Here is a 68439-nt window from a genome sequence, read left to right on the forward strand (position 1 = left end):
AAGAGTCCCAGCCTCTTTAATCTCTCCTCATACGGGACCCTCTCCAAACCCCTAATCATTTTAATTGCCCTCCTGTAAGCCCCCGGGTGAAGCCGGCTCAGGAACCAGCCTGTCCTGTCCACGCTCCGCAGCCCTGACTCGAATCAGCCAAGCAGAGCCGGCTCTGGCCCCTTGGTGGCGCTACAGCCCAGCTCCTGGGGCTTGGCCTCGCACAGCTGGCTGGTTGGTAACTGGGTGCTGGCGCTGGGCTCGGTGCAGTTCAGGACCGAACCCCACGGCTCTCAGGCCCGAGGGCGCTGGCCGGCTAATGGCCTGTCTGTCCCTGGAAGGGTAGGAAGGAGCAGCACTCAGACAACACCTGGGCAGGGCGTGTTCCTTAAAGGGACGTAACATGGAACGGGTGCTGACTGGGCTCCCTGAAGGCAGGGGCAGCCAGTGATTTTTTGGTCAAGCTCCACGTTTCTTGGTTAAGGTCCAGCCGCCGGAGACACATTTTTCAACCGCAGGGAGGATAAGAGGCAGTCCGGCTTCGGCGCCTACGGCCTCCCCCTGCCTTACGGGGACAGTGGTGGAGATGACACCGAAAAGTTGGCACGCGCTGGGGGGCAGCGAACTGGTGCGGGCGAGCGCTCTGCCCTCTGTGGCTGCCCTCCCGGGAGCGTGTGCAGAACGAGAAGGGGGACGTGGATGCAGACAGTAGCTGGACGTGCAGCTGCTGGCGAAGGTAACGGCCACCATTGCCAATCCCTATTCAGAGCGGCCGCTCAGGTTTCTGAGTGACACCCAGCGCGCTGGGCACTGCTACTACAAAGCACAATAATCTCAGAGCGGAGTTGTGCTGCACACAGGACCCCGCAGGGAGCTTGGGAATTCAGAGCATGTGAGTGCAGCACTTTGCTCATGCAGAGGGGTTTTAAATCCCCCCCTTTCTTCATCACTTGCGGCAAATCCGCAGCCTTCTGTCTGCAGGCCTGGAGCCCACGGGGGTGCTCACGGATCTGCCTGCTCTCGCCTGGGAGAAAGGTGGCAGGTGGAAAAGCCCGTTCCTTGAAACCACTGACTCAGAAAAGCAGTTAGCCATAAACCCCAAGTTACTATTTTCAAGGAGAAAGGCAGGCCTGGGAGCTGGGGCTTTCTCCCATGCCAAGCAGCTGATCAGAGCAGTGGTGGTTTGTTTTGTTAAGCTGAAAGCCAGAGTCCCTAGTGGTGCAGATCTAATGCGCCCCTTCTGCCTCAAAAATTTGCTGCCAGCTAGTTACTGCCTGTGCCATTAAAAGTTCCTTTAACACCCGCTATCATGAACCTCGTGACAGCTGGGGAAACTGAGGCACAGTTGCCAGGGGGTCATACAGTTGATTGGTGGAGGAGCTGGGGCTGTTGGCTGCAATCCCAGTTAGCTGGAGCGTTTGGGGGAATCTCTTGCCTGGCCAATCTCTGGCTCCTTATTTTCCAAACAAGCCCCCCCGGCCCTGGCCCAACCCCATCTCAGTTCAGTTTTCAGGCTAAATATTTTGAATGTAGCAATCGAAAACAAAAGTGAACCTGAGCCCGGCCCCTCGTGCCTGCTTGGGGCCCGGCAGCTCCCACCATGCCACCACCCTGCCTGCAACCCAGCCAGGGCAGCGGTGGAAGGAGACAGGGCCCCTAGGCGAAGGTGGGACCGCTTTGGCCCTCCCCTTGGCTGGAGTCTCACCTGGCTGCACTTGGGGCGGGCGCGAGGCAGCTCCACCCAGCTGGCTGCGCCCAGGTCTGCTGCTCGGTGCACGCTCAGAGCTCGGCTGCTCGCCCAGCCCTATGCACGCAGCATGGAAATGGGGGAGCGCAGAAGCCGGGGGCTTTCTCCTTGAAGCCCGGAGCGAGGCGAATCGAGGCCAGTTGCAGAGGAGGCCAAGGAGCGGCGCTGTCCCTGCCGGTCCCCTGGGAATGAAGTGGGAGGCGCTGGGGTCCCTCTGTTCCCAAGCTCCGCAGCCAGGGTGGCGCCTGCTTTCCGCCCCATAAGAGGAGCTGCTGGGGGCGAGGGGGTGTGTGCATTCTGCCTCGCTTTGGAGAACGGCCGGGGGATTTTCTGTTCACGGACCATGGGGGCGGAGAAGGAGACAGCGGCATCGTCGTCCCTCTGCCTCCTGCCGCTCGGGATAGCTTTGCTGGTGCTCAGCCTTGTCCCACTTGTGCCCGCGCTGGCCACCCCTGGAAGTAAGTTTCCCCAGCCTGGCTAGCAGGTCCCGAAAGTTCGCTCCTGGGTCGCCAAGAGAGACTGGACTGGCTGGCTGGGGGTGCGCGGCCTCAGCAGAGGCTCTCCCGGGGGAGGCTGTGCGGGATGGGACGGGTGGGTGACCCAGAGGCGAGGGTTAAGGCAGCGGGCTGGGTCTGCAGACGCAGTGGGGGGCTAGTGGATGGAGCACAAGGCTGGTGGGCGAGAGATCCTGACTCCTGTTCCCGGATCTGCACCTAACCTGCTCCATGACCTTGGGCAAGTCCCGTTAGAGCAGCTGGGCCGGGTCAGCCCAATGGTCCCTCTAGTGACTAGCCTGTCTCAGGTGCTTCAGAGGGAATGAACAGAACAGGGTGATTAGCCGGTGATCCAGCCCCTGTCGTCTGGTCCCAGCTTCTGGCAGTCCGAGGTTTAGGGACCCCTAGAGCTCAGGCCTGCTTCCCTGACCGTCTTGGCTAATGGCCATCGATGGACCTAACCTTCAGGAACTTACTTAATTCTTTTTTGGACCCAGTTATGCTCTGGGCATTCACAACATCCACCGGCATTGAGTTCCACGGGTTGTGTGTGTTGCGTGAAGTACCTTCCTCCTGTTTGTTTTAAACCTGCTGCCTAGTAATTTCAGCGGGTGACCCCTAGTTTGTGTGTTAGGGGAAGGGGTGCCTCTGGGCCTGTTTCCTGTCTCACATGTGTCTTTTGAGGTTGTAAGCTTTCCTGGAGGAGGGATGGCCTCTTGCTGTGTGTACGTCCTGCACCCAGCACAGCGGGTGCTCTAATTCTAGGTGTGACTGCAATACAAATAGCAAAATAATAACGGGGCTTGCGGGACCGGGGGCCAGGTCCCAGCTCCGCCGCTGACTCTCTGTGTGACCTTGGTTAAGTCATGTTGTTGCTCCGTACCTCAGTTTCCCCATCTGTAAAGTGGGGACAACCCTCCTCCATTTGCTGGTCTCTACTTGGATTGTGACCGCTCAGGGGCAAGGAGTGTCTCTGACTATTGTGTCCTGCAGCCTCTAATATAATGGGGCCTCCAGGTCGGCACAGTAATTTGGAGCTGGGATCTCAGGAACGAAAGACGTTGGCCTGCCTACAGCCTGAGCTAAAAGAACCCGTGCTGCACTCTCCGTGGCCCAGCCACCCCTAAGAGGGAGCAAAATGGCCCATTGTAACTCCCGCCCAGTCATTCTCCCATAACCGCAGGGCTCTCTGCACCTTCCTTTGAAGCAGCTTGCGCTGGGCACAGTAGGAGACGGGATACCGGGGTAGATGGGCCCCCTGCTCTGAAACAGTCTGGTAATTTCCAGGGTCCTTTGTTGCTAAACACACTGGACTTTCACCATCAATAAATGCTGATTCCTTCATTTTTCAGTGTAAGGATGAAACAGTGTCCCTGAGAAACTGGCCATTTGACTTCAAAACACAGAGACCCCCCACACCCCCCAGGTTCTGGAGCAAAAAGGAATAAGCAGGAACTTTTGGGGCAGGGTGGGGGGTGGTAGCTGCTTATTTGGGTTCTTACTGAGCTTTTGACTGGTGATGAGAAGTTGATCCAATGGGGTGAGGAACACAGGAGTCCAGGCAATAAATAATTCAGGTTTGCAGGGAGTCATGGAAAGAGACGTGAAAGTGGAAAATTGTAGCTCAGAGGGGGCTGGAGGAATTGAAACAAAGACATCAGCGGGGCTGCGATCAAAGGCAAGAGTTTAACCCCTGCTCTTCACGCTGCGAAGTGAAGTGAGGCGGATCAGAGAAAATCCCAAACTGTCTCATGGAGATGTGGGGAGCAAGGGGGGGATGGGAATAGCTATTTCTGGGCATAGGGCCCGGAAAGAGAGGCCATTGCAATCCGGTAAAGACCCCTGAGCTCTGCTAGAGTGTGGCCTGTGGCTGAGACCAGGAGGGTGAGAATCTAGATGCCTGGCTCCTAGGTGCTGGGCCCTCCCTGGCAAGTCCCGTCCCCGCCCAGTGCCTCAGTTTCCCCATCTGTGTAATGGGGAATGATACTGACCCATCTCGCAGCGGGGGCGGTTGAACTAGTGATGAGTGTGTGGGGAGCCCTTTGAGAGCCTCAGGGGGATGGGTGTGGAGCAGGACTAAGGGTGTGTGTGTCACTGGAGCCCAGGGAGGATGCAGCCGCAGCGGTTTGGGGGTGACAGGGGATGGGCTGCTGGGTCGGAGCAGTGGCCTAGGAACACAGAATGCCGTGCTGGGCCCTGGGGGCTGCTGGGTAATAGAGAACGTGGCTTTTGGGGCTGGGGCTTTTTATAACCTACCTCTTTATTGGGAGTCTGTCTGCCCAAAAGGCCGGGCCCTGGGGAGAGAGCACCGCTGGGTGTCTGCTGGGAAGATGCCGGTGCGCCGCCGGGGGACGCCACGTCCCTTGTGACCCTGCATGGGAGCTGTGTGTGTCCCTAATTCCAGTCCCACGGGAAGGCTGCTGGGTTCTGAGCATCTCTCCCCAGCTCCTCTGCCCCCTTGGTGGGAGGTGAGGCAGGATCGGGCCTTTGAGGAGTGACTCAGGCGTGGCTGCATGTGCTGGCTGTGGTTTGTGGCAGGGGCGAGTGAGGCGGGGACGGATGCCCAGACTCGGGGCGGGGGGCGTCTGGCCTCACCAATGCAGAGGGGTGTGGGAATTTTTTGCCATTCACATCAAGGGGCCAGACCTGCTGGGGCGCTGTAAACAGGGAAAGCGGCTGTGGGAATCGCTCCTGATTTAGGTGAGTGTAAATAGGAGACTTGGACCCCGTGGAGCCAAATGGATCAGCCAGTGGAGCTGGGGATCTGACCCGTTGACTCCAGCTGGGGAAAAGAAAAGCTGGATCAAAATCCCAGCGCTGGCTCCAGATCCAAGCGTCTCTTGGCATGTGCCCTGCGCGCACTACCCCGAGACAGGGGCCGCTGTAAAAAGCCCGATACAAGCCCTGGATGGGAACTAGCCCCAGTCTGGGGGGTTGAAACCCCATCTTTCCCACAGTGCCTGGGCCACTATAAGAACGGCCCAACGGTCCATCTAGCCCAGTGTCCTGTCTTCCGCCAGCGGCCAGTGCCAGGTGCCCCCAGAACAGGGAATCATCAAGTGAACCATCCCCTGTCACTCATATATAGTAATTGATATCCCGGCAGCCCCGCATGAGCTCATCACCCATTGTGCTCGGAGCTGTACGTTCCCACTGTAAGAGACAATCCCTGCCCTGAAGAGTGTATGGTCTAAAAGCCCAGAGAGACAAAGGAATGATTGTCAGCTGGGGTTACGTGTGGGGAAACTGAAGGTCTGATTCGCTATCGCTCTGCATTTTGTGCAGCCTGCTTTGCTAACTCTGTGCACGGCTGTAGGATAACAGGCAATTTTAGTGACTAGGCTTACAGGGAGTTGGGAGCAGAGTAAGGAATTGACTCTAGATCTCTTGATTCGTCAGCCAGCATTTTAACCACTAGGTCGCCCTCCCTCTTTAGTGTCAAGCTGTAATCTTTCCTCTGGAGTTTAGGTTCAGGCGCTGTCTCTAATGTCCTTGGCGAGTTTCACCGCAATACTGTAGAGACGTGGGTTACTCCGGGAGTTAGCTAGGTGACCCTGGAACATTTATATGTCATTCTACTAATGCGTTTCTCTGGCGGACGGTGCTGGGTAGGAGTTCCTGGAACGGAGATGCAATCAGCGGCCTGGCCCTAAATTACAGTATATAAAAATGTCTGGTGCTTACAACCTTCGGGGACAATCGCCTGCTGCCTCGCACGTGTTGTCTGGATTTATAGTCAGGGAATAAAAGGACCTGAAACCCCTTTGTATTTACAAACAGAGAGGAATCAAATAGCAGCACCTGGCATCTCCTTTCGAAGCTGCACAGGGCACAGATTGTGTTGGGGGATGAAAAGCGAAGTGTCAGTGAAAAGCATAAAGAAAATTTAGTCCAACCACAATCTGCTGGCTGGCGAGCGGGGGGACCTCGCGCGTCTCACCTGCTCTGGCAGAGGGCAAGGGGGTTAATGAATGACCACAGTAATAATAGAGCTGCAATTGAAAAGCGTGTTTGCTCTAAACAGAGCTGGGAGGTGGGAAAACTACTGGCTCTGACATGTGCCACCGGCGATGCCCGCTGAAGTCGGCTGGCGGCGGGCCCAAACTGCAAGGCAGAAATAGCCCGGCGCTGCTAAATGGGGCAAAGGTGAAAAGCAACGTGAGCTCCGCCAGCTTTGCTCCATTGCTCCAGAGCTCGGATTGGCGTCTCCGCCTGGGCAGACTGGCGGCAACATTGCCAGCAGCCCAGGCCGTGGGCTCAGCGTCTCCGCTGGCGGGAACGGCCAAAGCTGCTGCTTTGCACCGGCGGAGGAGCAGGCCGGGAAGGGTTTTGCACAGGTGTAAATGATGCCTGATATGCAAGGCAGGGGAGAAATAAAGACCCCTCAGCCAGGAGGCGGCTCCCTGTGACAGAGCATGGGGCTGGAGGTGGGCACGGGCAATAAAGCCCTTAAGTTATTGCAAGGTTCCTTGAGCCATGTGGTTTGCGCCTCGGCCTGCTAAACCCAGGGTTGTGAGTTCAATCCCTGAGGGGGCCACTTAGGGGTCTGGGGCAAAGATCTGTCTGAGGATTGGTCCTGCTTTGAGCAGCGGGTTGGACTAGATACCTCCTGAGGTCCCTTCCAACCCTGTGATTCTATGATCCACTCCCTGGCGAAGCTTTGGCTGCTGCTACTTCCCCCTGGAAGAGTTTTTCTGGCAGGTGGCGTGTTTAGGGTTGAAGCCAAGTTCACTGTGTTTGATTTTTGGTGTTTACTGTAAATTCTGTGCTGGAAAGCAGGCTGCCCTAGAAACTGTTCTCTTGGTAAGAACTCGGCGTCAGGTTTCACTTGCGGTGTGAACGGGGAGTGGCCTAGGTTTCTGGGGCCAGAAGGGTGCTCGAGGAGTTTGACCTCCTACGAAACTCAGGAGGGACTGGCTGGCCATGGGGATGACGTAGGCCATCATGCAGTGCTCTCTCCTGACAGCCCCCCAGACAATGCTACTGCCCCACAGCTTGGTTCTTGATGGAGCATTGCATGCTGGGAAGTGTGGTCTCCAGACGCCCCCGTTGCTCTGTCAAGCTGGTGACTAGCACATCGCTTCCATGCCGAGTGGCAGGATGGGAAGACATGGGGTGGGTGGCATGCAGCTCCCCGCCCGCTGGTCTCTAGTATCAGACCCTCGGCGAATTTCCTGGACAGCGGCCGGACAGGCTTAGGGGCCTGCAGAGTTGGACGTTGGCCTGTTCTGAGCAGGAGAACGTTCAGGCAGTTTCTTCCAGAAAGGAACATTTATGGGAGACTCTAGGATAGGGCTTAGGGGACCCCCAGCTCCAGTCCCAGGACCAGTCCTCACTAGCAACTGGGTTCAGTCCTTCACATAAGAACGGCCAGACTGGGTCAGACCAAAGGTCCATCCATCCCAGTATCCTGTCTACCAACAGTGGCCAATGCCAGGTGCCCCAGAGGGAGTGAACCTAACAGGTAATGATCAAGTGATCTCTCTCCTGCCATCCATCCCCACCCTCTGACAAAGGCTAGGGACACCATTCCTTACCCATCCTGGCTAATAGCCATTAATGGACTTAACCTCCATGAATTTATCTAGTTCTCTTTTAAACTCTGTTATAGTCCTGGCCCTCACAGCCTCCTCAGGCAAGGAGTTCCACAGGTTGACTGTGCGCTGCGTGAAGAAGAACTTCCTTTTATTTGTTTTAAACCTGCTGCCCATTAATTTAATTTGGTGGCCCCTTAGTTCTTATATTATGGGAACAAATAAATAACTTTTCCTTATTCACTTTCTCCATGGGCAACTACCAGGCTGGTGTCTACAGGCATCTCAGCCAGGAGGAGGTGGGCAGCAGAGCCGCTGCGCCTGGCAGGTTGTGGTGCGAGAACCGGTGAGCTCTGCAATTGGCACCGAGCGCCCTGGGTCATCTATTGTCCCCTCTGAGCAGACCGGGCTGAAGGCTCTGCTGAAAGTCATAGTAAACGGAGTGGGCCTCCATGACGGGTCTCAGAAGGGTAAAGGACGCGGGGAAGTTGTCTGGAATTCCTGTGGTGGGCTAGCTCCCTGGTGGACGCTAGTCGGGGAGAAATGCACTTCTGGTTTGCTTGGGTTCGTTGCTATTAAATCTTTTGAATGTCCATAATTCTCATAACCCATAAATGTGTCATAATGTGCTAACCTTACCTTAATATACTGCAAACATTTGTCTCAATATAATGTGAACGGTTAGACGCTAAATAACTCATTTGCATTGCAGTTGCAGAGCAGCAAAACCTGTTCCTAAAAATCGTATTCGGTTTGACCCTGGTTTCATGTAAAGGGGCCTTGCTGCTTTAATAGTGGTGCTGGGACCAGCGCTTAAACTTAATCCCAATGTGTGATTTTAATGGATTTGGTTTGGCTTTTTTTAAAGTCGCAAGCACAGAGCACGCGCCAGAATCAGTTATTCAGAGCGGTACAATAGGCCATCGAGGGTCCAGCCGAGACCAGAGTTCTGTTGTGCTAGGGGCTGTACATAGCAAGAGAAGACAGAAGTATTGTCCTAACTGGGAAATGAAGCACCAAGAACCTAGCCCAGGTTCGTGCAGGGGAAGTTGAGGCAGAACTGGGATTTGAATTGAGGATTGCGTGATGTCCTGCTCAGGGCTTTATCCCGAAGACCACCCTTCCTCTAATTGCTTGGGACATGTGTATATCAAACCATTGGGCAACACATCAGCAATGCCTGTGTGGGACAGAAAGTGCATGTTCTCTGGGCGTGGGGTGTTGAGAACATGCTGTGTTTGTGTGTGTCCCGGTGTCACACGCACCTATTTAGCAATGCTGGGCTGGGAGAGGGAGTTAATGAGAATAACCTCTCAGGAGGTTACTTAACCCCCTCGGTAAATATCAGCCATGGGAGAGAGATTAGAGGCGCTTGGGGATGAGAAAATCAGATGCCAGGGAGCTCAGATGGTTGCTACCAGCCAGATGAGGCGGTTTCCAGCCTGTGTGTTGGAGCAGTGTGCTAGCTAAAGATGGAGCTGCGCTGTGAAAGGCGGGTCGTCAGAGGGGCTGGAACTAGGGGTGCTGCTGCACCCCCTGGCTGGAAGTGGTTTCCGTCCTAGGCAGGGTTTACAGTTTGGTTCAATGGCTCTCTGCACCCCCTCTATACAAACTGCTCCAACGCCCCTGCAGATTGGGTGGTTTGTATGTGGGGAAGAACCAACTGAAATGTTTCCACTACACTTTTTTCCTGATGAAAAAATCTCAGATTTTCTTAGGGTGGGTGGTGTCGAAACTGACTTTTTTCCACTGGGAAATGTCTTTTTTTTTTAATGGAAGTTTTGATTATTCCCACGGGGAGATTTTGAAACAAAACAAAAGGTTTAGATTCAAGATGTCTCGTTTTTTTTCCAACACTGGAATGAAAGAGCTGTTTTTTTTCAATATGACTCAAATTTCGATTGGAATCAAATTGAAATGAAAAAGTTTTGTTTCAAAATTTTTCGGGAAATAATTTCATTTTCATTCCAAAAATTTTCCTGGGGGCAGGGACAGGGTGGGGGAAATAAACCCAAACACCTTTTCACTCAGATCCAACATGGAGCTTTGGTGCTGCTCATTGTACAGGTATAGGCCATCACCACAAAATTCAGACCATTATTTCAAACGACTCCCTCCCATCTCCAAAATTTAGGTGGTTTGGGACCTGGACTTTTGGTTCAGCAGATAATGATAATATCACCATGTTGCTTTTTATCAGTAGATCTCAAAGTGTTTTACAATAGAGGCCACTATCCCCCTTTGACAGGTGGGGAAACTGAGGCAGAGAGGATGACTTGTCTAAGATCACCCAGCATCAGAGTTGGGAATAGAATCCAGGTCTCCGGTGTCCTAGCTGAGTGCTCTAACCACTGAACCACACTGTCTTATATGTTACCACTACGCCATGCAGACATATTTTACGACCATCTGTGCCCATCAAGGTTTGGGTGGAGGGAAATGCAGGGCGGGGAAGGGCTGGATTATAGAGATGTGCCAACAGCAGGTTCTAGGGAGGAAGGTTGGTTTTGGTTAGAGCACTGGCCTGGGGCACAGGAGAGCTGAGTTCCAGTCCTTCTTCTGCCACAGGCTGCCTGGCTGACCTTGAGCAAATCACTTAATATGGGTGTTCCTCCATTTGTAACCTAGAGATAATCACCCTTCCTTTGCCTGTCTTGTATCTTTAGAGTGTAAGCTCTCTGAGGACGGGAATGTCTCGTATGACACATATGTGCAGCACCTTGCACTACGGGACTCTGGTCTTGGTGGATCAGAGCCCCATGGGGCTGGATCATCTACATCAGGGGTTCTCAAACTGGAGGTTGGGCCCCCTCGGGGGGGGGTCACAAGGTTATTACATGGGGGGGTCTCAAGCTGTCAGCCTCCACCCCAAACCCCGCTTTGCCTCCAGCGTTTATAATGGTGTTAGTTACATACATTAAAAAGTGTTTTTCATTTATAAGGGGGCTCACACCCAGAGGCTTGCTGGGTGAAAGGGGTCACCAGCCCAAAAGGTTGAGACTCACTGATCTACATGCTACTGCGATACAAAGGGGAGGGGGCTGGTGCACAGATCTCCCACTGTCCAGGGGGTTGGGGCTCATCTTGAACTGCCTGGAGCTCCCAATGCACCTCGGCCTGCAGAGTCTGTCCTTCCGGCTGATCCAGCTGCCCTCACATGGGGACACATTTCCCCTGGGCAGGAGTGTCCCAGTGTGCGCTAGGGTGGCCCAGTCCCTCGCTCCCTGCAGGCTCGGCTGCCTGAAGGAAAGCTACAAAGGGCACCTGCCTTCGGCTGCTAGGATTTTCCATCCCTCCCTCCCACAGGTACCAGCCCTTCCCCACTGTGTGGTGCGCTAGGTGAGGCAACCAGTGGAAGCCCAGAGGAGCTGGAAACTTCCATTGAGAGGCTGTGGGGAAATAACTAACAGGCAACACATCTAATCTAGCAACCCACTAAGAATCAGTGTAGACGTTCAAGCCCTGGGTTCTCTAATACGGGTCAGCTGCCTTGAGTCCTGCTAACCCTGGGCTTACATTGCAGTGTAGACATACCCTCTGCCACCACGTGTATCTATCTGTCTACTTCTAATCTATCTATCTATCTATTACGCCACCCCCCACTTTATCTGTCTCCATCTGTATCTATCTATCTATTCATCCTTCTGATTGCATCTACATCCAGTTGTTTGCTGGGTTGAGCTAAATCGATTTTAAAACGGTGCCAGTTCTGCCTTCCTAGCACACTTCGGAGTGCTGCAGGGTGGAGAGAAAAACAGAATTTCCATCCCGTGGGAAATTCTGGGATTTTGACCGGGTTTTTTTCCCATGCTGAATCGGGACAAAAAGGCAAAATATCAAAACTTTGTAGAAAAGAGAGTTCTGTCCATTTGGAAATGTCTAAATGTTTTGTTTTGGGTCAACATTAATCGCTACGGCCGCCAGAGCCACCGCAGTGCTTCATGGGCGCTGTAGTTCTGCATCCTTCACGCCCTGATGTTCCTTTATGGGTCCTGCTCCCTAACCCTTCTACTCCTCCCATGACACACTGTGGCAATTCAGCCACAGCTGGAAACTGTGATGCATCATGGGAGATGTAGTCCTACCAGGGAGCAGAATCCCTTAGAGAGAATGGAAGCGTTTCAGACCTAGAACCACATCTCCCATGGGGCACGGCAGCGGCTCAGCTGGACGTAGTAACTATCATTGACCCAACCTGAAATGGAATGGTGAGAAGCTGGGTCTAAGTGAGCGGGGGATTGAAGGCCGGTTCCCCAATATCGAGGCCAAGGCCCAGCCCTAGTCCTAAGCACGGGGTTGCCTTGGAGGGCTCATGCCTTGTGTTACTCTCTTCCAGTCTGCTGCAGCATGGACATCCGCAACGACGTCTCCCAGCTGAGGAAGCTGGAGAACTGCACCATCATCGAAGGCAACCTGCAGATCCTCCTCATGTTCACCACCGCCGCCGAGGACTTCCGTGGCCTCAGTTTCCCCCGTCTCATCATGATCACTGAGTACCTGCTCCTCTTCCGGGTCTACGGGCTAGAGAGCCTGCGTGACCTCTTTCCCAACCTGTCTGTCATCCGGGGCACTAACCTGTTCTTCAACTATGCCCTGGTCATCTTCGAGATGCCCCACCTCAGGGACATCGGCTTGCACAGCCTGACCGATATCCTGCGGGGCTCGGTGCGCATTGAACGCAACCAGGAGCTCTGCCACATCTCCACCATCGACTGGGGGCTGCTCCTGCTCGACTCGGTGGAGAACAACTACATCGTGAGCAACAAGCAGGTGGAGGAGTGTGCCGACGTGTGCCCGGGCATCCTGGACGTGGAGAAGCCCTGCGTCCAGACCAGCGTCAATGGGCATCTAGAGTATCGCTGCTGGACATCCAGCTACTGCCAGAAAGGTAGGTGTCTACCCTGCTCCAGCTCTGCGGTGCTTCAGCTTGCTAAGCTAAGCAGCTTTGCTTTGGGATGGGAGACCGTGTGATGGTGTTGAGGCTGGAGTAGAGGGGGTGTGCTTCCCTGGGAGACAGGGTACTGCTAGCGAGTTCTGTTCTGCAGGGACTGGTAAGGCTCTGCTCTACGAGGGGTGCTCTCCCCTCTGAGCCCAGGCGCTGAGGGCGTAGCTGAGTTTCTGCCTTCCCCACGAGGGGTGAAACCAAGTTCTTGCCTGCGTGTGCCACTTTTCAAAACCAGAGAGGGCGCACTGTCGGCGGGAAGGTCCGCGGCGCGTAACGAAGACCCACGTCCCTCCATTGCTTCCGCAGTTTCAAGCAGGGTTGTGAGTCGCTTCCAGTCCTAAGCAGCGGTGCTGCTCTTGAACAGCTGCCAACAGCCTGCCCCAGAGGTGGTTGCATTTTAGGGTTGGCCCGGAAGTTTGGTGTATTTTAAAAGGAGCCCTGGGAAAGAGGGACTAGTGGGCAGAGTGCAAGTGAGGTGGTCAAAGTGTCGTGTTCATGAAGTTGATAACACGACGCTGCAATTCATCACATGGACGCAAACTCTTAAGGGCCAGGACTGTGAGTCTGATTCGCCTTTTCGCTCCAGGCCAGAAGGGGCCACTGTGGTCGAACCTCCTGCATAACACAGGCCAGAGAACTGCCCCAAAATAATACCGAGGGGAGGACTTTTCGAATAACATCCAATCTTGATTTTAAAATCCCCAGTGATGGGGAATCCACCACACCCCGTGGTAAACGGCCCTCTGGCATTGAAAAGGGGCCTCGGTGTAAGAATCAGACCCCGTGTCTTCAAATCCTTTTGTCCTGCACCTAGCGCAACGGGGCCCTGATCCTGGTTTGGGCCTCTGGGCATTACAGTGATCTAAATGTTAATTACGTAGTTAAACATATGAATGCAATATTATTACAGGATAATAATAAATGCTAAAATATGGGACATAAAATAGTGCTTGATATAGATGGATATAGGGTGAAACTCTGCCTCTAGAGAAGTCATTGGCAGGTCTGCTATTGACTCTATCGGGGCCAAGATTTTCATTCATAGCATAGGAGAGAAACTGAGCTTGTCTACACACAGCAGCTGCGCTGTTTTAACTACAGCGGGGCAGTACAAACACCCCTGGGGCTATGTCCCCACTACAGAGCCTGTGCCCCCAGGGTAGACTCAGCATTAGCTAACAGATGGGTTTTTCGGCTAGTGTAGGAACATCACCTCCCCAGACAGTGTTAGCTGCGCCGACCAAAATGCTTGTCTGTCTGCAAAGCTGCATTTCGGCAGAGCTACATCCCTGGGGTGGGCATGGTTTTTCACACCCCTGACCGGTGTAAATTGTAAATGCAGACCTGGCCGTAGCGTGGCTTGTCCGGGTCTGAAGGTGCTTACATGCAGTTTATAGCTATTCCTGTTGAGGAAGGGAATTGAGATACCCCACTCACCTTTGTCCTGGTCTACCTGGGTTCATTCTAGGGATTGTGCTGGTATAACTACAGTATATCAGTAAAAAATCACCCCCCTCACTGACACAGTGATATCAGGACAAATTCTGGGTGTAGAGGGCGAGGGTGTGGTGCAGCCTCAAGATTTTGTTTGCAAGAATTCGGTGTAGCCATTGAGTGGCAAAGTCACACGTAGGCTTTGCCTGTCATCCCAGGGCACTCAATGAAATTAAAAGGCAAGAGCTGTAAAACGGATCCCAGGAAATCCTGCTATACAAAGCGTTATTCGCCTGTGGGACTCACTGCTACTAGACGTTATCAAGGCTGAGAGCTTAGCAGGGTTCAGAAAAGGGATTGGACATTTGCGCATGGTTCATGGGTGTTTTCATGGTTATATGAGAGAGGACAAAAACGCACAAGGGATGTAAACCGTCATGTTAGCCAATTGCTAATTGAGAGGGTTAAGAAGGAAAATTCACATGTGAACAGGTTATACCTCTGTTGTCCATTAGAGGGTTTCTTGGACCTTCAAGCATCTGGTGCTGGCCACCTTGAAAGGCAGGATACCGGGTTAGATGGACCCTAGTCTTAAAATCTAGGAGTTGCTAGACCACTATGAGCATCTAGTTTGACTTCTGCATAACATAGGCCATAGACCGTCACCCAGTGATTCCTGCATGAATGAGCCTCTTTACGCATCCTGCACTGACCACACCTTAGTGCGTTCTGTTGATGTGACACCTTATAGAGGACATCTATTTTTAGAAAACGGTTAGTTTGTTTATTTAAATTTCATTGGCACCATTGTTGATAATCCTTCCAGCATGTGTCGTCTGCTGGCCACCTGAGCTGACAGGTGGCGGGATCGGGGGAACAAATAAATAGGAGTCACTGAGAGAAGTAGGGAAGCTGGCTTGCCAGAGTTCAGTGGACCAGCTTTGGTGAGCAGCTCCCAGAAGTGCCCTGCTCTGGCACAGTTTGCAGAACCAGAGAGGGAAAAGTATTAACTTTCGGCTTCAAATGACTTTGTTTTTAGATCAAGGGGCAAAACCAATGGCAAGAAAGAACTAAAGTGAAGTCTCTCTGGGGAGAGCACAGTGTGTGTGTGTGTCTCATTGGGTAACAAGCTGCAGCCACTGCGAGAACAGAATAGACTTTAAGGTCAGAAGGGACCATTATGATCATCTAGTCTGACCTCCTGCACAACGCAGGCCACAGAATCTCACCCACTCATTCCTGTAACAAACCCCTGACCTATGTCTGAGCTATTGAAGTCCTTAAATCGTGATTTGAAGACCTCAAAGTGCAGAGAATCCTCCAGCAAAGGATAGTTGCTGCTTAGAAATTTTAAAGGGGCGGTACACAGAAAACTAAAAGAACAGGAGTACTTGGGGCACCTTAGAGACTAACAAATTCATTTGAGCATAAGCTTTCGTGGGCTACAGCCCACTTCTAAGGTGCCACAAGGACTCCTGTTCTTTATGCGGATACAGACTAACCCGGCTGCTCCTCTGAAACCTGTCACAGAAAACAAAACGCATCACAATTTCGTAGCTGCACTGTATACCACAAACACCTATTTCCAGGTAGTCTAACCAGCCCATAATCTCTCTACCATCTGCCTTGCTCCTAACCCACCTCTCCCGTCTCTGGCCCCTTCCATTTGAATGACCTGGGCTGGGCCTGGAGGTGAGATTTCCCCCCCCTTTCTCATTACTAAGCTGCCCCCTCTGCCCCATTGAAGTGTTCAACTAGACAGGGACTCACGTCACAGAATTTGGGCCTGAACGTCGAACAATCCAAAATTGGAATCCAGGATTTGGGTTTCGGCACATTATAAACGGGAGGGTGTGTGGATGGGTGGGAGGGGCAGGGGTGAATCACTGGCAAAATGTGGATCCCGATTCAATTCCGGATCCAGGTTCTGAGGTTGAACGCCCGTTGAAGGTCTGATTGGGGTTTGAGGTACACGAGGACTCTGTTTTTCCCTGGAGCCTACAGGAGCTGAAAGTCAATGGGCATTAGAAACCTAAGGGGGTTAGGTGCCTGTGAAAAACATCCCAACCTGTAATGACCTAGCAGGTCCCATTTAACCAGCTGGCTTGAGTCAGACAGAGCAGGGACGGTGGCTGCTCTGATCCTTTCCTTGGGGGCTGCCTACACCGGAGGCCTCTGTACCAGGGTAGCTCTGCTGGCGCATATAGCGGCACTGGTCCAAACCCCACCTGAGATCCCCTGACCCGGTGTTGCTGCTGTAGCGTGTCCTGCTTTGAAACCCGGTAGACAGACCCCGAGACTTCCCGTGAAATCTGGGGAGGGGGCCGTCGGATGGCTGCCGCGCACTAGCAGACAGAGCGGCGCGTCTCCACGCAGCTGGGGGGCTTGCGCGTCTCGACGGGCACGCAATGGGGAGTAACCGGATCTGCTTTGTAGCATGCTGTTGAGAAGAGGCCAGCTCCCAGCTGCCGTGTTTTCCCAGCGGTGGGGTAAATACGGGACCCACCCGGGCTCGTTTGCTGTAAACAGGAGGCCTCGTAATGAAATATACACTGTAAACACAGATCCTTATCGGCAATGTAACCTCCTGCGGCGGCTGCATCGCAGGGACGGGGCTGCACCTCCGGCTGCCCGGTTCCCACCGCAGGCCTCGCCAGGGAACTGCAGGGCTCAGCTCGCTGTAGGGATTGCTGTACCGGCTTGGAGCGATCAGTCCATCCGTCCCCCCACATACCCATCCATCTAGTTCTCTCTCTCCCTTCCTTCCTTTCCATATCCACCCTTCCATCCATCCCCATACACACCCCTCCATCCATCCATTCCCCCCACCCCTCCATCCATCCATTCATCCATCCCCCTCTCTTTCCCTCCCATCCTTCCTATATGCATCCCTCCATCCATTCCCTCCACCCCTCCTCATACACACCCCTTCATTCATCCATTCCCCCCACCCCCCACCCCTCAATCCATCCACCATCATATGAACCCCTTCTTCCACCCATCTCCACACGCCCCATCCATCCATCCACCCCCTCTCTCTCCCTCCTGTCCTTCCTATATGCACCCTCCATCCAGCCCCATACAGACCCCTCCATTCATCCATTCTCCCCACACAAACCCATCCATCCCTTTCTCTCTTCCTTCCCATATACATCCCTCCATCCATCCCTCCCACAACTCTCCATCCAAAAATCCATCCATCCCCAGACACACCTCTTTATCCACCAGTCCCCATGCACCCGCCCCCTCCAACCCCATCACTCAAGTGTCTCCCATGATACCTTTGGCCAACCACACCCTGTAGCCATCCCTCCTTGTCCCCAGGCCAGGAAGCTCGAGGGTTTCATCCAAACCCAGCGACGCCCTGTCTTAGCGGCACAAGCGTGATGGCGTCAGCCAGGCATGACCAGCCCTGTTTTCCAGATGGGGGAGACTGAGGCGGGGAGAGGGCTAAATGACTTGCCCAGGACCCACTCAGAGGGAGAGCAGAGACCAGAACTCAGGGCCCACCTGGCACCAGCATGAGAGCTCTGCGCCCCTGCGGGGTTTGAACCCACATGCATCCAGCAGCTCCAGCACATGACCTCCCCAAGGGGATGCAGTGTTCCAATGGTGACCTGCACCTACCTGTCCATAGCAGCAAAGTCTCCCTCCCTCTGTCTCGTTCCCTTTTCCTAGCCCTCCCGCCCCCGCCATCTCCAGCGCCGGCCGATTTGCATAACCGCCCAGCCGCGGCTTTTCCCACAAGCGAACGTCCCTTTTCCTTTTAGATCCAAATTTCCCCTTTGTCCCAGTTTGACCCCACTGGTGCTTTTCCACCCTGGATTGTGGCCAACTCGCCGGCCCTTCTGAGATGCTGAGTAACCACGTAAATGAGACGGCGGAAAAGTTGGCCGCTGGTGGAAGTTGTTCCCTTGGAAATGGAACTTTAGAGTTCACGCGGCGCCTTTCATGAAAGGCAAAGGCCCTTGGTCGAGAGACTTTTTGCCTCAGTTTCTCTATGTGATTTGCCTGTGGAGTTGGTGGCTAGGGCAGGTTGAAAATTTTGCATGAAAACTTTTTCAGTGAAAAATTGGGCTTTCAACCTCAGTTTTTTGTTGTTGTCTGCTTCTGCTGGAGTTTTTAAATTTTTCATTAACAAACCAAACACACAAAACCAGACATTTCAATGGGAAATCAAAATATTTCAGCCAAGAATGAAATATTTTGGCTGAAAATCTAAATATTTTGCTGCTGGGGCACCTTATGGGAGTTGTAGTTTGGGTGCCTTGAGCCCCCATTTTCCTCTATGGGATGGGCTCCCCAGTTGAACTTCATCTCCCAGGATGCACTGCAGTCACGCTGCTACCATGATGCACTGCCTTTCCTCATCAAAAGGGAGCATCATGGGAGATGTAGTCTGCCCAGGAAGCCTGGCCTAGAGAGGGAAGTGGGAGCTACTGGCACCCGTCCTTAGGGGGAAGCCATATAATGAGAGGGATTCGTCCCCACGGAATGGATGCTGTGGGACACCCAGTGGAAGGGAACTGGGGTGGGGGTGGGGACTGGATTGAGACATGCCATGGCCCCGCCCTGCGCTGTGGTTCTGCCCCCTTTGGAGTGGTTTTTGTCCCCTTCCAGATAGCAGAAGGGAGTGGGAGGGGAATCTCTTGTCTTCTGCAGCAGGGCCCCCACTACTGACCCCAGCAGCTAGGTGAGAATGAGAGCGGGTGGGTCAGGCCTGCTGCACTCCTCCTCTCCTGCCCCCCACCCCAGCTCCTTGCTGAGGTGGGTTTGGCAGGGCCCATCAGAGCAGAGGGGCTTGGAGCTAGTGCTCTAGTGAAAGGAAAGGGGCAGCTCCACCCCTCCCGGAGTTACTGGCTCAGGCTCTCGGCAGACTCAGGCAAGCGTCTCAGTGTCAGTTGCACTCGAGCAAGGGTCTCAGGCTCTCTGCATAGTCAGGCCAGCACCACTGCATTGGTTACACACCTTACCCTCTGGTCCCATTTCTGAGCTGTCCTCGAAAGCACGAGCGCTATAAATTTGTTGTCGGTGGAGGCTGAGGTTGGGATGCGATCTCGCGGCTCCAGGGGCTGGGCACAGACCCAGAGAGCCGAGACCTTGATCCGGCTCTCGTGGGGAGGAGGGGGGGGGGGAATGGACTAACCTCGAGTCGGTCTCTCTGTCTCCTGACCCCAGTGTGTCCCTGTGGAGACGGAATCGCCTGCACCGCCGCCGGGGAATGCTGCCACCCGGAGTGCCTGGGAGGCTGCAGCCGGCCGTGGGACAGCAGGGCCTGCGTGGCCTGCCGCCACTTCCACTTCAACGGGCATTGCCTGACCTCCTGCCCGGCCCGCACCTACCGGTACGAGGGCTGGCGCTGCGTGACGGCCGAGTACTGCGCCAGCCTGCGCAAGGTGTCCGAGAACCCCCGCGAGGCCTCGGAGTTCGTCATCCACCACGAGGGCTGCCTGTCCGAGTGCCCCTCGGGGTACACGCGCAACGACAGCAGGTGAGGGGCTCTCCTGGGGGCTGAGGCCGAGCCGTGCCCCCGCCCCTGCAGCCCTGCATCCTGCCAGCCCCCGCAGTGACTCCCCCTGCATCCCATCTGGCCCCGCCCCCGCAGCCCTGCATCCTGCCTGCCGCCGCAGTGACTCCCCCTGCATCCCATCTGGCCCCGCCCCCGCAGCCCTGCATCCTGCCTGCCGCCGCAGTGACTCCCCCTGCATCCCATCTGGCCCCGCCCCCGCAGCCCTGCATCCTGCCTGCCGCCGCAGTGTCTCCCCCTGCATCCCATCTGCCCCCCCCCCCGCAGCCCTGCATCCTGCCTGCCCCCGCAGTGACTCCCCCTGCATCCCATCTGCCCCCGCAGCCCTGCATCCTGCCTGCCGCCGCAGTGTCTCCCCCTGCATCCCATCTGCCCCCGCCCCCGCAGCCCTGCATCCTGCCAGCCCCCGCAGTGACTCCCCCTGCATCCCATCTGCCCCCGCCCCTGCAGCCCTGCATCCTGCCAGCCCCCGCAGTGACTCCCCCTGCATCCCATCTGCCCCCGCCCCTGCAGCCCTGCATCCTGCCAGCCCCCGCAGTGACTCCCCCTGCACCCCCTCTGCCCCCGCCCCAGCAGCCCTGCATCCTGCCTGCCCCCGCAGTGACTCCCCCTGCATCCCATCTGCCCCCGCCCCTGCAGCCCTGCATCCTGCCTGCCCCCGCAGTGACTCCCCCTGCATCCCATCTGCCCCCACCCCCGCAGCCCTGCATCCTGCCAGCCCCCGCAGTGACTCCCCCTGCATCCCATCTGCCCCCGCCCCCGCAGCCCTGCATCCTGCCAGCCCCCGCAGTGACTCCCCCTGCATCCCATCTGCCCCCACCCCCGCAGCCCTGCATCCTGCCAGCCCCCGCAGTGACTCCCCCTGCATCCCATCTGCCCCCGCCCCCGCAGCCCTGCATCCTGCCAGCCCCCGCAGTGACTCCCCCTGCATCCCATCTGCCCCCGCCCCCGCAGCCCTGCATCCTGCCAGCCCCCGCAGTGACTCCCCCTGCATCCCATCTGCCCCCGCCCCCGCAGCCCTGCATCCCACCTGCCCCCACAGTGACTCCCCCTGCATCCCATCTGCCCCCGCCCCCGCAGCCCTGCATCCTGCCAGCCCCCGCAGTGACTCCCCCTGCATCCCATCTGCCCCCGCCCCCGCAGCCCTGCATCCTGCCAGCCCCCGCAGTGACTCCCCCTGCATCCCATCTGCCCCCACCCCCGCAGCCCTGCATCCTGCCAGCCCCCGCAGTGACTCCCCCTGCATCCCATCTGCCCTGCCCCCGCAGCCCTGCATCCTGCCAGCCCCCGCAGTGACTCCCCCTGCATCCCATCTGCCCCCACCCCCGCAGCCCTGCATCCTGCCAGCCCCCGCAGTGACTCCCCCTGCATCCCATCTGCCCCCACCCCTGCAGCCCTGCATCCTGCCAGCCCCCGCAGTGACTCCCCCTGCATCCCATCTGCCCCCGCCCCCGCAGCCCTGCATCCTGCCTGCCCCCGCAGTGACTCCCCCTGCATCCCATCTGCCCCCACCCCCGCAGCCCTGCATCCTGCCAGCCCCCCGCAGTGACTCCCCCTGCATCCCATCTGCCCCCGCCCCTGCAGCCCTGCATCCTGCCAGCCCCCGCAGTGACTCCCCCTGCATCCCATCTGCCCCCGCCGCCCTGCATCCTGCCAGCCCCCGCAGTGACTCCCTCTGCATCCCATCTGCCCCCACCCCTGTATCCCGCTTGTCCCCACAGTGACCCGTCATCCCCTGCAGTGACCCCCCCCCCGCATCCCGCCTGCCCCCACAGTGGCCCTCCCCACATGGAATTGCAAGGCTTGGGGGGGGTGCCCCAGGCAATGGGGCGCTAACAGATCTGCCCCTGGCTCTCTCCCCCTCCTGCGCCTTCCTTTCCTCCCCAGCATCTTCTGCCACAAGTGCGAGGGGCTGTGCCCCAAGGAGTGCAAGGTGGGCATCAAGACCATCGACTCGACCCGTGCGGCGCAGGAGCTGGCCGGCTGCACCTACGTCGAGGGCAACCTGATCGTTAACATCCGCAGGGGCTGTGAGTGTCGTCCCCCCACTGCCCCCACGCAACCCCCCTCCCCCGCCTCGGGCCCCCTTCCCCTCCCCCACCCGCTGGCGCGCAGCCGTGAGACGCATCAGCCGGGTTTCCCGAGCTATCCCGCCATTCAATATCCGACCCGCTGCGTCTCCCTGCAGGTCCCCTTTAGATCCAGCCTACAGCCACCAGCTGACGCCCATGGGCAGCGGGTGATGTGAGCTTGCTGGGTTCCAGCTCACTTCCCAGCACATCCATCCCTCCAGGAAATGCCCCTCTGGCCACTAGCTGGCAGCCTCCGCAGAGGGGCCAAGGGGCAGGGGCTGGGTCGGTGGTGGAAGTGGGGAACAGAACACAGGATGCTCCACGCACCGGCCCGTGCTCTCTCCTTTGCACTCCTGCGAACGGACCAGACCTGGTCATGGGGCTGGCACTCGCTGGCTTGTGAATTCCCTCCATGGCCCGAGTGCAGGGCTGGTATCGGGGTGGCCGACGCACCCCGAGGGCCAGAGATGTCTGTGTTAGACACCCAGGTTTGTGTGCGTGTCCCGTTCAGCCCCCTCTCCCTCTAGCCTCTCCACCTGGCGTTTGACGTGGGGAATTTCCAGGGGCGGCCGCCCGTTCCTTAGGGGCTCTTTCTCCCTTCCCGCTTCCAGATAACCTGGTCTCGGAGTTGCAGAACAGTCTGGGACTCATTGAGACCATCACGGGCTTCCTGAAGATCAAGCACTCCTTCGCCCTCGTCTCCTTGTCCTTCTTCAAGAACCTCAAGCTCATCCGGGGGGACTCCATGGTGGACGGGTGAGATGGCGCCTCTAGCCAGGGTGTAGCCACTGCTCCCATCTTGACCCCTTCAGCCACTCACCTCCTTACCACGTGTTAGCACATGGCGGGTTCCCGGTTCAGCTGGGCTTCCAGTGCTTCCCATGTCCTGTGGCCTCCATCCATCCCACCACTGGCGTCAGTCCCGCTGCATCTCCAGCTCTGGGGTAGAGGCCCCTTCCTCTTGCATAGCAGAGGGCAGGACATGTTGTGTTAGGGGAGCAGCTAAGGATCCTTGCCCTGGGCGCTAGGAGATCCCTTGCTTGGAAAACGTGGCTTGCATTGTATAGCATGGAGGGATGAGAGAGAGAGAATCTGTCTCTGTGTGTGCACCCGTGTATGTGTGAGAGACCTCGGCATACGTGTGTGGCTTCATGTCATGTGTTCATGTGCTTCTGTGCTAGGAGACCTCCACGTGTGTGTGTGCATGGATGCACGTTTGTGTGAGCGTGTGTGTGTCTGGTTTAGGGGTGCTGTGTGTCTGGGTGCTGAAGCTTGTCAGAGAGCTGTGTGTGTGTATGTGTGTACGGGAGTGGGTGCCATCTGTCTGTGTGTCTGTGCGCGTCTGTGGGCTGTGAGTGCACCTCTGGGTCGGGGTGTGTGTGCGTGTGTGCATCTGTCTCGTGGGTGTGAGAGAGAGGTGTGTGTTTGGGTGTGCGTGCGAGCGAATCCCCTTGTATGAGGAGTCAGTCCCGGCCCTGTGGTTCCAACTGCCTCTCCCTTCGCCCTCAGGAATTACACCCTCTACGTCCTGGACAACCAGAACCTGCAGCAGCTCTGGGACTGGAGCCACCACACGCTCTCCATCCCCGTGGGGAAGGTGTACTTCGCGTTCAACCCCAAGCTGTGCCTGTCCGAGATCTACCGCATGGAGGAGGTGACGGGCACCAAGGGCCGGCAGAACAAGGCCGAGATCAATCCTCGCACCAACGGGGACAGAGCCTCCTGTGAGTCCCGGGCGCCCGGCTGGGGCCTCGTAACACCCCTGCAGCCCTGGCAGCGGGGGGGGGGGCAGGGAAACCCATCAGCATGCCCCATGCTGCCATCGGGGGGGCCTGGAGCCTCCAGCCCCCGGCCGTTGCACAGAGAGACTTTAAGGGATGGCCTCAGAGAAGAGCCACCCCCTCCCCTTCAGTAAACCCTCATGGGTGACTTCTGGGGGCGACTGGGTGGATGCCTCTCTTAGAACCAGACCAGCACACCCATGGGTGACACGAGTTGGGTGGGTCTCAGTGACCCCCCCCCCAGCCCCTCTCTCTTTGGCAGTCTCAGCAGAGAGGCCTCCGCAGGTCCCCACCCCTCTGGGCACCCCCACCCCTGAGTCCCCAGCGCATTGTCCAGGAGTGACCAGCCCAGCCCCTGATCCACTGGACGCTCCCAGACCCTCTGCTCCCAAAGGCACCGGACACACCAACTTCCCCGTTAAGCCTCTGACCACGGCTCTGCTTAACACTCAGCGCTTTGCCTTGGTTCGAGTGCGAACAAGAAGTTGATTTAACAAAGGACCGTGAGTCAAGAGGTAGCAAGTTGCCCTGCTGGGACCAAAGGGTTCTATGGCAAACGAAACCAGATCGTGTCCTAGAGCCCAGTCTTCATTACCAGGACACTGCCTGGCCCCACAGAGGGTAGCTCGCCCCAAAGCCTTTCCAGCGTCTCCCAGCCAGTGGGAGCCTTTCCCGCTGCTGCTCTGGGCTTTGGGGCAGACCCTAGCGGGGGCTGCAATCTCCCCTGTAAGGGGGCAGCACCAGGGCCGCCCAGAGGATTCAGGGGGCCTGGGGTCTTCGGCGGCGGGGAGCCCCTGCCACCAAATTACCGCCGAAGACCTAACAGAATTGTTAGGAAACACCCTGGGCCTCACACCCCATAACCTCTCCCCAGCGCTCCTCAGACTCCACACAGCACAGCCCCCCTCCCAGCACTCTCCCCTCAGGCCCCCGTTCCCCACACATCCCCCAGCTCCCCTCAGGCCCCCTTACCCCCAGCCCCCCCCAGCTCCCCTCAGGCCCCGTTCCCCACACATCCCCCAGCTCCTCTCAGGCCCCGTTCCCCACACAGCACAGCCCCCCTCCCAGCACTCTCCCCTCAGGCCCCCGTTCCCCACACATCCCCCAGCTCCCCTCAGGCCCCCTTACCCCCAGCCCCCCCCAGCTCCCCTCAGGCCCCGTTCCCCACACATCCCCCAGCTCCCCTCAGGCCCCGTTCCCCACACATCCCCCAGCTCCCCTCAGGCCCCGTTCCCCACACATCCCCCAGCTCCCCTCAGGCCCCGTTCCCCACACAACCCCCAGCTCCTCTCAGGCCCGTTCCCCACACATCCCCCAGCTCCCTCAGGCCCCGTTCCCCACACATCCCCCAGCTCCTCTCAGGCCCCCTTTCCCCACACACCCCCCCGCTCCCCTCAGGCCCCGTTCCCCACACATCCCCCAGCTCCCCTCAGGCCCCGTTCCCCACACATCCCCCAGCTCCCCTCAGGCCCCCTTACCCCCAGCCCCCCCCAGCTCCCCTCAGGCCCCGTTCCCCACACAGCCACCAGCTCCCCTCAGGCCTGTTACCTTCCACAACTCTCCTCCGGCCTTGTTCCCCACAGCCCCCCCCAACCCCCCCAGGCCCCGTTCCCCACACATCCCCCAGCTCCCCTCAGGCCCTGTTACCCCCAGCCCTCCCCAACCCCCCCGGCCCCGTTCACCACAGCCCCTCCCCAGCTCCCCTCAGGCCCCGTTACCCCCAGCCCCCTCCAACCCCCCCCAGGCCCCGTTCCCCACACAGTCACCAGCTCCCCTCAGGCCCTGTTACCCCCAGCCCCCTCCAACCCCCCCTCAGGCCCCGTTCCCCACACAGTCACCAGCTCCCCTCAGGCCCTGTTACGCCCCCCCAACTCTCCTCCGGCCTTGTTCCCCCCAGCCCCCCCCAACCCCCCCCAGGCCCCGTTCCCCACACATCCCCCAGCCCCCCCAACTCCCCCCAGGCCCCGTTCCCCACACATCCCCCAGCTCCCCTCAGGCCCTGTTACCCCCAGCCCCCCCCCAACTCCCCCCAGGCCCCGTTCCCCACACATCCCCCAGCCCCCCCAACTCCCCCCAGGCCCCGTTCCCCACACATCCCCGAGCCCCCCCAACTCCCCCCAGGCCCCGTTCCCCACACATCCCCCAGCCCCCCCAACTCCCCCCAGGCCCCGTTCCCCACACATCCCCCAGCTCCCCTCAGACACCATCCCCCCATACTTCCCTGCAGTCCCCCTGAGTAACCTGCAGCCCCCCCAGCTTTTTTGAGGCCCTATGCCACACAGCCCCCCATGCTCTCTGCTTCCATCGCAGGCAAGACCCAGACTCTGCGCTTCGTTTCCAACATCACCGAGTCCGACCGCATCTTCCTGAAGTGGGAGCGCTACCGGCCCCCCGAGTACCGTGATCTGCTCAGCTTCATCGTCTACTACAAGGAATCGTAAGTGTCCCCCTCCCGCCCCACCGCCCAGCTCCTGGCCGTGCTGCACCCACTTAGCACGTGCCACGCCGCCCCCTCGTGGCTGGAAGCCAAGAGGGTAACAACCTACTACTGCCACCAGTGAGTGACGTGACTCCTTTAGCTCAAGTGCTGCAGCACTGATGGTTCCGGTCCTGCCAAGGGCCCGGGCCAGGGGCTGATGCACTGGCAAGCTTGGCTCTTCCATGATATCCCTTGGGATTTCGGGGAGGCTGTGAGGGGGTGGACAGGGGCTGCTCACTTAGGACTAAGCTGCAGACCCCCCCCCCTTGTGTATCATTGGTGTGGGGCTGTTAAACAGCTGCCGTGCTCCACCCCAGAGGCGGCTGCATGCATTTCAGTGGCAGGGGAAGTAATTCCTGCAAAGGGCCACAATAGCCAGGGCTCCACTCCACCCAGCTGGTGTGTAACCACACCGTGAGCCCCTTGGTGCCTCGGGGGTGTCCCTAATAACTGGGAAACTCAGCGGGCGTGTGGGAGGGGAGAGGGGCTGGGTTCACAGAGGCCCCGGGTGGCCTGTGCACTGACCCCCAGGGGTGGCGTATCTTCCGGGCCAGGCCCTTTCAGAACGTGACCGAGTACGTGGGGCAGGATGCCTGTGGGGCCAACAGCTGGAACGTGGTAGACGTGGAGCTGCCGCTGAACAACGACCAGGATCCGGGGGTGGCCCTGCTGAACCTCAAGCCCTGGACCCAGTATGCCATCTTCGTCCGCGCCATCACCCTGACCACGGCCGAGGAGGGGCGCAACTACGGGGCGCAGAGCGAGGTGGTGTACGTCCGCACCATGCCGGCAGGTAGGAGGGTGGCCACAGGGGGGCATTGGAAAGGGCTGCCGCTTAGAAAACATGCAGGCGCTGGTGCATTGAGAGGATAACAGCCTACTACTGTGACCAGCTAACAGAGCTGCTCCTTTAGCTTAACTGGGAGAGGCCTGTGCTTTGGTGCTGATGAGCCTGGATGTGAATCCCCTGTGAATAGCCTGAGCAGGCTCCTCTGCCCGGGGTGGGGGTGCAGAGATGGACCCTGCCCAGCAGGATCCAGCCCCCTGGGGCGCCACGGTGGTTGTGGGGAGGTCAGTGCAGGCGGCTCCATAACAGACAATGGTGCAAAGTGGGGTGTGTGTGTTGGGGGGATGTGGAGCTGGGAGAGGGAGCAGGGGCCTCCAGTCCTGGATCTCTGGGGCGTAACGTAGCTGTCTCTGCAATGCCGGTGTCCAGCCCCCACAGTGCCCCGGGACGTCCTCTCCATGTCGAACTCCTCCTCCCACATCATTGTGCGCTGGAAACCGCCCAGCCAGCGCAACGGGAACATCACCTACTACCTGGTGCTGTGGCAGCAGCTGGCCGAGGACCTGGAGCTCTACGTCAATGACTATTGCCACAAAGGTGAGGCCGGAGGCCGGGGAGAGGGGTACTGCAGTGACGGGAGGTGCTTCTGCCATGCCCTGGAGGTAGATCAGAGACGGGGAGCTCGGTCTCGGGGCTCCCATCGGCTGAGGCTGCCCGCCGCGGGGCTGGTTAGTGCCCCGTGGCGATGGAGCTGGAAGACTGGGATGTGGGCCGTAATAGCACTGGCCTTTCCCATGGCTCAGCCCCGCTCCCAGGGGCTATGCGGGGCCCATCCATAGTGGGGATGGCAGGATCAGGACTCGGGGCAGAGGGAGGGCGGAGTGGATTTCAGGAGTCTCCTAGTTTACCCTTCGTGGGAGGAGAGGACAGGCGAGGTGATGGGGATGGAGTCAAAGCATCGTCAGGGGAAGGGACCTGGAACTGAACACGCCCCCTGGGGCCTTGGCTGCTGTTTCCAATTGGGCTTCCTGGGCCGGAGCCAACACCCCGTGACCCTCCTGGGAGGGCGTCACCCCCCTGCTCCTGGCCCCACTCTCGGTCTCTCTCTGCCCACGCCCCCAGGCCTTAAGCTGCCCACCAGCAGTGCGGACACCCGCTTCAACGTGGACGACAGCGGGGGCCCCGAGCTGGAGCAGGACACGGAGGAGCGGTGCTGCCCGTGCCACCGGGACGGCGGGCAGCTGCAGATGGAGGGCGAGGCTGTCTCCTTCCAGAAGAAGTTTGAGAACTTCCTACACAATTCCATCATCATCCCCAGGTACCTGGGCGGGGCTTAGTTGGGGGGAGGGGATTCCAGGGGCGGGGCTTAGTTAGGGAGGGGATTCCAGAGGGCGGGGCCCAGCTGGGAGGAGAGGGGATTCACTCTCCATCCCTGCAGTGCCATCTTCATAGCCACCTACCGGGGGATGGCTCAGCCCTGCCTAGTGTCTCCACTCCATCTCATCTCCACGTGCTGCCGGGTAAGGCTTCGCCAGGTTTCAGGAACAAGGGGGACTGCCGACCCATAGCAGCAGCTCCATCATCATCCACATGGCCTGGGGGTGGGTGGCTTAGTCGGGGTGGGGGGGGACCCCTACCCAATCTTGCCTGGAAAGACAAGGACGGGAAGGAAAGTGTGGGCTGGTGATTAGAGCAGGGGGCTTCTGGGATCTACTCCTGTCTCTGGGGGAGGAGTAGTGTCCGGCGGCTCCAGTATTCAGGACTCCTGGGTTCTCTCTCTCGCTCGGGGAGGGAGTGCCATCCAGCGGCTGGAGCAGAGGTGTTGGGAGCCAGGACTCTTGCGTTCTATCAACAACTTGCATTGTGACCTGGGGCCAGTCCTTTTGCCTCTCTGTGCCTCAGTTTCCCACGTGTGACATGTGGATGATGATGGACAGGACGGGCGCACCTGGGGATGAGATTTAGCTGAGCTCTGTGCTGACCCTGGCCCCAGGGTGGAGTTTGCAGCGAAATTCCACACCTGTTTGTTGAGAGTCATTTTCTGCCACTCTAATTTTTAGGACTAGGGTTTTGGCCAGCCAGAGAGAGTCACGCTCTGGGGTCCCTGCCATTCCTGACTCTGGGGTTCGGCCCTGTCCACGATACTCCGCTAACTAGTCCCCTTTCATTGATGTCTTTTCAGACCCCCTTGGAAAGTGACGTCTGTCAGAAAGAACCCGCAGAGGTAAGTGAGGCTCAGTACTCCATTGACACACACAGGGTAGGGCTAAGAACAGCTGTGAGGAGCACCCAGGAGTCCTGACTCCCAGCCCCCTCTGCTCTAACTCACTGGTGCCCACTCCACCCCAGAGCCATGGATAGTCCTTCCTCCCTGCTCTAACCACTAGACATCACTCCCCACTTCTCTCCCGCAGGACTCGGAAGAGGCGCAGAGACATCTCGGCCATGACCAGCTCTGGCCACCCCCTCTCCAATGTCTCCTCTCTGGAGCCCCCAGGGAAACCGCCCTCCCTGAACCTAACAGGCGCCGCCCCCAAAGCCCAAACGGATTTCCGGATCTTTGAGGACAAAGTGGTGCGGGACCGGACCGTCATCTCCCAGCTGCGCCACTTCACCGAGTACCGCATCGACATCCACGCCTGCAACCACGCCGCCCACACCGTGGGCTGCAGCGCGGCCACCTTTGTCTTTGCCCGGACTATGCCTGAGCGTAAGTACTGTCCCTGAGGGCTGGCGTGGCAGCAGGAGCTGTGGGTCAGACGGCAGGGGGTGGAGCAGCGTATTTCTGGGCTAGTGCATTTCAGCCTGGCCCAGCCCCTCTGCTCCCCACCTGCCGCGGGCCCCTGTGGTGGTGAACTGGCAGGTCTTTGCTTTTCTCTTCCTCGTTCTGGTGGGTTTGGTGGCGAGGTGGGGGGCCAGGGCTGGCGGCCCGGGGGGCTGAGCTGCACTGGGGATCCGCACACGCTGCAGCGCTCAGATCCCACCACCCCACGCTGCTCCCCGCGCTGAGCGAACCTCTCGGCCTCTCCTGCTTTGCCCCTCTAGTGGAAGCGGATAACATCCCTGGCAACGTCACCTGGGAGCCGGCCAGCAAGAACAGCATCCTGCTGCGCTGGGAGGAACCCAGGAACCCCAACGGGCTCATCCTCAAATACGAGATCAAGTACAGCCGGGAAAACGAGGTGACAAGACCCGTCTCCCCTGCCTCCCGAGCCCGCTTGGCTCATGGCACCTGCCTGCCCTGCCCCAGGAGAGGAGACCCCACCCACACCACACTCATGCATGGTCCTGTCCCCGCCACAGCCTGCGGTGGGTGCTGCTCCCATGCAGTCAGCTCTGGGGGTCCCCAGTTTGAGCTCTGGGGCTGGCTAAGCTGGTTCCAGCCCACCCTCTGGCTAGCGGCTGTGTCGCTGGAGTGTGCTGGGTGTCTCCAGAGCTCTGAGTCGAGGGCAGCGTGGGGTAGTGGACAGGGCCCTCAGTGGGGGCTCAGGACACCTGGGTTCCATTCAGGGCAACTCCACTTGCCTGGCCCCTCTGTGATCCAGCAAGGGCTCCCACTTCAAGCTCCCAGCTCTCTCGGCTGGAGACCCGCGGCTCTCTCCCTCCTGAGCGGGTCATTTCCAGGCTGCGGAGTCCCCTGTCTATCCTGTGATATCGCCGGCTGGAGACAGCCTGCTCCATGTCTCTGCTCACGCGTGGTACCCGGCGTCCTCGTCGGCTGCCACCCGACCCTTTCTGAGCAAGCGCATTTACCTGTAAGGGGGAGAGTGTTACACTAAGCAAACATTAACGCCATCAAAGCTCCTAGGCGCAGACCCCCACGCCTCTCCCTTCCCAGGGGGCTGTGGGCCCCCTGCCCAGTGGAGTTACAGACAGGAGTACAGAACCATTTGCCTTTTTAATACAAGGCACTCATCAAATACTTAAACCCTGTGTGGGGCTCAGGACACCTGGGTTCTTTGCTTTCTACCCTTGTGCAAGTCCCTCGCCCTCCCTGAGCTTTCTCCCTCTCCTCCCAACGGGTTTCTTTTTAGCCCGTTGAGTTCTCGGAGGCAGGCCCTGGCTTGCACGGTGTGTCTGAGCTGCACACCAGGCCCTGCTCCAGGTGCTACTGTAAAACCCCCCCAAAATAAACCCAGGGCTAGTCAGCACAGATGTCGCGGCGACTGGTCCCGAGTCCGCGGGAACATCCCTCTCTCTCTCTCTCCCCGTCCCAGGAGGTCACCACTGTGGTGTGTGTCTCTCGCCACCGCTACGCCAAATACGGGGGTGTCCACCTTGCCCTTCTGCAGCCGGGGAATTACTCTGCCAAGGTCCGGGCCACCTCGCTGGCCGGGAATGGGTCGTGGACTGGACTCATCAAATTTTACATCCTTGGCCCGGGTATGTATCTGGGGTGGTGCAGTTCCAGCTCTCCCCAGCAGGGGGCTGGCTGGGGGGGGAGCTCCCAATGGGGAGCAGTGCACAGTGGAGCTGCGGGGGGGGGGGGGGTATTGCTGGCTACTCCTCTCCCTAGACTCTGCTGTCCCAGGGGCAGGGGTAGGTCTGCTGGCTTGAGAGAGCCCCAGTCTTTATGGAAGCCCTGCCTGGGCAGGAGACCACAATTCCTTCCTGTCGGAGGTGGGTTAAGAACATAAGAACGGTCAGAATGGGTCAGACCAAAGGTCCATCTAGCCCAGTATCCTGTCTACCGACAGTGGCCAATGCCAGGTGCCCCAGAGGGAATGAACAGAACAGGGAATCATCAAGTGATCCATCCTCTGTCGCCATTCCCAGGTTCTGGCAAACAGAGGCTAGGGACACCATCCCTGACCATCCTGGCTAATAGCCATCGATGGACCTGTCCTCCATGAACTTACCTAGTTCTTTTTTGAACCCTGTTCTAGTCTTGGCCTTCACAACATCCTCTGGCAAGGAGTTCCACAGGTTGACTGTGCGTTGGGTGAAGAAATACTGCCTTTTGTTTGTTTTCAAACCTGCCGCCTGTTAATTTCATTGGGTGACCCCAAGTTCTTGTGTTAGGAGAAGGAGTAAATAACACTTCCTGATTTACTTTCTCCACACCAGTTATGGCCACTGGCGTAGGAGAGGGCCCACCGGGACCGTGTTCTCTGTGCCCACATCCCAGTAGGAGAGAGCTAGCTCTGCTGCTGGCATCTCAGTGACGGGCCTGTTTATTCCCCCCACTTCTCCCCCACGCAGCCGAGGAGGAATCTGGCGGCTTCTACGTGCTGCTGACCGTCATGCCCATTGTCCTCATGGTGGTGATCACCTGCCTGGTTGTCTTTGTCTTCTTCTACTATAAGAGAAGGTAGGTAACGCCGCTTGGCACGGGGGAAGGCTGGGAGTGTGGGAACCACTGGCTCTGGGCTTGGAGCCGGTCGCCTCCGGGACCTGGCTATGGAATCCCATTGCCTGTTGCCACTTCCCAGGTTCTAAGCCCCAGGGAGGAGCAGCGCAAAGGAGCCTGAACCCACCCAGGAGAGATTCCCCCACCCAATGTTGCCCCCTCTCTCCCCTGGTGCGGGGGGGACATGGCTGGAAGGGGCTGCACCCCAGCTGTGGGACGCTCCTTTGTATTTAGGGCAGACCCTGCGTCCCCTGGGCCAGCTCAGGATTCAGGGGACACAGAGCCACCTTTACTCCCATCTCCTGCTGAGCTGGGCCTTCAGACAGGGGCGCCCGGCAAGACCTGAGCCTCTGTTTCCAGCGTGTGGCGAATACATGCCGGCTTTCTGCACAGCTGCCTGCAGTGAGGTGTCTTGAGCTGTCCAGGGGCAGATGTTCCATTCCCTGGAATACGGGGAGAGCAAACGGGACCCCCCCACATACCGTCATCCCCTGCCCAAGTGCAGGACCAGAGGCACTGAGATTCCAGCCCCCCAGTGTTTGAAAACCTTGCGGTCATGTCTAGGAATGTGCCTGGAAACAGGCTGTATTCTGTGCTTCCAAAGCTGCCAGAACCCAACCAGACCAGCCATGTATCTAGTAACTCAGCTGGGTATGTTGTGTATATTCACTAAATAACAGTGGCTCTTTACAGATGAGGTCAAATTTGCTTAAAAGACAGATTTTGGGGGTGGGGGGGTGACAGGAATTGGTGGGGACGGCAGCAGACAGAGGAACCAGAATTAAAGGACCCTGTTTGCAATCATTGGCTTTCATTTCCCCACCTGCTCTCTGCAGAGGTGACCAGCACTGATACCCCCCCTCCAAATCTTTCCTACACCCGTGGCCCGGGAGTACGTGACAGCAACTCTCAGATCCCAGCCCAGATAGGACGCCGCCTCCCTCCATTTTATTTGCTTGCCCGAGTCAGAACAGGAAAACACCAGCTGCTGAGCCTTAGATCGCATCAGTTTTCAGAAAATAACCACCCCACAGATTGAGGAACCCTCAGCCATCCAGACACAGCTGGCACGGCCCCTGCCGCGGCTGGTAGGAGTGGACGGCAGTCTGGCTTGAATAGACCAGGTTGCTCCACGCTTGTGTTGCAAACCAGAAGCATCTCTGCATGTGAATGGGAGAGCTGAGATCCGGGTGTGTATTTTGGTGGCCCTGGATCTCTACGTAGCTCAAAGGGGCCAGATCCCTTCCTGTCTTTGGTCCTGATTCTTATCTACACAAAGGCCCCGGCAGTGTAAAAGGGGTGTCGAGTATCACTGACTCCCGCTTCCAGAGCCGTGTGTGCTACCGAAACGGGGAGGGCAGGGTCCTTGGTGTGAATGAGAATTGGGATCGTCCGGCTGCATTTTGACTGGATTTGAATTTTCAGTGTTTGCATTTTCCCCAGTAGCTGCAACTTCCCCTTCTGAACTTGCAGGAGCGTTTTACAAACTGCTTCGAAGTCCAGTCCCGTTGGAACACAGGGTCAGCCCCTGCTGGGGTTCCTTGCCTCCTGAACGGGGCCTTCTGAGGCCTGGAAGGGCCAGATCCCCCTTGTGCAGTCATTTGCACCAGTGCATCACCTTCTGGATGCTGTAGCTCTGTATACCGTCGCTGCCCTGGGGTAAACACCCATGCCAGGTGCGGAGCAATGGAGAAGCGGCCCCTCGTGCACATGCGCTGAGAACAGTAGCTCCAGAATTGCTAGTCCCAAGCTGCAGGGGCCTGGGACGTGGATGAGTTCTGGCAGGCGCCCGTTGCGCTGGGGAATGCTCCAGGAGCTTGCCTGGCTTGGAATGACTTGCTGCCCTCGCTGGACGTTGTCAGAGCGAGGCCCTTACTTTTGTCCTGCTTTCCCCCCCTCGTAGGAACGACGACGGGTACCCGAGCGGCACGCTTTATGCTTCGGTCAATCCGGAATACTTCAGCACCTCGGACAGTACGTGCGGCGCTCTCCAGAGAGGGGCTGGGACGTGGGCAGCTTCCAAGAAATAGCCATTGCTGGTTCCAGCGTCGAGGGGCCGCTAAGTGATATTACCACTTTATGGATGGGGGAAATCGAGGCACAGAAAGGAATAGGGTCGCACAGGCACTTTGTGTCCGTGCTGCCCATCCTGAGTTCGAACCACCAGGCCGCTGGGCCTTGCTTAATCTCTCAGCTCAAGATAGGAGTCTTATTGTGAAGGCCTCTGGGGCTGCTTCTGTGGCCCCAATCCTGCACTTGGGTGCATCCTTGGAGTCCGCTCCACAGAGGTGCTGAGCACCTGCTGCTCCCAGCCATTTCGGTGGCAGCTGCGGGTGGCCAGGATCAGGTTGTCGGTGAGTCAGTCCCACAGCAGGTCATGTGGCTGGGTCGTTGTGCCTATAGGGTTCCCGGGGGCACGTGAATGTAGCCTTTTAAACTACCAGCCATTTGTCTTGTCTTGGAGTCATCTAAAGGGTTAATCTCATCCCCACACCCGTTAGCTTGGCCCGTGAAGCAAAACTCCACACTGTGGGTCCCAGCCAGGATGGAACCTGCAGCACTAACAGCTCGAGCTAAAGGAGCAGCTCCCTCAGCTGGTAGCAGTAGTAGACTTTGATTTTCTTTTGTGGCTCAGCCACTAGAGGGAGCCACGAAGCACCCTGCGGGAGCATCGGCATAATCCTGGCCTGTGTCTTCCTTGTCAGTGTACATCCCGGATGAGTGGGAGGTGTCGCGGGATAAGATCACGGTGATCCGGGAGCTGGGGCAGGGATCCTTTGGGATGGTCTACGAAGGGATCGCCCAGGGCATCGAAAAAGAGGACGAGGAGACGAAGGTGGCCTTGAAGACCGTCAACGAGCTGGCCACCATGAGGGAGCGGATCGAATTCCTGAACGAGGCCTCGGTCATGAAGGCGTTTAAGTGTCACCACGTGGTATGTGTGGATCCAGCGGGGAGGGGCTGGGGGCTGGATTCTAACAAGGGCTGGTCGAGGTAGAGTCTCTATCTCAGGATACGCACTGGCTCAGCCTCAAGCTATGGGCTTGGTGTAGGAATCACTGGGTGATGTTCTCTGGCCTGTGCTAAGCAGGAGATCAGAATGGAATCTAGTCATTAAAAATACTGCGGCCAGTTTTTGGACCCTTTCCCTTTTGGTTTTGGTTTTTCTTTCATCAAAATGTAACATTTTGAAATCTTGGAAAAAATTTTGACCAGCTCCTTGAAACACGGGGGAATTCCCTGAAACGTTGTCTCACATCTTTCCCCTCAAAATTCAAATTTTCAAGCAAAACGTTTACATGAAATTTGAAAAATTTGGACCAGCCCATTTTAACTTAATGTGAGAGAGCTGGATGAGAAATATTTTTTTCCCCCCTGTGAAAAATGTTGACTCAAACAGTTTTGGTTGAAGATTTTCTTGATTTTTTTTTCTTTTTTTTTTAGGTTTTCATCAAAAAGCCCAAAACTGAAAAGTTTCAGCTGAAAACAGGAAAATTTATGATTTTCAAGGTTTTGTTTTTTAAAAATGAAAACCTGAAAAATCTAATTGAAAATTGACGTTTTCCTGCAGAATTTTCTATTTAAACAAAAAAGCCATTTTCTCTTGCACATGGAATATTTTCAGCCAATTCTACACTCCCGTTTAGCTCCCATCCCAGACAGACACCATCACTTTCCTTATGGGAGCGTTGCTGGCGCTAATGTTTGTTTGCTTTGCCTGACCAGATCAATGGGCCATCTCTTCTGCTGCCTTATCTGCTGATATATCAGGCCAGACCATTTAGTTTGCTATCCTGACCCTGGTCCTTGTGGAACAGAGCAGTCGTCCATCCAGTGGGGGTCCTGCCCCACCAGACAGCCCAATGGTCCATCCAATCCGTGGTGCTGCCCCACAAGACAGACCAGGGGCCCGTGTGCTCCACTATCCCACCAGCTGCTGGCTGAGAACAGATTCTTGGGCCATCTAGTTCAGTATCAGGTCTGCTGCCGAACGGGACAAGGGCAGGGATCTGGCTAGCATCAGATCTTGCCTCCTGGCCAGACTGGGTCAGACCAGTGGCCCCTCTAGTCTGGTTGCCCTTCCGGCTCCCCAGCCCCTCCTGGCCCAGCCACTCCCCCAGCCTTTGGTGCTGCTTTTCTAACTCCTGTCTGGCCTTGGCCGCAGGTCCGTCTCCTGGGCGTGGTGTCCCAGGGCCAGCCAGCCCTGGTCATTATGGAGCTGATGACCCGAGGGGACTTGAAGAGTTACCTCCGCTCTCTCAGACCGGACGCAGAGGTGGGTGGCTCGCTGGGGCCGGGTCTTGTGCTGTTCTGCAGCCCGGGGCCTGGCACTCAGGAGCTGGCTGTGAGGGGGAGGAGACGGGACCCAAACGCAGGCTGACGGCCTGGCTCTCCTGGGAAGTGGCCCGTCAGCTTCCTGATGGGTGAGGAGGGAATGTTAGGGCAGGCGGAAGGCGCTCGCTCTCTGGGAACCCAGGGGGTTTGGCTGGGTGGGGCTGACATCCCTGGATACACAGAGCGGGGACTGCCAGGGCAGCCACAGGGGGAGGTTCCCCCCACTTTGCCACTGGTCAGAGCCCTCCTGGCCTGATATGGAGGGGCCATATCCAGACTCCATGGCCCACTGACTCTCTCTGTCATCATCCTTCCCTGTACTGTCTGTCTGTCCATCCGTCCATCCGTCCCCATATACTCTATATCTGTCCCTCCATCCCCCTACTGTCCATCTATCCCCATATACTCTATACCTATCCATCCATCCTCATTGTCCATCCATCCCCCATCCGTCCATCCAACCTACACATTCTATGTGTCTGTCTATGCCCCTACCTGCCCTGCTGCCAACCTCCTTAGCTGTCCCGTAGGTGAGTTAGAATTAGCTTGGAAGAAGATACGCCCCACATTTGGGGTGGGGATTGGAAGCTCTCTGGGGCAGGGACTGTCCCTTTGCTCTGTGTTTGTACAGCACCTTGCACCGGGGGGCCTGGGCTGTGACTGGCTGCTCGCCCCTACCACAGTACAGATAATACAAAAATAATGTAGGTCCCAGCTGGTTTGGGTCTCCTGAGCCCATGAAATTCAGACGTGGAACTGCCAGGACTCTGGTCCCGCAGCTCTTTCCACAAAAATTGTCCATGGATGTTGATGGAGGGACTTGCATACCCACCCCTGGGCCCGCCCGGCAGTAGCCACATGCCCTTCATCCCCCTCCATTTTGATGTGTCACCCAGAACAACCCTGGCCTGCCGCCCCCGTCACTCAAGGACATGATCCAGATGGCAGGGGAAATCGCCGACGGCATGGCCTACCTCAACGCCAAGAAATTTGTGCACCGGGACCTTGCCGCCCGCAACTGCATGGTGTCGGAGGACTTCACGGTGAAGATTGGAGGTGGGTGATGGACATCTCAGTCCTGGGGTCTATCAGCCCCTGCTGACCCGGGGCTCAGCCCCTTGCAGGGTCAGCCCCTCACTTTATAGAATCATAGAATATCAGGGTTGGAAGGGACCTCAGGAGGTGTCTAGTCCAACCCCCTGCTCAAAGCAGGACCAATCCCCAGACAGATTTTTGCCCCAAATCCCTAAGTGTCCCCCTCAAGGATTGAACTCACAACTCTGGGTTTAGCAGGCCAATGCTCAAACACTGAGCTATCCACCCCCCTCCCAACTCTGGTGCATGTGAACATTGCATGTAAATTTTGCTGGCCCAAAAGGCTTGGAGAGTTCAGGCCAGTCCCAGGTGGAGCCTCCGGACCTCTTGGAGTCAGGCCATCTCTGGGCAGAGTCCATCTCTGCCTCAGGCCACTGGAGATGTGGGTGAACACTCAGGATTTCTGAGCATCAGCCCCTGAGTTGTTGTTTTCTCCTCTGTGCATAGAGGGCAGAGCTTTTTCTGGTGCTTAGCACACAGGACAAGGAGCCCGGACTCTTGGGTTCCTTTCCTAGCGTGACAGCTGACCTGGCAAGTGACCTTGGGCAAGCCCCAAAACGGAGCAGGTTTGGGGTGTCAGTTCCCTGCCTCCTCGTGCCACAGGGGTGGAAGGCGCCGTGTAGACGCCAGTGTTACTACCAGAGAGCTCAGCCGGGACAGATCGTCCTTGTGAGTGACCCCTTTTCCCCTTGGCTCCTTCTTCCCTGAAAGATTTCGGCATGACCAGAGACATCTACGAGACGGATTATTACCGGAAAGGTGGCAAGGGGCTGCTTCCTGTCCGCTGGATGTCCCCGGAAGCCCTGAAGGACGGGATCTTCAACACCCACTCCGACGTCTGGTAGGTGTTCGAGGACCATCGGGAGTGATCTGGCCTGTCCAGTATCCCGCTCCCAACAGCAGACAGTACCTGATGCAGCGGAGGAAGATGGGATTCTCCCATAATGCACCTGGCTGACTGAGCAATGCTGGATGTGACTGGCATATGAGGGCTGTGGTTTGGTGATTTCTGGTGAGGGTGGGGGAACCCCGCCTTGATGGCTATGCTGTTGCCGCGGCTCTCAGGGGGGAGGCAGGAGGCTGATCCGAGCTGTCCCTGTGTCCCGGCAGGTCGTTTGGGGTGGTGCTCTGGGAGATCGCCACGCTGGCCGAGCAGCCCTACCAGGGCTTGTCCAACGAGCAGGTGCTGCGCTTTGTGATGGACAATGGCATCCTGGAGAGGCCTGAGAACTGCCCGGAGAAACTGTAAGTTGCCCCCGTGCCCCTGAGCTCCCTGCCTGGGGTAGGAAGCCAGGGAAGAGCCCCTCCATGGTTGCGTCTGTTTCCCCTGCCCGTCCTACCCTGGGTTTAAGTGTAAGGACCGAGTCCGTAGTGCCCATCACCATCACCACAGGAGTCTCTGGATAAGACCCAAAGCTGGGGGAGAGCACAGTCCTTTCGCCCTGCTCGGTGGAGAACGGGAGACAGGCCTGGCCCCGATCCTAGCGGGACGGACGCCACCAGCACGGACTGGTCCCCTGGCCGGCAGCCTCAGCAGAGAGGCCAAGGGCCGAATGAGAGACCCAGCTCGCCCCTGGGGCACTCCTGCAGGGGACTTGGGCAGGGCAGCGCGTGGGGACGATTCTAGGGGCCGATACCCTCAGCCCCTAGAGCATTAAGTCGGGTTCCTTGAATGCCGGGCGAGGAAGGACTGATCCTCCGGCTGGCTGGATCCGATCGAAACCATCTGTCTCCTCTCTCCCTCCCCCCAGCCACGAGCTGATGAGCTGGTGCTGGCAGCAGAACCCCCGCCAGCGCCCCGGCTTCACCCAGCTGCTGGAGAGCATCAAGGACGACATGGACGCCAGCTTCCGCACCCTCTCCTTCTTCTACAGTGCCGAGAACAAGCGCCGGGGCTCCTGCGAGCCCTCCGACGTGGAGACGGACAACCTGCTGGAGGAGGAGCCGCCCACCGCCCTGGCTGCCCTGCGCCTCCCCCTTGCCACCAACGGCAGCCCTGGGCCCGCCGTCGCCCCACAGAGAGACCAGAGCTATCCCAGGAACTGCTGTCACTTGAACGGGGCACCGCACCTCTGAGAGCTGGGCAGCTCCCGCCCGCGGCGGCTTCCAAAGCCTTCATTGCAAAGAAGACCCCGTAGCCATTATCTGTTCCATAAGGACCCTGCAATGGATTGTCTGGTTCCGCCCCGACCTCCCTGTAGGTCCAGATTCCCAGGGATCCCCAGCACGGACACCACGTCCACTCATCGCAGCACTGGGATTGGATCTGATCCGCGGGAGCAGTTGGTTTTCATCCCTTCTGGCAGGGGAAAGGCCCCAACGGCACCCTACGAGTCCCTTCGGGTCCCCTGCCTCCTGGGTGCCAGGGCTTCTAGCAGGCTTTGAGCGGGGCGGCAGGGCGAGAAGCTGATTAACCGTTTGGGGGAGATGGTGACTTGGCCTTTGAATTGCAGCAGAAAGTGTCTGGGCAACGGGGAAACGTGGGGCGAGCACAGAGCCCGCTCCGGCAGTGACGCTTCCGAGGCGTGTGCGGGGGGACGGACGCCTAAACCGGACACTCCTGTCGCTGGTGGCAAAGCCATTGGGACGAGCAATGTACCGAGCTAGCTCCCTGGCTAGAAAACAATGTCCCACTTCGTTGGGCCCGGACAGCAGAGGGCTGGGCAGTTCCCTGGACACGGGTCTTTTCCCCTTTGGTGGGAAATGCAGGCGAGCAGCTGCTCCTGGGGGGCGTGGGGGGAGGAGAGGGGGACCCTCACCTCTTGCCCTGTGTTTTTTTCTCTTGGTTCTCATTTGAGTTGTTTGGGGGGGGGTGTTGAAGGCACTTTGGGATGTTTTTCCCCTCCCGGCCAAGGCACAGACAGATCCTTTGCGGGGTGGAATCGTCAGTGCCCCGCTGAACTCAGCAGTTCCAGCTGGAGGGTGTGATGTGGGGCGCTCCACGTCTGCTGGGAGCGACGGCCTCCGGCTCAGAGCGGGCAATGGCTGGAGGTGGATCTCTGAGCCTCGGGCCAGGCTGAGGCTGTGCGGGCTGCCATGCTCAGACACTACCGATGCTTCCAGCCCCCGGGACGCACACTCCGGTCCAGACCTCAGCTGGCGTAACCGGACGCAGCTCCGTTGCCTTCGGGGCAGCCGCGGCATTTTCCACTGGCTGGGAGGGCACCCAACAGTGACCTGTTTGCTGTCAAATCCCTCCCTTTTTGCCAGGGAAGGAGAAGTTGCATCTCCTGGCTCCCAAGGACGGACGTTCGTTCTCCAGGCCGGTCCTAGATGTTGGCTGGAGGCAACTCTCAGTCTCATCCCGAGGTCTCTTTCTAGAACCCACCTCGGGACAGTCTACGCTGCAGCCAAGCTCTAGGGAATGTCAGTAGCTGCTGGCTCCTCCAGATAGGGATCTGCACGGACAGCAGTGTGGCATTGTCCTCTGGGCCGATGGGGGTCGTCAGGCAGAAGGGCTGAAAGCCTCCGGATGTTATTATTTATTGTCTGTGCTAGGTGCTGCACAAACACCAAAAAGATGGTCCCTGCCCCCTAAGTGGCCAATCTAAGGGCAATTTAGATGGCTCGGGAAAATTTTTCCTCTCCAGGCTGCCGATGAGAGGTAAGATCTTCCCAGTCCCGCTGAGTGGTTTCCCCTTGGAGGCCGGTGATGCAGAGACTTTAAGGATGGGAAGGGAAAGACCCCTTGGACCACCTAGTCCTCTCCCTCCTTGTGCAATCCTTGTGCTTGGTTTCTGGAAGTCACCCCTACCACCACGCAGCTCCGCAGGAGTTTTGCCTGTGGGATGGCTGGGAGGACTAACCCTTGAGTTTCAGACGTTCAAGTCCTTCGTTCCTCTGACCTCGCCCCGCATAACCTGTCTCACCAGCCCTTAGGTGTCTCTCACTTTTCACCAAGCTCCCTCTACACGCCTTGACATCTTTTTTGTATCAAGGAGATGCAAACTCGGCACCTTGTCCTGACTGGCTACCTACCAGTCCCAGGTAATTGGGGCTCTGTTCCCCTGGGGACATCAGTGAGGGCTTTGCAAGGGACATTGGTAGTATCATTCCTGATTTCAGCATGAGTCCTATGAGATTTGATGTTTCTCCTAAAGCTCCAGCTGCTGGAGTCATGTGATAATGTGAGAATCTCAGGTTTAATTTTTTTTTAAAAGAAGTTTCTGTCTCTCATGGTTGTGAAGAATATCTTGGAAACTTGACCCCCAAAGGCTCAGAAAGCGAACGGCAAAGAAAAAGAACCCAAGACTGATTTTTAAAAAAAAATCTCATGATTCACAAACCAGTCTCAGGATTTTTTGGGGCCTCCCTCATGCTGTCTGAACTCCTGAAGTTCTGCCACAGGGCTGGGAAATTGGATGCTCATTTTGCCATGAAAACTTCACTGCTGAGAAGTCTGAGGCTTCTCCAGCCATTGTATTTCATGCTATGAAAGTGTTTGTTAATGGCAGAGCCTTCATCCACAGCACCCCCTGTTCCTGAATAAACTCTGCTCCCTCTGTTCCACCACCCTCTTTCAGATCCCTGGCGGGAGATCTGCGAGGACAGAGTTTTACTGATTTTTTTTTTAAACGTACAAAGGTGATTTTTTGTTTGTTTGTTTTTTGGAGGGAAGGGAAAAAGAAGAAAATGGAAGGCTTTAAAACTGTGCTGGGGTAACGTGGCTGTAGGCAGAAAAGCCCCAGCCGAAGCTGGAGCGAAAGCAGGATTAGTCTGGTGAAGATTTGAAGCCGAGAGGTTGTGGAACTCCAAACATCTCCCTAGCCCTGTTCATCAGTAGATTTCAAAGCTCTTTACAAAGGAGGGCAGTGTCACTATCCCCATTGCACAGATAGGGAAACTGAGGCACAGAGAGGAAACATGACTTGCCAACGGTCACCCAGCAGAGCAAGGAATTGAGCCCTGATCTCCTGCCCTCCGGCCAGTGCTCTGTCCACTTGGCTGCACTGCTTAAAACCTTCACGCTCTGGACCAAGCCATGTTCTCAGTGACACACCTGCAAACCCAGTGACTTCGGTGGGCGTGGTCACAACATGTTTTGTGTGTTATTTGTCGGAGCTGGTTTCTACAAGGGACTTCGGAGAAGCCGGCTTCAGCAATTGCACAGAGAAGTACAAATAAAGGAGGTCGTAAAGCTCCATGTTGTTTTTTAGTCATTGCTAGCGAGAATGTGGGTGTCATTGGTGGCATCTTGGTTCCTGCCGACAGGGCTCGAATGAGGGTATGTTGACAACGTTCTGTCAAAGCTGTGTGTGGAGGGCAAAATCGGGGTTTTGACAAACTTGATTTTATTTTATTTTTTTAGTGGGAAAAAGGAATTTCTGCTTCTCGTCAGCAACCTGGAAACTTTTCTAGTGTTTTGGCAAACAAATGGTCTGTAGAAAATGGAGTTCTTTTTTTGTTTTGTGTGGAAATTTCCCACCTCTCCTCATCCCGCCACCATCGCCACCCCCAGTTTCCAGCTAGCTCTGGTCTGAGCCTGTGACTTTCAGCACCCATCGGGACCAGCGGAGTTAAGGAAGTAACTCGCAGCTCCTTTGCCAGGCGTCTTAGCCAGCATGGGGCATAAAGCCAGGGACGCTCCAGGATTAAAAGCAGCCGGCTCTACCGCTTGAGCTGCTGGCGCTGTAGCTGGGGCTCTAACAATCCCATATCTGTGGATGGGGCCGGTGTGTGTGTAACATATGCTGGCCAGTGGCTTACACAAGCAGCGGTAGTAGGCTGTTATCCTCTGTATGGACTAGCCCCTGAAGTTTGAGGTGACATACAGCGTACAAGCAGTTTCCTTAGGTTTCATTTCAGAGCCTGGAGTCAAAGCTGGATGGGTTTGTTGACTGGACTGATCACAAGCCTGGCTCCGATGGGCTACATGCGAAATACACAATGGGTTGGAGAGCGACACCAAGTGACAGGCCAGGGGCGTTGAGGCCTGGGGTGTTAGCACCACAGTCTTTACTGGGGTAACCTACAGTGTGTGTGTGTGTCATGGCCCTGCTCTAACAGCCGGCCTGCTAGAGAACAGTCTACTACTGCTGCCAGCCAGGCGCGTCGTTCCTTTAGCTCAAGAGGTAGAGATCTGTGCGCGGGTACCAAAGGGTGCCTGGCAGCCCAGCCCTGCTGTTGGAAGCGGGGAGAGAGGGAGTGAGCCCCGGCAGACAAACCCTGATAATGGGCTCCTGGCAGGTGTAACGGTTCCCATGCTGCTCCGCCAGGGGCAGGTTCCCCCCCGGGGCCTCTCTCACGGCCGCCCTGGGCTCGAGCGAACGCAAGGGGAGGGGATTGAAAATCTGGGGCCTGTAAGGAAAGGCTCAGTCCAGCTACATGGGGCCCAGCCACCCTTAATTCCATTTTCCCTGCCCCAAACGCAGCAGGGCGTTACAGCGAACGTCCATCGTGACTCACCGCCCCCCTGCCCCCCATCGCTTGTCAGGCAGCACATGGAAACCCTAAATCATCGTCACCTCCGGGTGAGCTTTCATCAGTGCCGGCTCACCCTGGCCTCTGTCGGTGCCTGACAGCTGGGGAAACTGAGGCACACCGCCCAGGGGCAGTGACTCACCTGGCCCATGGCAGCCCTGCTTCTCCCCAGCGCCCCGAGAGCTGGCCCCTCATACAATCCCCCTTGCCTTGTGCCTCGCCCCACCCGGAAGGGACTCATCCCACCCTGACCTGCTCTGCTGATTGGCCAGTGGTTGTGCTGCAGACACAGGAACTAGGCTGAGACCTCACCAAACTCATTTCACACGGAGAGGCCTGGTCGTTACTTCCTGAGCCTGGATCCGAACCAGCAGCCGTCTGACCCCACTGTCCCTTTCCTCCTTGGATACTGGTTGGATCCATGTCCTTCCTGTGACTGCCAGCCCAGCAGCCTCGGGGCAGGACTCATTAAACACCTTGTCCGACACCGTTCAGCCCCCATTAGCCTGGCTGGGCCCCTTCCTACGCTCCCTGCTGGGCCGGGAGAGGAGACCTGCCAAGGAGGTTAATGAGTAACCCCCTTGTAAATGACACTGCCAGGGCACCAGACACAGGCGAACGTGTGGGCTTGGGGCCAGCCGGGGTCCTTGGGCCGGGAAGGGGGCTGAGCTTGCTGGGGAGCGGGGGGAAGGGACAGGTCATGAAAGTGGCTGACAAAGTTAACCCCTGGGAGCCGGCCAAGCCGGCCACCCTCCCTGAGCATGAATCCCTCGGGCACGTGCAGCCCCGTTCGCCGTACACCCCCCCGAGGGACAGGGAGGAGAAGGATCTGCTAGTGGTTGTGGCAGAAGCAGAGTAAGCCATTGCGTACGGCCCCAAGCAGCTCCGGGGCGGGGGGGTGGGGATTTGGTGTTACCCCTGAAACACCGTCCGCTTGATTTCACACAGCCGTTTTCCCAGGTGGGGCAGCATGCGCTGTGCTGCGCTGGTCTGTGCAATTAGCGTGTTTAGGGGAGGAGTGAGACATGAGGGGGGGAGGACAAAATCTTCCTGTTTAGGGCCCCCACTGGGTTTGCAGAGCTGGGCAAGCCCTACCCCCCGCCCCCCTTCCAGCTTCCTGCCCTCATCTACCACTCTGAGTCCTCGCCGGACTCCCCCCTTGTACGGTGGGGCGGGGGGCCGAGATGGGGGCCACGGAGCGGAGAGATGGGAGCAGTGTGCGGGAGACACAGACACGCAGTGATGATCACAACCTGGGAGCCAGCAACGGCTGCATCCCCAGGCCTCTGATCCGCTTTCTGGGAAGCAGCTTGAACTGACCTCCTGCCGGCCCCAGAGATCAGCTCCTGGGCAAGAGGCGACCAGCTCCGCCTTGTGGCTGCAGCCCCGGATGGCAAAGTCAGAGCCACAAGAGCCAGCAGCGTTGCCCACGGACCCTGCGTCGAGCCTGGCATCGGGCTTTGTTTTCCAGGGAGGGAAGGAGAAAGACAAATTGAACCAACTCTGCTGGAAATATCCCTCGCTGACTATGAAAAGCCTCCAGCCTCTGGCAGGGCTTGAACGGGGGAACTTCAGCGCCACAGCACAGACCTCTGGGCCAGTGTGGAGCGGCTCCGTCAGCTAGCAGCAGTAGTAGGCTGTTGTCGCCTAGCCGGCAGGCCAGCCAGCAGCGGGGGCCATGACACACTTAGGGGTCACGGTAGCAGAGAGTGAGATTTTTGCAGACGCTAATCTGGCCCCGAAACTGGAGATAAGAGTGACCGGCGTTTCCCCCAGAAGCAGGGTCCCCAGCGGCATGCCGGACGGGTGTTCCCTGCCCCATTCCTGGGCTAAGGGTTGGGTGGCACTTGGGGTTGCCAGGATCTGTGGGGCAAACCCTGACCCCAGGCTCCAGCTCGGGGAGCCAGGCTGTGAACTTACAGGGCCAAAGGAGAGAGGAAAATGCTCTCTGGAGCCCCCCACCCCCAGTCCACTGCAACCGCCGTGCCTCCATAACCTAGTGGATTTCCACAGCCATGGACCCCCCAGCCGTGACCTAGCTCCCAGCACAGAAATGCAGCTCCCTCTGGGGTAGGGCGTGGCAGCCGTTTAACAGATGTGCAGTGGCGCGTTAGGAGAAGACGTGAAGAATCCTGTACCCATTTGAAAAGGGAGGGACCGGGCGCTTCCCCCCCTGAGCTGGGGAGGGGGCTAGTCTGGGTTTGGCAAAGCCAAGGCGATGAGGGTGTGAAACAGGAGGCCAGACCCATTGGCTGTTCAATTGGGTGGGGTGGATGTGTCCCAGAGGGTGTCCAGGAGGGGGCAGCACTTTTCCGGGCCCAGGGGATGGGGTTAGCTGGACCCTGAGAACTCAATTAGCTCCCTCGGCCCAGCTGGGGGGTGATCAGTGCTGGGCCGGGGAGGCGGCTGCTTCTCTGTCCAGGGAGGGGGAAGCCCCTGCTGAGAGGGGAGAGGCGGCTGGACCAGGAGGGCTGGAGCCGGGGGCCTGATACCAGCAGAGGTGAGAGAGGCCAGGGGGCTTGGTGACTCTGTTAGATTTGGGGGGGGGGCTGCCCCCTTTGCATTAATGCTGAGGGTGGGTGCTGTGTCCAGGGGCACAGTTCAAGCCAGCAGGTGCATGGAGCAAGGTGCATGGTCCCAGGGCATCGGTGCAGGACAAGGCTCTGACATGGGGCTGAGTATTTTCAGGGAACTCCAGATGCTGGGGCAGGGCAGGGCAGGGCAGCCCTGGGTGTTGCACCCCCTATGGGGCAGTGGGGCAGTTTTGCCCGTGGGGTGGAGGCGCATTGGCTGGGTGGCAGGGGTGGGCAGTGGCCAGCCCCTACAGGCCCCACCTGGCTGCAGGGATGTGGGCACAGAGGGGATGGCAGGGGGCTGTGATGGGGCCCTGGCGGCCGGCAGGCACTGGGCCCAGCGGAGTCAGGGGGCACCCACAGGGAGCAGAATTCATGCCCGTGTCGGGCCAGGGAGCACGGGCAGTCCAGCCATGGACCCACAGCTCGCTGAGGTGCCTCAGGTCGCCTGGCATCAGGCTTGGGAACCCGCTTGGTTCTGAACAATTCTGCCGGGGAGCCCCGGAGACGGGCCCAGCTCTGCCCTGGGCCCCCAGGGACAGAGCATGCGGAGCTCCTACCGTGCCAGCAAGCCCCCTTCCCGGCCTCACCCTTGGGAGAGGACTGGGTGGATTGTTAACTCTGAAACCTAATGGGGTTTTCCATCAGGGTCAGCGCCGGAAGCTGTTTTAGGCCGATCATCTCGGCATAAACATGGGGACTGGGTGACAGTGGGAGGAGCCCGGGATGGGTGGGTGGAGCATCCGGCAGAGAGAGACTATTACTGGGGCGGTTGAAGGTGGGGAGAGGGACACACACTGTTCGCAGCAGGCCGGACTCCTCCCTCCCCAGGATCCCAGGGGCTGGGTACAATGCCAGGAGCCGGCCAGGGCTCAAGGTCACACAGTCAGGCTAGGAACAGCCCCACCCACACACACATCCCGTCGGCTCCCCCAGGCCGTTGAGCCGCTTAATACCTGCACTCCCCGGGGCGGGGGCAGAAGCTGCCAGGCTGGGCAGCTGCGAGGAGCCGGGAGCTTCCTTTAGCACAGGGCAGCCCAGCCCGGCGTCCCAGGCCCCCCTGCACTGGCTGGGAGCGCGTGTGCAGGGATTGCCCGGCTTAACGGCAGGGAGGAGCCTGCGTCTCCCCAGCAGGGCCCCCCCCGGGATGCAGTGTAAGGGGTGCCCCAGTCCGTCTGCGCTGGCGCTGCCCGCTGGATGGGAGCTGCCAGGCCTCGGAAGAGACGTAAAACTCCGCCCCTGGCCCCGTGGGCTTTTCAGCCCAGCACTCCCCGCGGCACAGCGCGGCAAGCCTGGTGTTCTGGGGAAATCCCAACGTGAGGATTTGACACCGTGATTCCCTGGAGTCGCCCTACAGCACCGTCAGGGTGCAGGGTCCTCCCCCACCTGCTGCCCTAAATGGCGGGGCAGCATTGCTGGGAGCTGCTCCTCAGCTGCCACATTCCACGCCAGAGGGGGCTGCCCCTCAGTGGTGGTTGGAATGATTTCGCTGTGCGTTGCAAAGACGGCTCATCTCCGCCCCCACCATGGGGCCTCCAGGAGACCCTGAGACCGAACCCGGTACCACAGGCCCTGGCGACGTGCACCCCGGGCACTGCGGCTCAGCGAGATGTACTGTCTGCCCGTCCCTGTCCCATCCCACGATGTCACATGGGGAGAGAGCACGGGCCAGTAGCCGGGGTGCTGGAATGCCAGTTAGGAGACCCCCTCCTGCCTCAGTTTCCCCAGCTGTACAATGGCGGCAGTGGTATGCAGCCCCCTCTGTGCAGGGCTGGGCTCTGGGCCTGGCTCGCAGGGGGCCTTGAGATCACGTCAGGTCTCTGATGTTTCGAACGGCACGAGTGCAGGTGGGCGAAGGCAGCCGGTTCCCAAGCTCAGTAGCGGATCGATAACTGGCGGGGGTGGCTTAGGGGGCGCACCCGTGTGCTCAGCACAGTCAAGGCCCCTGCTGCGTGGGCTGCGGAGACCCAGCCGCTCAGCGGAGCTCCCAGCTGGCAGCATCTCATCCCCTTAGAGGTCAGTGACCCAGAAATTACCCATGAACCCCTATGGCCCGGCAGGAGCAGAGGGCTGGGGCCTCATTGCCCCATGGGAAAGGACAGGACCCGCTAGACCACCCTGCTTTCCCCAAGCTGGGCACAGTCCAGACTCCGTCCCGGCTTTAGCCACGCACTGGTCGTTCTGCAGGCAGAGCCGCCCCACCCATGCAGGCTCTGTTTGGGGCTGCCATGGGGCAGCTGGGAGCCCGGTTAACCCACCGGGGAATGCTGGGCATTTCCATGACGGGGCTGGGGGTGGGGGTCTGACTCATGATCTTTGAACCCTTGGGGGTGGCCACATGGGGGAACCCTCAAATCCAGACCCGCTTTGAGGGAGGAAACGCCCAGTTTGGGTGACCTAACGGCCTTAACTCTGCCCCACGGCAGACCCTCTCCACCCCCCATGTAGTTAGCACTCGCTGGCAAAGCACGAATGAAGCCGCATGGGAATGACGCCTCTGGCAGTATGAGGGGAGGTGGTGCTGCCTAGTGGCCACAGCAGTGGTCTGGCAGCAGGGAGACCTGCGTTCTATTCCCAGCTCTGGCCTGCTGGGCGACCTCTGTGCCTCAGTTTCCCCGTCCGTAAAACAGGGATGACGGTACCGACTTCCCTTCCTCAAGCACTTTGAGATCCACCGACGAATGGTGCCAGGGCTGGTGATTAATGGCCGCGCTTTCCTGGAATTCTCCCTCAGCGAAGGATTCATCATTTTTTATCAGGCAATTACACGATCTGAGATGCAGGCGGGCCCTTCCCACTCCCTCTCGCTCCTGCTTCCAAGAAGGCGGGAAGGGCAGGGCCGGAGAAATCGCTCGCTGCCAGCGCCCCCGGAGGGCCTGGGGGTCAAGGGGTGGAATCTGCAGAAACACCTTTTCCATCCAGGGGTTCTCGGGCACGGCCCAGCTTGTGTGAAGTGGGGGAGGTGCCAGCGCCTTTGTGGGGGGGGGTGATGGGGGGTGTGCAGGGGGGGGTGATGTGGTGAGGAGCGTTGGCCGTGTGTGTGTGTGTGTTGCACGAGTTGTGGGTGGGGCGCACGTGTTGTGAGTTGTGAGAGGCAGGGGCTGTGCAGGTGCGTGTTGGGGTGAGGGGACAGCGCCCCCCACTGAGCCCCACCCGCCCCACGGTGCCGTGGCAGCCCCTGCTCTGGGGGCCAGGTGGGTTATGGGCCGTGTCGGGGTCACTGATCTCTAAGGCCTGAGGTGCTGCCAGCTGGGGCTTGTCTGTCAGCTGATGAAAGGCCTGGGGGGGGCGTGACCCCTGTGACCCTCTGGCTCCAGGGCAGGCGCTGAGCAGGAGGGCAGGGGGGTCTCTGGGGGTGGGGCAGGCACCCCACTCGTGTTAGCTGAGGACTTCCACGGAACCTGACTCACGGGCTGCTTCCCGCGCCCACGGGCTGCCAGGTTCCTAGAGATCCCACCCTGCCCCGCCCTGCCCCACCCCTGGCTGCAACGCAACTGGGGAACCCCGGGGACCCAGCCTGAGCCCCGGAGCCGCCTGCCCCACGGCTAATGGCACCACCTGCTATCGCTGTTCAGAGCTCCGCTCGCAGCACCCCCGATGCCCCCTGCTAGTCCAGCCCCAGGCTGCCACCCCAGCACCCCTCTGCCCTGGCCCGCTGCCTCCTCCCCTGCTAGCCCAGCCCTGGGCTCCCCCCAAGCGCTGACAGAGCCCCTCAGTCCTGATCCGCAGCCCCCTCCCCCCTGCGATCCTCCCCTGGGCTCCCCCTCTCCACAGCTCTGCCGGTGCCCCTCAATCCAGACCCCCAGCTCTGGGCTCCCCCCCAGCTCTGACAGTGCCCATCACTCCCCACCCACAGCCCCCGCCTAGCCCAGCCCTGCCCCCCCAGCTCTGCCGGTGCTCCTCAGTCCTGACCCACAGCCCCTGCTATCCCCAGCCCTGGGATTCTCCCCCCCCAACGCCCAGCTCTGATGGTGCTCCTCACTCCCGACCTGCAGCCCCCGCCTAGCCCAGCCCTGCCCCCCCAGCTCTGCCAGTGCCCCTCACTTCCGACCCGCAGCCCCCTGCTATTCCAGCCCTGCCCCCGCCCCCGATGATGCTCCTCACTCCCGACCCGCAGCCCCCTGCTATCCCAGCCCTGCCCCGGGACCCCGCCCCAGCTCTGATGGTGCCCCTCACTCCCGACCCGCAGCCCCCTCCGCGCCCACCCTTGGCTGTCCGGCCGGGTTGCAGATCGGGCTGTTTGACGCTGGCTCCTGGCCGATCCCGTCTCCTCTGCTCCATCCCCGCTGCGCCCCGGGGGGTTTGGCCTCGGAGCCGGAGCCAGCCCCAGGCCGCAGCCTTCACCGCCCGGCGGCTCCGGGGGGCGTGTTGGGGGGACGCGGGCTCCGCCCCGCCCCGCCCGGTCCTGCCCCTGCCTTTAAGCCGGGCGCCTCCCCGCGCACACGCTCCGAGCCGGTGCCGGGCGCGGTGGGGAGCGCGATGCCGGGTGCCCGCGGGATGCCCCCGGCTCCGGGCTGCTGCCCCGCCTGGCTGCTGCTGGCCGGGCTGCTCCTGGCCCCGGGCCGGGCCGCCCCCTGCCCCGGGCCGTGCAGGTGTTACGGGGCCACCTCGCTCCAGTGCCTGGAGCCCAACCGCGTCCGCGGGCTGAGCCAGCTGCTGGGGACGGAGAACTTCACCGAAGTGTGAGTGGGGCGGGGGGAGCTGGCAGCGCCCTCGGTGACCGCAGCGGGGAGGGGGCAGGAGCTGTCAGCGCCCCCCCGTGACCGCAGTGGGGAGGGGGCAGGAGCTGGCCGTGCCCCCCAGTGACTGGGCGAAGGGGGGGGTGGAAGATACCAGCGCCCCCCAAGTGACCGGGGTGGGTCCGGGGTGGGGGAGCCATAACTCGTGGGGGGCACCGTAGCAGGTGGCCGTGGGGCATGCGGCTGTCGGGGATTGGGGAGGGGCGGGGTGGGGGTATCGGGGTGAGGGACCCAGGAGATCGGGGTGGGGGGAGCAGGGATGTTTTTGGAGAGGGGACATGGGGGCGGGTGTTATGTGGGGGAGGCTCAGAGATGTAAAGGGTGGAGACCCCCAATCCAACCCCCAGGGCTCCCCCACACTGGCCATAAGTGGGTGTCCAGGGTTTTGAACGGCCCCGGCCCCAGGCTGGGTGCTGGGGGGACGGATGGGGGACAGACCCCGTGTGCCACCGGTGCCCGCCCCGGCTAGGATGGGAGCAGGCTGGGGAGACCCGACCCACTGGGACCAGGCGGGGAACCGCTCCCCTTCTCAGATCCCCTCGCTGCACCCCTGCCCATCCCCCCCCCCGCCCCCGGGTGCAGGGGTGGATTCAGAGCAGCCCCACAGCCTGGCACAGCCCGGAGGGGGCTGGGCGGGGGGAGCCAGCAGAGCTCTGGGTGGGTAGGACCGTGCCCTGGCTGGCTCTGTGGGTGTGGCGATGCCCCCTACGCAGGCTGCCCCACCGAAAGGAGAAGCAGAGGCTGGGGGGCAGGGGTCCTTGCAGGGCATTACGGGGGGGCAGGAGCCCAGCGTGGGCTTTGCATCGGGCTCTCCCTGCCCAGCTCGCTTGGGGGGGTCCGAGCCTCCCTCGGGGGCGGGAATGGCACTGGCTCAGACCGGCCCTGCTTTGCGGCCAGCGACGGCAGAGAGTGGGGGGGGGGGCCAGGGCGAGCGCTGGCCGCTGGTATTTCAAAGTGGGGAGCAGGGTGTTCTCGAGATCTGCCCCCCGAGCATGGGGTGGGGCTGGTTTCTGCCCAGCTAGTCCGTCTGTTACAATGCGGATTGTCCCATCCCCGTGGTCCCCCTTCTCCATGACACCCCCTGGACCTTATCAGTTGCCCCCAACCACTTCCCACCCTATCGGGGGCTCGCAAGACCCCCCCCCCATTTCCCTCCAGGGGGGCTCATGAGGAGAAGCTGCTCTCTGGGAGAAACGTGTCGGCTGTACTAGGCAGGGTCTAGCGGGTTAGGATTGGGGGGGCTGGGAGCCAGGACTCCTGGGTCCTGTGCCTGGCTCTGGGAGGGGAGCAGGGTCTGGTGGGTTAGGATCGGGGGGGCTGGGAGCCAGGACTCCTGGGTCCTGTGCCTGGCTCTGGGAGGGGAGCAGGGTCTAGTCACAGGAGGGCGTCGGGAGGCCTGGGCTCCATTCCTGGAGCGAGGAAGGAGTGGGGGCTGGGGGTTAGTGTAGACGATGGGGCAGCAGGACTCCTGGGTTCAGTTCCCGGCTCTGAACCTCCCTCGCTGTGTCATCTCGGGCCGCTCCCCTCCCCACCCCTCTGGTCCCTGCTGGGGCGATCCTGTGGCCTCCAGACCCCGACGGTCTCTGTGAGACGCCCCTGCCACCCCATGCTGGTGCTGTAGCATGCACGGCCTGTCATCCTCTTCCCTCCCCCGTGTCTGCTCCCCCCCCCATGGCAGGGTGGGGGCTGTGCTCCTGGGAGGGTCCCCCCCCCGGCCCAGCGTGAACAGGAGGCACCAGGCCTGATCCCCATCGGGTGTAAATGGGTCTCGCTCCAGGAGAGTCGCGGGGCCAGAGCCTCAGCCAGGGTCTGTCCCTGCGACCTGCTGAGGCTCAGGGCAGCTCCTGCTGCTGTGTCTGGGCGGGATTCCGGCTTCGGGGCCGACTGTTCCTCGCCCCAAACCCCCTGAGCACCGACCAGCCCGGTGCACTGAGGAGCCGGGCGGCCAGACCCTCCCCCGCTGGGCATTTGCCGCAGAGCCTGGCAGGCAGCCCCGGTGCTCTGTCTACACGGTGGCTCTGCCGAGGCTGCTCTCAGTTTGTCCTGAGCAGCAGGGGACGAGGCGGGAGGCAGAATTCCCTTGTGCGGAAAGCCCACGACTAGGCGTCAAACGAGCCAGGCGGTGCTGGCAGCCGGGTCACTGCGGGGCCTTGCAGAAGGTCCTGCCCTTCTCCTGCCTCAGTTTCCCAGTCTGTACATTGGGCAGGATGCTCACCCTAGCTGGAGGGGGGGCGCTGCTGGTGTGAGTGGGTTAACGTCTGCATTGGGTGCTGACGGGCGGGGGTCAGAGGGCAGCTTTGGGGCAGGGAGTTGGACGAGGACCCGCCAAACTCACTGCGGCCGGGAGATGTTGGGACACAGGCTTGTTCCAAGTGCAGCATGGAGAACATGCGGGTTCATTTCCAGTTCTCTGACCCAGCTGGGAACCAGGCCCTGGGATTCACCCTGCTCGTGCACATCCGTGGGCGTTCGGCCAATGCAGCCAGATCCCCCTGGGCGGCTCTAGCATCCCTCCCCGCCCCAGCTGAGCTCTGTGCCTAGCGGGACCAGACAGCAAGTGTGAAAAATCGGGACGGGGGTGGGGGGGGGTAATAGGAGAAAGAAAAAGACCCCAAAATCAGGACTGTCCCTATAAAATCGGGACTCTGGTCCCCCTGTCTGTGCTCTGCCGGAGCCTTCCAGCCCCCAGGAGAGCCGCGGACCCTGCATTTACCTGCGCCTTGTCCGATCCCGCCACAGGGGGGCGGACGTCAGCAGTTGGGCCTGCAATGCCGTGTGCCCGGGCCCGGGCCCGGGGCGAGGCTGCCTGGCTCCCCAGGGCGGTGCAGGGGGGGGGTGAGAAACCCAGTTTGTGGAGCAGCCGGTGACTGGGCATTTCCTTCGTGTTCCCCTTCGCAGAGAGCCTGGCTGAAGCCGCGCAGTGCGGCACTCCTGGGGCCCTGTTGTGCCACTGGGGGCTGGTTTCAGGGGGGAGTCCTGCCTGCAAATCCACCCCCCAACATCCCCCCCCACCCCCGGTTCTGGCTTGTCCTAGAAGGGTCCATGCGGGTCAGCCGGTCTGACCTCCGGCACAGCGCAGGCCAGGGGGTCTCCCCCAGCCGTTCCTGCTCCCAGCCCATTCGTGGTGGACCCTCCCGCCCCCCAGCGCTCCCCTGGTCCCGTCCGGATCTGATCCTGGCCTGGGGGCCAGCCCTGCTCCTGCACAGGGCGGAGGGCCCCGGCCCCCATCCTGCAAAGCACTTCAGCGCCTGCTTCAATTTAAGCCCTTGGGAAGAAGCCCCTGTGGAAATCAAGCAGCCTCTCCCCGTGCTGGCAGCTAAGCCGGAGCGCTGGGCACTGCACGGAGGAGAGATTTACCCGCTGCTGGGGTGGGCGGCGGTTCCTGGCAGTGCCAGCGATTGGGCACCTCGGGCGCCAGCTGAGTGAAGGTTTAATGCCGATCAGCTGTGGGGTGTGTTAGGGAGTGGGGCTAGCAAGGGCTGTGTCTACACCAGTGGTTCTCAACCAGGGGGGGACGTACCCCAGGGGTGCACAGAGCTCTTCCGGGGCTTGCATCAACTCATCTAGATATTTGCCGAGTTTACAACAGGCTACAGAAAAAGCCCTAGCGAAGTCAGTACCAACTAAAATTTCATACAGTGACTTGTTTAGGTTGCTCTGTGTGCTATGCGCTGAAATGGAAGCACAATATTTCTATTCCAATGGATTTATCTTACAGTTCCATGGTAAAAGTCAGCAATTTGTCAGTCACAGTGAGCTGTGACGCTTCTGTAGTTTTTGGCCTGGGCTACCCTTGCGAGTTACAGCGCAATAAAGCTGCCCACAGCTCTGTAACTCACTCCCCGTCCACACTGGCAAGGCACGTACAGCGCTGTATCTCCGCGGCTGCAGCGCTGCTTGTACTCCACCTCCCCGCGAGGAATAGAGAATTGCGCCGCTGCTGCTGCACTGGGGCGCCAGTGTAAACGGGGAGTAACCTTCGTACATAGTGACTGACCTCTGGAAACTCCCCATAATCCTTTTAAGCGAAGGTTCCTCTCTTTGTTTTGTTGTGAACTCCGGGCTCCGGATGCTGCTTATCAACCCAGCCCCTGTTTGCTGTGAATGAGCAGAGGCAGGCAGGGGGGGCTCCCTTTGGAACGCCCACAGCTTGTGTTTGCTTGAAGGGGGGTGGTCCCTTCGGCTGCTTATCTGGTCTGTGAGGAAAAAAACAAACAGCTGCTGTTTGCTTTCAGTGAGTGATGGACGAGGGGGAGTCGGAACTTGCAAGGCAGGGAGCTGACACAGTGTCGGCTCCAAAAACCCACTCTCTCTCCCCCCACGCTCCCTGTCACACTCCACCCCCCCTTTGAAAAGCATGGTGCAGCCACTTGAATGCTGGGATAGCTGCCCACAATGCACCGCTCCCAATGCCGCTGCAGATGCTGCAAATGTGGCCACGCCAGTGCGCCGGCAGCTGTCAGTGTGGCCAGACTGCAGCGCTTTCCCTGCTCAGCTGTACAAAGACGGGGTTAACTCCCAGCGCTGTACAGCTGCAAGCAGGGGCGGCTCTAGCCATTTCGCCGCCCCAAGCACGGCGGCACGCCGCGGGGGGCGCTCTGCCGGTCGCCGGTCCCGTGGCTCCGGTGGACCTCCCACAGGCATGCCTGCGGATGCTCCACCGGAGCCGCGGGACCAGCGGACCCTCCGCAGGCACGTCTGCGGGAGGTCCACCGGAGCCGCCTGCCGCCCTCCCGGCGACCGGCAGAGCGCCCCCCGCGGCGTGCTGGGGCCTGGAGCCGCCCCTGGCTGCAAGTGTAGCCAGACCCGAGCAAGCCGTCCTGAAGCGAGGTGAAACCTGGCGGTCCGCGAGACAGATCAGCCTCCTGTCGTCAGAGGTTTTGACAATGTTTGAAACTGTGTCTCTTGCTTCATCTCCCCAATGTGCAAGACACGAGAAATTCTCCCCTCCCTCGGATCCCTGTGCCAGGCTCTCGTGGTCAGTAGTTTTCCGTCCCCCTCGGCTACACCAGGCCCTGGAGAGCGGAATGAGCCCAGCATGGGAGCTCAGCCCACCCAGCGACGCCCCCTGACTCGGGGTGCGGGGGAAACGCGTCGGTCAGGAAATGGAAATCACGAGTCAGTAACTAGAGTCGCTCTTGAAGGCAAAGCTCCCGGGGGGAGTGGAATCCAGCCCTGGGAACAGCCTTCAGTGGCTTCCACCCAGCGATCTCAAAGCACATGAAAGGTTGTGTCATGGCCCCCCTATTTAACAGCTGGGGAAAGTGAGGCACGGAGTGGGGCCCACTCAGGAACAGGACCCAGGCATGCTGAGCCCCATGCCAGCGCCCTCTGGCCCGCCCCGGTGGGGAAACGGCTGAGCGCTGAGGCCTGGTAGCTCGGCGGCTGGGGACAGATGCCGGGAGCTTCGCACGGGTCGCTGTGGAGATGGTGACATCAAGCAGCCGGCAAGCGGGTGATAATGATGAAATAAGGCCCCTTGATGGCCAAAGGGAGCCGGGACTGTAAATCAGGCCCAGCGGCTCTCGGCTCCTGCTGCTGGGGGGGAGGGGTGTGTGTGTGGGGGGCCCATTGCCCCGCGCTAACGACCCTGCCGCAGCCTGGCCGTAGGGACTGCGGCTGCTGTAGGAAGCTGAATTTAGGGCTGGAGCGGCCGGGTGCTGGGACCCCAAGGGTGGGGGAGGAGCTGGGAATGGGGGCCTGGTTCTCAGTGACACCCAGGCTCCCTAGGGTGCTCTGGCAGCATAAAGGGCCCTTAAAGGAAGGGGAAAACAGTCCCCTGGGAATCCCCCCTGCCCTCCATGCACAAGGGGCCTCCCAGCCAGGGTGAACCTGGTATAAAGGCCCTGCACCCCCCTGCCAGCCCCTGGCAGAGGGGGTGGATTGGAGCCATGGCTGCAGCGCACTGCACTGTGGATATTCTCTGCCCCCCAGGGGCCATGAGGAGCAGAGTGAGAGTTAGAGCAGCCTAGAGGTTGCTCCGAGTGACCCCAGGGGCTTGGCAGGGCCCAGAATACGTGGCGCACAAAAGTGGGTCAAGCCCCAGTTTCCTGCTCTACCCGCAATTTGAGCTTTGTAAATGTGAGTTGGAGGAGCCCAGGGCTGGGGTACCAGGGGGCTGTGGGTCAGGATCGGGGGGCACCGGCAGAGCTTGGCCCCTGCCCCATTATGCCTGGCTCTAGCCGGCGCTCTCAGCCGCTCCCTGCGTTCCACGGATGCAGCGTGTGTAAAGTGACACCACGTGTCAGCCTGTGGGCCTGCCCCGGCACCCTGGGGTGGGGTTCACGAGGGGGACACAGTGTTGCCCCCAGGCCAATCTGCCCACCCCTCTGGTGCCCCTCTTAACAGGCACGTGTGTTCAGCCCCCGCCCGCTCGGCGGGAACAGGAGAGCAGGGCCTATCGGTTCTCCCCTGTGCTAACAGGCAGAGCGACGGGGACTGACATCACCCCTCTGTGGGCAGTGGCGATTGCTGCTCCGTGCTCCTTCAATTCGTGGGGGGCTGGCGTGGGGTGCAGACAGGCAGGCGGAATATTCTGTAACCCTCGTGCTGATGTGATGGTGCGCTGGCTGGGGTCTGCCTGTCCGTGCATGCGCCACTGCCCCCTGCTGGCTAGAATCAGCACTGCTCCCCCGTGTGTCACTGTCTCTGTAATGCTAAGAGCTGGTGGGGATTCTCCTTCAGCTCAAGCGTGGACTTTTGGCGCTGGGGATGGGAGCCCAGCCCACGCTGCAGGCGTGATGTGCAGCTGGCTGGCTGGGATTTGCTGCAGCGTGCCAGCTGCTGTTTGCCTGCGCTGCACGGCTGGCTGGTTGCTGGGCTGCCAGGCCCCTGGGTGCGGTACAGGGAAGCGGATTGCTGGACCGTGGGCTGACGGGTCGCGGGGGGTGGGATAATGGGGTTTCAGTGCCAGCGATAACACTGAGCCCCTGATCCAGGACCCAGCTACGGCTGGGGGGAAAAGGAGGGTCTGAGCCAACCTGACCTTGTTAGCGGCTGCTCAGTGATCGGTGCCCACGTGCAGTGAGGTTGGGGGTGGGGGTCTCAGCCACAGTCGGATTCCCCAGACTAGGGAAAGTGACACACCATGGAGTGGGGGGGGGGCCCTCCAGCATAGGGGAGGAGCCCCATGGACCGAGGAGGAGGGAGGGGCGCTCTCCCTGCTTGTGGATACCCCGAGGTGCGTGGCACTGTTTTCCGTCCCCTCCACACGCCATGGGGGGGGGCTGCGCAGGCCACTGGCTGCTCTGTTTGGGGACTCCGGGGATGGGGGGGGACGGCTGGGTCTGACCCCGAATCAGCCCAACATCATAAAGCGCCGCAGGCGAGATGTGTCTCACCATCCGTCCCCTGCCCTGACGCCCTCCTTCAGCATCCTGGCTGGGGCCGGTGGGCTCAAAGGGACCCTGCCCCTAGGGATCCATCGCATTGTCCCGTCTCGGTCACTCTCTGGGCATCCCCCCTTCCCCTTCATCACTGGTGCAAGGGGCCCCGATCCGGCCAGGTGTGCTGGGCCTGATCCGCCGCTGGTCGCTGCGAGGCGGGGACGTGATGGCGGGAGGGGCGAGGCCAGGAGATGGGGGATCTGGCAGGCTGGCCCAGGGGTATGGGACTGGTTTTGATGGGGATTGACCCTGCTTTGAGCAGGGGGTTGGACTAGATACCCCCTGGGGTCCCGTCCAACCCTGAGATTCTGTGGGTCTATGATGGGGGTTTGTGCCGGGGTCTCTACCTGGAGGCAGGATGCAGCTTGTGGGATCGGGGCCAGAGCTGGTGAAATGCCCCGTGGACTCTGCAGGGGGTGGGGTGGGTTCTGTGGGGGGCGGGGGGCAGTCTGTGCTCTGAGCCCAATCGGACGCTTGGCCATTAATTTCAACAGGGGCAGGATCGGGACCTTAAAATACATTGGAAACTCATCTCCTTTCCCCCTGAATCAACCCTCTTTCCTCCCCTGACACCCCTAGAAATTGCCATGGGGGGCCCTGTGTCCAGCTGATTCCCACGGGGGCTGGGCCCTGCAGCTGAGCCCCTTCTGTGGATCGGGCCCCATGGGGCTCCCCAGAAATAGCCGCCCCCAAAATTCAAGGCCACTTTGGTCCTGAACACGAGTGGGAAGTTGGGGGGGGGGGAGGTCAAGGAGGTGCAGTAATAAAAGCAGCCTCCAGGGGGCTCCTGGAATTTGCTTTAGGGGCTTGAGTGGAGGGGCCCAGGGCTGGCGCAGCTGGGGGGCTGCAGATCGGGGTTGAGGGGCTTGGGCAGAGCTGCAGGGGTCAGGGTTGGGGGGTGTCATTAGCCCTGCAGGGCAGGGGCCGGGGCGGGGCGGGGGGAGCCCCAGGCTGACCAGCGGGGTGTCCTATGGGCCAGGACCGCAGCGTTGGCTAAAGGAGCTGGGGAAATTTACGCAGCATCTGGCGTCAGCTGGGGCTCTCCGGCTCTGGCTGGCGTGAGCAGCCCTGGGCTGATCCCCGGCTGTGTCGATCCCCGGCCGTCCCACGGGAGCCACTCTGGGGTTAACCGGAAACGTGTCCGCTCCCGCCCTGCCGCCACGTGCCACGGGTGGGCTGGTGCGTCCAGCCGCGTGTTTGGACTCAGGCCTGGCTCTGACACTGCTCCCTGTGTGATCTTGGGCCAATTGTCCACGGGGCGCAGCCTGAAAATCCTGCTGTGCTCGTCCCAGCCGGGGAGGCTCCAAGCACTTCACCGTGTCTGAGCAGCGTCTGCCAGTGCAGGGCCCTGATCCCGACTCCAGGATATCGCACAATCTGGCCTGAAGGGGAGCTGAGCCCTGGGAAATCAAGCCCTGATCATGGACTCTGAGAGCACCTGTCTATCTGGCCTGTAATCATGGTGTGGCTCAGTTTACCCATCTATAAAGTGGGGCTAATGAGCCTTCCCTGCCTCCAGATACATTCATTTTGCCCCTTTAATGACAATCCCGAGCTCTTTGCAAAGGAAGTCAGGGTCATTATCACCATTGGACAGGTGGGGAAACTGAGGCACAGAGGAGGGAAGTGACTTGCCCAGGGTCACCCAGGAGCAGAGCTGGGAACTCTCTCGAGTCCCAGTTGTGTGCACTATCCAGTAGGCCACGCTGCCCCAAGGCCCCGGGGCTGCCATGAAAGCAGGGGGCTGCGTAAGCCACTAACAGGGGTGAGGGCTCGGCGGCTCTTTGCAGCGGTGACTCCGGGATGGGGCCGCCCGGCGCAGGAGTCCCTGAGATGTCGGCTTTCGCCGTGCACCCACGGCTCTGTCGACAGCATCTCTTCCTGGCCGCCTCCCTCGGGCTGTCTGCCAACGCCACCCCACGGCACTGGCACGGGCTCAGGCCAGGGCAGGATTGGAGCCGGCTGACGCTCAACCCGGTGGGGAGAGAGAACCTGGCTCTGCGGGGGGAGGGGAAAGGCCCTGCGGGACTGACGGGCCCCGCGCTGGGCTGTCTCCCCCCTGCAGCATCATCGAGAACCAGAAGGACGTGACGAGCTTGACTCAGGCCGACACCAAGGCCCTGCGGGAGCTGAAGAACCTGTGAGTAGCCCCAGCCGTGCACGTGCGTGTGTGAGGGGCGGAATGGGGGGGGCATGTGAGGGGTGTATAAGGGGGCAGGGATATGGGGACTTAAGGTAGCTTTAACTCTCCCCTTTGCACCTCCCAGACTTTGGTGTCACTTAGAGCAACCTGAAGGCTGCTCTAATCTGTGCTGGGCTGCCTGGGGGACTCGGAGAACCAGGCAGGGGATGCCCAGCAGGGGGGTCTTCACACAAGGCATTGTGGGCGGGGGGGAGTTGGGCTGCGGCTCAGAAGAAAAGCTGCTGGGCCAAGTTCAGCCCTGGCGTAACCCCGCGGGCGTGAGGCGTCGGCCCTCGGCACCTGGAAATTCGCGACGTCTCTTTGCTCTTCCCTTCCAGCACCATCGCCGCCTCCGGGCTGCAGTTCATCGCCACCGACGCTTTCCGCACCAACCCCAAGCTGACCCATTTGTGAGTAGCGCCCCCTGCAGGGCCCTTGTCGCGTCGCTCCGTGCCAGTGCTTCCCCGCGGGGGCTGCCTTTCCCCCAGTGAAGGGGGACCCCGTCTTTTCAGGGCAATGGGCAACCCGTAGCCGTATTGAGATGGGTCCCTGCTGCGCCAGGCGCTGTACACACACATCGTGAGAGACAGTCCCCACACTGACGTGCTTGCGATCGAAAGAGACAAAAGGTGGGAGGGGAAACCGAGGCACAAAGCGGGGCTGCGACTTGCCCAAGGTCACCCAGCAGGCCAGTGGCAGGACTGGAACTCAGGTCTCCTAAATCTTGGATTGGGTCCTCCTGAATGGGCCAGGCTGCCGCGTTAGCCAGCCCCTGGCTTCACCAGCTGATCTATCCAGCCGTCCATCCGTTTCAGGCACCGGCTACCTCCTCCCGCTGCTGGGTGGCTTTGTTTCCCCTGCCTAGAGGCCAGGGGGATTGATCGGGCACAGCTGTCTCTCCGACTGTAATCGAAGTGAGCAGCCGAACTCGATCCCCTGGCAGCTGGGGCACAGGGACGGGGGGAGCGGCGCCCTGGGGCGGGGGGTGACATGGGCCGCAGGGCCTTGCTGCTGAGTGAGAAATCATCGATCTGAGCAGGAGGGAGGCCCGTTCCCAGCCCACCCCATGGGGAAGCCGCGGTGCCCCCAAGCGAGTCCCTGTCCCTTGTCCATGTGCATGCAGCCCCCATTTCCAGGACAGGTGTCTCTCTCGCCTGCTCTCCAGGCATCGGCATCTCTCCTCAACCCGCACCCTCAATCCCTTCCCACCTCCCCCGGGAAGGCGTCCCCTCCCCTCCCTCCGGGTGATCCTCCCCTTGGACTGAAGGGTTTGGATCAATGGCACGACCCTGGGGCAGAGCGGGGGTGTCGGCCGCAGTGCGGGGGGCTCCCCCGGATCCCAAGGGGGGGTAACTTGGTGGGGAGGACAAACGCGTTCTCTCCCCAACGCTTGATGGAGGGGCCCGGATTCACCCCTCTCCGCCCACAAGGCCCTGCTTTGGGGGACAGCCAGTGTTTTGCTCCCACAATGCACCTCTCCGGTGCCCCCAGATCCGAACGGCAGCGCTTTCCGCTCCCTGGAGAAAGTGACTGTGCCCAGTACAGGGGCCTGGGGTGGCCAAGGTATTTAGGTGCTTAGGAACGCAGAGGGGCAACGTGGGGACGGGGATTTACAAACGTGCCTAAGTGAGTTAGACACCTTCTTCCAACGGCTTTTTGGCGTGATAGCCACAAAACACGCCGCAGCTGTTAGGCAGCCGGTGAGCTGGCGCTGCTCACTGCCCATCATGGTGCCCTGCCGTGTCGGCTGCTTTCCTTGTGCTCTGTCTCTCCCCACCACCTTCCCTCGTCTCTTATCAACCCTTTGAATCAGGGGCCCTGTCTTCACTGTGTGTCTGTACAGCACCTTGCGCCACGGGGCCCTGCTCTGGGACTGGGGCTCTCCGGCGCTCCCACAGGCCGGGATCATTTGGCGCAGTTGGACTCAAAGGTAACCCAGGCCAATCAGGGCAGAGAGAAGGGGTGCGGACCTGCCTCTCACTCCCCGGGTGACCTTGGCCAAGGTCATTTAGTGTCTCTGGGCCTCAGTTTCCCTCCTGCACTTGGAGGGGATAAACGCCATAGCAATTGTGCGAAGCGCAGCCACTGTGGTTATAGGGCCCTGGCGGCGCCTAGGGCTGAGCGCCCGGAGGTTGTGGAATTGTCTCCGCCGAGGGCAGGCTGGGGCAAGGGAGCAGCCAGTCAGGGTGGACGGGGTCTTTCCAACCTCCCAGGAGCTGCCCTGTGCTCAGTGGGAGCTGGAGGATGCTCTCGACCAGGCAGGCTTGGGCCAGTTCCTTGCAGCCTGGGGAGGAACGTGGCTTTCTCTGTGTCGCAGTGGGGGGACCCGGCACCCCAGCTCAGTGGGGGTCTCTCTTCCTGCCGGCAGGAACCTCTCCTCCAACTACCTGCAGTCGCTCTCCTGGCGGACGTTCCACCACCTGGCCCTGCAGGAACTGTAAGTGAACCCGGATGGGGGCCTTTCCCCAAACCATCGCCTGCCAGGGCAACACTCAGAGCCTGGTGCCCCAGGGTCACTGCACCGGAGTCACTCTGGATCAAGCCCCTCCCCAAAGGTGGGGCCATTGTCATGGGTGGGCCAACCCCAGAACTGGTGTACGCGGGTGCCACCTGCTAACAACTGCTCTGGAGCCGTCCTTCCTTCCCAAGCCCAGGGACAGGGGGATCTGGGTGTGGCTGTGAGTTAGTGACTGCGCCAGGACTCTGTCCAACACTCTGAGTCCACAGACCGGTTTCTGTTTTAATCCTGGGGTGCTGCGCTCTTCTGAACCTGCTCCAGAACTCTGATAGAAACCTCTTTCCAGTTCAGTTCTAGACTCATGTTCTAGGTTTCCATGCCTGTTCTAGAGCTCGACTAGAAACTCTTTCCTAATTCAGTCCTAGCCTGCTGTTCCAGGAGCTCATTTCTAGATTGGTTCTAGACTCTTCTAGGACCCTCTTTCCAGTTCAGTTCTAGACTTGTGTTCTAGGAGCCAGTTTCCAGTTCTGCTCTAGAAGGCCATGACCGAGCGGGTTCTATGTTAGGTGAAGTGAACTCTCCTGCCCCTCAAACCGTTCCACTCGCTCTAGACCTGGGGGTCTCTTCCTGGGTTTGACAGCCCCGCGTTGGCCCATTGGCTGAATGTTTTGAGGATCCCTGTCCTCTGCAGACTCTGCCTGTTCTGGAGCCAAATGAGCTCAGTTCCCATCGTACCCTCTGGATCCCAGACTGCCTGGGACGCGGAGTCCAGGGATGGGGTCGGCTCAGGGGTGAGAGCTTTGTCACCCCGCCAAGCTCCAGCAGGACCCAAATTTCCCTCAGCTCTGACACAGAGCCCTTAGCATCCCCCTCCCTTATTCCACTTGACCTGCCTCCCATCCCTCTCCCCCACCCAGGGTCCTCGTGGGGAACCCCTTCCTGTGCTCGTGTGGGATCCGCTGGCTGCAGCTGTGGCAGGGGAGCGGCCGGGCCGACTTGGGGAACCAGTCCCTGAGCTGCTGGCTGGAGAGAAAGGAAATCCCCCTGGAGGAGCTACCCATCGAGGGCTGCGGTAGGTCTCTGCTGGGAGAAGTGGAGCAGGGTGGGGCTGGGCGTGGGGCAGGCTGCTGTGCAGGGGAACATGCAGCTTCTTGTGCACTGGCTGCGCCCCATGCGCACCCCACGGGGACTTGGGGTCTGTTGTGCCTCACGCTGGTTCTGCACCATGGTTGCACCAGGGTAAATCTGGAGACAACGGGGCGATACTGGGGCACAGGTGTGTGTGTGGAGCAGCAGGGCATTTTGGTGGGGCAGTACTGGGGGGTGCAGTGGGGCGTTCCCATGGGGCGGTATCGGGGGGGGATGTCGGGTGTTCCCATAGGGTAGTACTGGGGGAGGCAGCAGGCAGAATCCATGTGGGTTTGGTGTTGGCTTGGATGGGTGACGGGGAGAGCAGAGAAAGAGGAAGCCAAAGGACAGCGGGGGAGGGCCTGGCTTAGGATCCCCCTCCCCCCCAGGCTCCTGGCGTGGCTGAGACACCTGTGGGTGCTGTCTCCTCATGATGCCCAGGGGGCAGAGGCACGGGCATCGTGGCCAGGATGTGTCTCAGCCTGGCCCCGTGTGCTGCCAGCTGACTCCGGCCGAGGACCTGGCCTGCTCTCCCTTCTTTCCCTGCTAGCTGGCTGCTGATGGCGCTTCCCCTCCCCACCCGGGGAAATCAAACGACCTCCTGGGGTCACGGAGAGCGAGTCGAGTTTCTGCAGGGGCCAGGCCCCAGGGTTCCCTCTGTGGGGTTTGTTCATTCAAGGCACCCCATGAGCAGCACACGAGCACCCCCACAGCACTGGCCGAACCTGCAGGGCTCTGTCCCAGCAGGCACCAGGCTCAGTGACACCCGGGCTGGATTCTCCAAGGGTCTGGCTGGGATCGGTTCCCAGGTCCTTCCAGTCTCTGGCTGTTGTCTGTCCCTGGCCCCTCTCCCCCAAAAGGCAGCGCCTGGGGGTCAGAGCAGAGCCAACCTCCTGTTCTCCTCCCCTCTCTTTGGCAGACCCGCCAGAGATCTGGATCGAGTACCAGGACGTGCCGGTGCTGCAGGGCGAGAGCGTGAACCTAACGTGCCACTTCACGGGCGAGCCGCGGGCACACGGGCGCTGGATCGTACCCGACGTGGGTCCCGAGCCCTCCGTCATCACCAAGGCAAAGACAATGCGGTCGCTATGGTTGGGGGCTCAGAGGGACAGAGGCTGGCCCCGGGTCCCTGCAGGGGCTGGTTGAAAACTCTGTCCACGGCCCAGGGGAAATTGTGATTTTATTGTTTCATCTAAAATTTCCAATTCTAGGGAGGAAAATTTAAAAAAAGAAAAACAATCCACATTTTTCAAGGCAGAAAGTTGCCCTAAAAAAATATCCACTACTCATGGCCCCAGAGACCTGGGGCACCCCGTGGAGCCTCTGCGGGAGGCCTGAAGCCAAGCCCCATTTAAACGGAGCTCCCTGCGCGCCAGCTCCCTGTGTTGCAGGACAGACGTGCTCCTTCGCCGCAGCAGCACGATCCAATGGCTAGAAGCCACGTACCCAGCAAACCAGGGAGGTGTAGTGGCAGGAGCATGGGCTGCAGAGCCTTGCACTGATTGACTTCTAATCTTGGCCCTGCCAGTGACGGACTATATGACTGCTCTGTGCCTCAGTTTCCCTCATGGGGGATTGTTATCCTTTGTTAATGACGGATTCCTTAGCTGGGGGGTGCCTGCTAAGTACTCTAGGACCTCAGTATTTTGTATGCCAACCACCCCCACCCCCCAAACTGCCTCTCCGCAAATACCGAACAGCAGGGATAATGCTGAGGTGAGATCCCGTGGTACATTTCTACTTATAAGGGTGCCGAGAACTTAACACACCAGGGTCTGACTCGGTGCCTTTGGGTGCTAGCGCAGCACAAATCACAGTCGCGGTGTCAGGATAGCAGTAGCACTCAGTGACGAGATCAGGGCCCTGCTGCGCCAGGTGCTGTACGTACATGTTGTGAAGGAGAGCGCCAGGCCTGTAGAGGTTGCAGACTAGACAAGGGGCGGGAGATGACTCTCAGTGGCACAGAGCGGGGGAGTGATTTGCTCATGGCCATGCAGCAGGCAATGAACAGACCCCAAGTGTCCTGAACCCCAGGCTGATCCTCCAACCACTAGACCCTGCTGCCTTGTCCTTTTTAGGAGCTAAGCCAGGCCATGGGGTGTTTAGTACAAGCGATTGGCCGAAATCCTGCAGAAAGAGGGATATTTGCACCCAGTTCACTTGTGCTGCCCTTGCCCTCTGCGGGCTGGCGTCAGAATAACACGGGAGCATGTCCAAGTCCCTACACTGGCAGCAGCAAGTGGAGATCCTCCCATAGTTCAGGCTTTTCCCTGATGGGGCATGAGCTTTTGAATGGCCCCTCTGTGCAGGGGGCTACAGATCAGAGTGTGTCACGGCGCTGGTGTCAGAGCAGGCTGAGCGCTCTCTCTCTCGCTCTCTCTGTCCCCGCAGAGGTCGGACTCGGAAATCACCCTGCAGATCTTCAACATCTCCTCCGGCTTTAACCGAAAAAACGTCACCTGCTGGGCTGAGAACGAGGCAGGCCCCAGCGAGGAAGCGGTGCAGCTGAATGTCACTTGTAAGTGGCAGGCGGCTCTGGCTGGGCAGCTGGAGGCAGCGTTTATGAGAGCAAGGATGGCCCGGTGGCGAGGGAGACCTGGGTTTGAGTCTTCACTCTGCCACAGACTCCCAGAGCGACCTTGGACGAGTCACTTAGGGTCTGTCTGCACTGAGCCCGTTTGGATCTAGCTAGCTCCAGGAACACTGGCTATGACACTGCCGTGGCTTCCCAGCTATTGTTCGATGTGGCTAAATTAAAGCTTCGTCTGCGTGGGCTGCCATCACCCCTTTGTCGTTCTGTGCCTCAGTTTCCCATGTTTGACGTGGAGCTGATAGCTCTGCCTCGCAGGGGTGCTGTGAGGAAAGTACAACCCAGATCGGGGCGGGGCTCAGATGTGACAATAACGGTTGAACCTAAGAGCGAAACGTTTGCTCTGTTCGCAGCTGAGAAGCCAGTTTTCCCGGCAGCCAGGTCAGTTTCTGGGGCTCCGTCCCGAGAGCAACGGGGCCAGGGGGGCTCGGGGCCAGCAGCTCTTTCCTTCCAAGCCTCCACACCACCGCACGAGGCGCACGTAGACTGCAAGGCGGAGGCGGTAAACTCTGGCTGAGGTTTTCAGCATCGCCTCTGGGATCCGGATGCGTCTCAATCCCTTAGGCGGCTTTGAAAATCTCAGAGAGCGAGAGAGAGAGTGTGTGCACAGGCAACACTTCTGTGGTTACCCACAGTGGGTGTAAGAGATCGGGGGCAGGAGAGGGCTCCTTTAGCTTAAGTGCTAGTGGTTTGTACTTTGGAGAGACAGGTCACAGGTTCTAATCCTGCGTGGTAGGGGGGCCCTCTGGTTGCTACCTGCAGAGGCTTTGCATCCGGCTACGTTGCAGCTGCACGTGAGCTTCCCTTGTGCTAGCAAGGCTCAGGCTAGTGCACGGAAATTAGCAGGTTGGTTGTTCTAGTCCCGGCTCCGGGGGGCTTGGGAGCCCGAGCTGGAATATCCCTGCTGCTAGCTGCAATCCGGGAGGCTCGTTCCCAGCGGCAGTGTAGATGAACTCTAAGGGGGAATCCCTAATCCCGGCTGCCCGGCGGGCGTGAGGGTGGCTGAGTGACTGTGCTCGGGGCCCTGGCTCTGCAGCCTGCCCCGCCCTGGGGCAATGCGCCGGCCTGAGCCCCTCTCTGATTGTCGTCTCTCCCCGCAGTCCCCGCCGTGATCCTGGACCTGCAGGAAGCCATTCCCCAGCACTACTGGTGCATCCCCTTCTCGGTGGACGGCAACCCGCCCCCGGCCCTCCGGTGGCTGTTCAACGGCTCCGCCCTGGTGGAAGGGCCGTACATCCACACCAAGATCGTGGAGTACGAGCACAACTCCACCGTGGTGCACGGCTGCCTGCAGCTCAACCGGCCCACGCACGTCAACAACGGGAACTACACCCTGCTGGCCCACAACCCGCTGGGCGCCGACGCCCGCACCGTCCCGGGACGCTTCATGGACAAC

General features: G+C 59.5%; 2 protein-coding genes across 5 annotated transcripts in view; both read left to right on the plus strand.

Annotated features, from left to right (window-relative positions):
- Nucleotides 1–539: 539 nt before the first annotated feature.
- INSRR (insulin receptor related receptor) lies at nucleotides 540–40244 on the plus strand. Of its 2 annotated transcripts, none has more exons than XM_044990599.1 (22): nucleotides 540–724; nucleotides 12100–12651; nucleotides 19321–19633; nucleotides 21557–21699; nucleotides 22353–22497; nucleotides 23251–23465; nucleotides 25833–25959; nucleotides 26556–26794; nucleotides 27218–27385; nucleotides 27911–28106; nucleotides 28971–29012; nucleotides 29203–29498; nucleotides 29834–29970; nucleotides 31006–31171; nucleotides 31991–32099; nucleotides 34042–34112; nucleotides 34844–35073; nucleotides 36304–36414; nucleotides 37370–37529; nucleotides 38280–38409; nucleotides 38679–38813; nucleotides 39320–40244. In XM_044990599.1, the coding sequence occupies exons 1-22, from the start codon at nucleotides 688–690 to the stop codon at nucleotides 39642–39644; spliced, it is 4047 nt and encodes a 1348-aa protein (XP_044846534.1). In that variant the 5' UTR covers nucleotides 540–687; the 3' UTR covers nucleotides 39645–40244. The 2 variants fall into 2 exon arrangements, with proteins under 2 accessions (XP_044846534.1, XP_044846532.1); XM_044990597.1 differs by lacking the exon at nucleotides 540–724 and adding an exon at nucleotides 2011–2193.
- A 10774-nt stretch (nucleotides 40245–51018) lies between these two features.
- Nucleotides 51019–68439, plus strand: part of NTRK1 (neurotrophic receptor tyrosine kinase 1) — a 30583-nt gene continuing 13162 nt past the window's right edge. For 2 of the 3 annotated variants that reach the window (XM_044991409.1, XM_044991411.1), the window contains exons 1-8: nucleotides 51019–51243; nucleotides 60751–60825; nucleotides 61206–61277; nucleotides 63233–63304; nucleotides 64243–64397; nucleotides 65373–65521; nucleotides 66845–66971; nucleotides 68144–68439. The exon at nucleotides 68144–68439 is cut by the window's right edge and continues 34 nt beyond it. In XM_044991409.1, the coding sequence (XP_044847344.1) occupies nucleotides 51041–51243; nucleotides 60751–60825; nucleotides 61206–61277; nucleotides 63233–63304; nucleotides 64243–64397; nucleotides 65373–65521; nucleotides 66845–66971; nucleotides 68144–68439 (1149 nt within the window). In that variant the 5' untranslated portion in view covers nucleotides 51019–51040. The remainder of the gene's footprint in view (nucleotides 51244–60750; nucleotides 60826–61205; nucleotides 61278–63232; nucleotides 63305–64242; nucleotides 64398–65372; nucleotides 65522–66844; nucleotides 66972–68143) is intronic. The other variant, XM_044991410.1, reaches the window with a different exon arrangement.

The sequence above is a fragment of the Mauremys mutica genome, chromosome 17 (genome assembly GCF_020497125.1).
Source record: "Mauremys mutica isolate MM-2020 ecotype Southern chromosome 17, ASM2049712v1, whole genome shotgun sequence".
Lineage (NCBI taxonomy): Eukaryota > Metazoa > Chordata > Testudines > Geoemydidae > Mauremys > Mauremys mutica.

Excerpts from the sequence above, each read along its gene's own strand:
- INSRR (XM_044990597.1), top strand. The coding sequence starts at position 2,079 with ATGGGGGCGGAGAAGGAGACAGCGGCATCGTCGTCCCTCTGCCTCCTG. Across the intron at positions 2,194-12,099 it reads CGCGCTGGCCACCCCTGGAA|TCTGCTGCAGCATGGACATC; the intron begins GTAAGTTTCCCC and ends ACTCTCTTCCAG. Across the intron at positions 29,013-29,202 it reads GTCAGAAAGAACCCGCAGAG|GACTCGGAAGAGGCGCAGAG; the intron begins GTAAGTGAGGCT and ends TCTCTCCCGCAG.